The 72,089-nt window shown below is 46.1% G+C and overlaps 1 protein-coding gene across 3 annotated transcripts; it reads left to right on the top strand.

Moving 5' to 3' along the window:
- The first annotated feature begins 12,366 nt into the window (after nt 1-12,366).
- On the top strand, nt 12,367-67,947 carry adhfe1 (alcohol dehydrogenase iron containing 1). Of its 3 annotated transcripts, none has more exons than XM_079243095.1 (14): nt 12,367-12,438; nt 12,804-12,841; nt 12,963-13,012; nt 13,201-13,254; nt 13,422-13,576; nt 14,305-14,501; nt 21,064-21,141; nt 21,213-21,318; nt 21,488-21,640; nt 24,683-24,781; nt 25,140-25,218; nt 67,188-67,284; nt 67,563-67,720; nt 67,792-67,947. In XM_079243095.1, exons 1-14 carry the CDS (start codon nt 12,386-12,388, stop codon nt 67,873-67,875), a joined length of 1,401 nt encoding a protein of 466 aa, XP_079099221.1. In that variant the 5' UTR covers nt 12,367-12,385; the 3' UTR covers nt 67,876-67,947. The 3 variants fall into 3 exon arrangements, with proteins under 3 accessions (XP_079099221.1, XP_079099220.1, XP_079099222.1); XM_079243094.1 differs by having other exon boundaries at nt 13,158-13,220; XM_079243096.1 differs by lacking the exon at nt 12,367-12,438 and having other exon boundaries at nt 12,449-12,841; nt 13,158-13,254.
- Nucleotides 67,948-72,089: the final 4,142 nt, after the last annotated feature.

The raw sequence follows: 72,089 nt of genomic DNA, 5'->3' as shown, positions 1-72,089 counted from the left end.
CGGACCATAAGACCTACTCCAGACCATCAGACCTACTCCGGACCATCAGACCTACTCCAGACCATCAGACCTACTCCAGACCATCAGACCTACGCCGGACCATCAGACCTAATCCGGACCATAAGACCTACTCCAGACCATCAGACCTACTCCGGACCATCAGACCTACTCCAGACCATCAGACCTACTCCGGACCATCAGACCTACTCCGGACCATAAGACCTACTCCAGACCATCAGACCTACGCCGGACCATCAGACCTACTCCGGACCATAAGACCTACTCCAGACCATCAGACCTACTCCGGACCATCAGACCTACTCCAGACCATCAGACCTACTCCAGACCATCAGACCTACGCCGCACCATCAGACCTAATCCGGACCATAAGACCTACTCCAGCCCATCAGACCTACTCCAGACCATCAGACCTACTCCGGAACATCAGACCTACTTCGGACCATCAGACCTACTCCAGACCATCAGACCTACTCCGGACCATCAGACCTACTCCAGACCATCAGACCTACTCCGGACCATCAGACCTACTCCGGACCATCAGACCTACTCCAGACAATCAGACCTACTCCAGACCATCAGACCTACTCCAGACCATCAGACCTACTCCGGACCATCAGACCTACTCAGGAACATCAGACCTACTTCGGACCATCAGACCTACTCCGGACCATCAGACCTACTCCAGACCATCAGACCTACTCCGGACCATCAGACCTACTCCAGACCATCAGACCTACTCCGGACCATCAGACCTAATCCGGACCATAAGACCTACTCCAGACCATCAGACCTACTCCGGACCATCAGACCTACTCCAGACCATCAGACCTACTCCGGACCATCAGACCTACTCCAGACCATCACACCTACTCCGGACTATAAGACCTACTCCAAACCATCAGACCTACTCCAGACCATCAGACCAACTCCTGACCATCAGACTTACTCCAGCCTATCAGACCTACTCCAGACCATCAGACCTACTCCGGACCATCAGACCTACTCCGGACCATCAGACCTACTCCAGACCATCAAACCTACGCCGGACCATCAGACCTACTCCGGACCATCAGACCTCCTCCAGACCATAAGACCTACTCCAGACCATCAGACCTACTCCGGACCATCAGACCTACTCCAGACCATCAGACCTACTCCGGAACATCAGACCTACTTCGGACCATCAGACCTACTTCAGACCATCAGACCTACTCCAGACGATCAGACCTACTCCGGAACATCAGACCTACTTCGGACCATCAGACCTACTCCAGACCATCAGACCTACTCCAGACCATCAGACGTACGCCGGACCATCAGACCTACTCCGGACCATCAGACCTACTCCAGACCATCAGACCTACGCCGGACCATCAGACCTACTCCAGACCATCAGACCTACGCCGGACCATCAGACCTACTCCAGACCATCAGACCTACGCCGGACCATCAGACCTACTCCGGACCATCAGACCTACTCCAGACCATCAGACCTACGCCGGACCATCAGACCTACTCCAGACCATCAGACCTGCTCCAGACCATCAGACCTACTCCGGACCATCAGACCTACTCCAGACCATCAGACCTACTTAGGAACATCAGACCTACTTCGGACCATCAGACCTACTCCAGACCATCAGACCTACTCCAGACCATCAGACCTACTCCGGACCATCAGACCTACTCCGGACCATCAGATCTACTCCGGACCATCAGACCTACTCCGGACCATCAGACCTACTCAAAACCATCAGACCTACGCCGGACCATCAGACCTACTCCGGACCATCAGACCTACTCCTGACCATCAGACCTACTCCGGAACATCAGACCTACTTCGGACCATCAGACCTACTCCAGACCATCAGACCTACTCCAGACCATCAGACCTACTCAGGAACATCAGACCTACTTCGGACCATCAGACCTACTCCAGACCATCAGACCTACTCCGGACCATCAGACCTACTCCGGACCATCAGACCTACTCCAGACAATCAGACCTACGCCGGACCATCAGACCTACTCCAAACCATCAGATCTACTCCGGACCATCAGACCTACTCCGGACCATCAGACCTACTCCAAACCATCAGACCTACGCCGGACCATCAGACCTACTCCGGACCATCAGACCTCCTCCAGACCATAAGACCTACTCCAGACCACCAGACCTACTCCGGACCATCAGACCTACTCCAGACCATCAGACCTACTCCAGACCATCAGACCTACTCCGGAAAATCAGACCTACTTCGGACCATCAGACCTACTCCGGACCATCAGACCTACTCCGGAACATCAGACCTACTTCGGACCATCAGACCTACTCCAGACCATCAGACCTAATCCAGACCATCAGACCGACGCCGGACCATCAGACCTACTCCAGACCATCAGACCTACGCCGGACCATCAGACCTACTCCGGACCATCAGACCTACTCCAGACCATCAGACCTACTCCGGACCATCATACCTACTCCGGACCATCAGACCTACTCCAGACCATCAGACCTACTCCAGAACATCAGACCTACTTCGGACCATCAGACCTACGCCGGACCATCAGACCTACTCCGGACCATAAGACCTACTCCAGACCATCAGACCTACTCCAGACCATCAGACCTACTCCAGACCATCAGACCTACGCCGGACCATCAGACCTACTCCGGACCATCAGACCTACTCCGGACCATCAGACCGACTCTGGACCATCAGATCTACTCCGGACCATCAGACCTACTCCGGACCATCAGACCTACTCCAAACCATCAGACCTACGCCGGACCATCAGACCTACTCCGGACCATCAGACCTCCTCCAGACCATAAGACCTACTCCAGACCATCAGACCTACTCCGGACCATCAGACCTAATCCGGACCATCAGACCTACGCCGGACCATCAGACCTACTCCAGACCATCAGACCTGCTCCAGACCATCAGACCTACTCCGGACCATCAGACCTACTCCAGACCATCAGACCTACTTAGTAACATCAGACCTACTTCGGACCATCAGACCTACTCCAGACCATCAGACCTACGCCGGACCATCAGACCTACTCCGGACCATCAGACCTACTCCGGACCATCAGACCTACTCCGGACCATCAGATCTACTCCGGACCATCAGACCTACTCCGGACCATCAGACCTACTCAAAACCATCAGACCTACGCCGGACCATCAGACCTACTCCGGACCATCAGACCTACTCCTGACCATCAGACCTACTCCGGAACATCAGACCTACTTCGGACCATCAGACCTACTCCAGACCATCAGACCTACTCCAGACCATCAGACCTACTCAGGAACATCAGACCTACTCCAGACAATCAGACCTACGCCGGACCGTCAGACCTACTCCAAACCATCAGATCTACTCCGGACCATCAGACCTACTCCGGACCATCAGACCTACTCAAAACCATCAGACCTACGCCGGACCATCAGACCTACTCCTGACCATCAGACCTACTCCGGAACATCAGATCTACTCCGGACCATCAGACCTACTCCGGACCATCAGACCTACTCCAAACCATCAGACCTACGCCGGACCATCAGACCTACTCCGGACCATCAGACCTCCTCCAGACCATAAGACCTACTCCAGACCATCAGACCTACTCCGGACCATCAGACCTACTCCGGACCATCAGACCTACGCCGGACCATCAGACCTACTCCAGACCATCAGACCTGCTCCAGACCATCAGACCTACTCCGGACCATCAGACCTACTCCAGACCATCAGACCTACTTAGGAACATCAGACCTACTTCGGACCATCAGATCTACTCCAGACCATCAGACCTACTCCAGACCATCAGACCTACGCCGGACCATCAGACCTACTCCGGACCATCAGACCTACTCCGGACCATCAGACCTACTCCAGACCATCAGACCTACTCAAAACCATCAGACCTACGCCGGACCATCAGACCTACTCCGGACCATCAGACCTACTCCTGACCATCAGACCTACTCCGGAACAACAGACCTACTTCGGACCATCAGACCTACTCCGGACCATCAGACCTACTCCAGACCATCAGACCTACTCAGGAACATCAGACCTACTTCGGACCATCAGACCTACTCCAGACCATCAGACCTACTCCGGACCATCAGACCTACTCCGGACCATCAGACCTACTCCAGACAATCAGACCTACGCCGGACCATCAGACCTACTCCAAACCATCAGATCTACTCCGGACCATCAGACCTACTCCAAACCATCAGACCTACGCCGGACCATCAGACCTACTCCGGACCATCAGACCTACTCCAGACCATAAGACCTACTCCAGACCATCAGACCTACTCCGGACCATCAGAGCTACTCCAGACCATCAGACCTACTCCAGACCATCAGACCTACTCCGGAACATCAGACCTACTTCGGACCATCAGACCTACTCCGGACCATCAGACCTACTCCGGAACATCAGACCTACTCCGGACCATCAGACCGACTCCGGACCATCAGATCTACTCCGGACCATCAGACCTACTCCGGACCATCAGACCTACTCCAAACCATCAGACCTACGCCGGACCATCAGACCTACTCCGGACCATCAGACCTCCTCCAGACCATGAGACCTACTCCAGACCATCAGACCTACTCCGGACCATCAGACCTACTCCTGACCATCAGACCTACTCCGGAACATCAGACCTACTTCGGACCATCCTACTCCGGACCATCAGACCTACTCCAGACCATCAGACTTACTCCGGAACATCAGACCTACTTCGGACCATCAGACCTACTCCAGACCATCAGACCTACTCCGGACCATCAGACCTACTCCGGACCATCAGACCTCCTCCAGACCATAAGACCTACTCCAGACCATCAGACCTACTCCGGACCATCAGAGCTACTCCAGACCATCAGACCTACTCCAGACCATCAGACCTACTCCGGAACATCAGACCTACTTCGGACCATCAGACCTACTCCGGACCATCAGACCTACTCCGGAACATCAGACCTACTCCGGACCATCAGACCGACTCCGGACCATCAGATCTACTCCGGACCATCAGACCTACTCCGGACCATCAGACCTACTCCAAACCATCAGACCTACGCCGGACCATCAGACCTACTCCGGACCATCAGACCTCCTCCAGACCATGAGACCTACTCCAGACCATCAGACCTACTCCGGACCATCAGACCTACTCCTGACCATCAGACCTACTCCGGAACATCAGACCTACTTCGGACCATCCTACTCCGGACCATCAGACCTACTCCAGACCATCAGACTTACTCCGGAACATCAGACCTACTTCGGACCATCAGACCTACTCCAGACCATCAGACCTACTCCGGACCATCAGACCTACTCCGGACCATCAGACCTACTCCAGACAATCAGACCTACGCCGGACCATCAGACCTACTCCTGACCATCAGACCTACTCCGGACCATCAGACCTACTCCAGACCATCAGACCTACTCCGGACCATCAGACCTACTCAGGAACATCAGACCTACTTCGGACCATCAGACCTACTCCGGACCATCAGACCTACTCCAGACCATCAGACCTACTCCGGACCATCAGACCTACTCCGGACCATCAGACCTACTCCAGACCATCAGACCTACGCCGGACCATCAGACCTACTCCGGACCATAAGACCTACTCCAGACCATGAGACCTACTCCGGACCATCAGACCTACTCCAGACCATCAGACCTACTCCAGACCATCAGACCTACGCCGGACCATCAGACCTACTCCGGACCATCAGACCTACTCCAGACCATCAGACGTACTCCGGACCATCAGACCTACTCCAGACCATCAGACCCACTCCGGACCATCAGACCTACTCCGGACCATCAGACCTACTCCGGACAATCAGATCTACTCCGGACCATCAGACCTACTCCGGACCATCAGACCTACTCCAAACCATCAGACCTACGCCGGACCATCAGACCTACTCCAGACCATCAGACCTACTTCGGACCATCAGACCTACTCCGGACCATCAGACCTACTCCAGACCATCAGACCTACGCCGGACCATCAGACCTACTCCAGACCATCAGACCTACGCCGGACCATCAGACCTACTCCAAACCATCAGACCTACGCCGGACCATCAGACCTACTCCGGACCATCAGACCTATTCCAGACCATCAGACCTACTCCAGACCATCAGACCTACGCCGGACCATCAGACCTACTCCGGACCATCAGACCTACTCCAGACCATCAGACCTACTCCGGACCATCAGACCTACTTCGGACCATCAGACCTACTCTGGACCATCAGACCTACTCCAGACCATCAGACCTACTCCGGACCATCAGACCTACTCCAGACCATCAGACCTACGTCGGACCATCAGACCTACGCCGGACCATCAGACCTAATCCGGACCATCAGACCTACTCCAGACCATCAGACCTACTCCGGACCATCAGACCTACTCCAGACCATCAGACCTACTCCGGACCATCAGACCTACTCCGGACCATCAGATCTACTCCGGACCATCAGACCTACTCCGGACCATCAGACCTACTCCGGACCATCAGACCTACTCCAGACCATCAGACCTACTCCGGACCATCAGACCTACTCCAGACCATCAGACCTACGCCGGACCATCAGACCTACTCCAAACCATCAGACCTACGCCGGACCATCAGACCTACTCCGGACCATCAGACCTCCTCCAGACCATAATACCTACTCCAGACCATCAGACCTACTCCGGACCATCAGACCTACTCCAGACCATAAGACCTACTCCAGACCATCAGACCTACTCCGGAACATCAAACCTACTTCGGACCATCAGACCTACTCCAGACCATCAGACCTACTCCAGACCATCAGACCTACGCCGGACCATCAGACCTACTCCAAACCATCAGACCTACGCCGGACCATCAGACCTACTCCGGACCATCAGACCTACTCCAGACCATCAGATCTACGCCGGACCATCAGACCTACGCCGGACCATCAGACCTAATACGGACCATAAGACCTACTCCAGACCATCAGACCTACTCCAAACCATCAGACCTACGCCGGACCATCAGACCTAATACGGACCATAAGACCTACTCCAGACCATCAGACCTACTCTGGACCATCAGACCTACTCCAGACCATCAGACTTATTCCAAACCATCAGACCTACGCCGGACCATCAGACCTACTCCGGACCATCAGACCTACTCCAGACCATCAGACCTACTCCAGACCATCAGACCTACGCCAGACCATCAGACCTAATCCGGACCATAAGACCTACTCCAGACCATCAGACCTACTCCGGACCATCAGACCTACTCCAGACCATCAGACCTACTCCGGACCATCAGACCTACTCCAGACCATTAGACCTACTCCGGAACATCAGACCTACTTCAGACCATCAGACCTACTCCAGACCATCAGACCTACTCCAGACCATCAGACCTACTCCGGACCATCAGACCTACTCCAGACCATCAGACCTACTTCGGACCATCAGACCTACTCCGGACCATCACACCTACTCCAGACCATCAGACCTACACCGGACCATCAGACCTACTCCAGACCATCAGACCTACGCCGGACCATCAGACCTACTCCAAACCATCAGACCTACGCCGGACCATCAGACCTACTCCGGACCATCAGACCTACGCCGGACCATCAGACCTACTCCAAACCATCAGACCTACGCCGGACCATCAGACCTACTCCGGACCATCAGACTTACTCCAGACCATCAGATCTACGCCGGACCATCAGACCTACGCCGGACCATCAGACCTAATACGGACCATAAGACCTACTCCGGACCATCAGACCTACTCCAAACCATCAGACCTACGCCGGACCATCAGACCTACTCCGGACCATCAGACCTACTCCAGACCATGAGACCTACTCCAGACCATCAGACCTACGCCGGACCATCAGACCTAATACGGACCATAAGACCTACTCCAGACCATCAGACCTACTCCGGACCATCAGACCTACTCCAGACCATCAGACTTATTCCAAACCATCAGACCTACGCCGGACCATCAGACCTACTCCGGACCATCAGACCTACTTCAGACCATCAGACCTACTCCAGACCATCAGACCTACGCCAGACCATCAGACCTAATCCGGACCATAAGACCTACTCCAGACCATCAGACCTACTCCGGACCATCAGACCTACTCCAGACCATCAGACCTACTCCGGACCATCAGATCTACTCCGGACCATCAGACCTACTCCGGACCATCAGACCTACTCCAGACCATCAGACCTACGCCGGACCATCAGACCTACTTCGGACCATCAGACCTACTCCGGACCATCAGACCTACTCCAGACCATCAGACCTATGCCGGACCATCAGACCTACTCCAGACCATCAGACCTACTCCAGACCTTCAGACTTACTCCGGACCATGAGACCTACTCCAGACCATCAGACCTAAGCCGGACCATCAGACCTACTCCAGACCATCAGACCTACGCCGGACCATCAGACCTACTCCGGACCATCAGACCTACTCCAGACCATCAGACCTACGCCGGACCATCAGACCTACTCCGGACCATCAGACCTACTCCGGACCATCAGACCTACTTCGGACCATCAGACCTACTCCAGACCATCAGACCTACTCCAGACCATCAGACCTACGCCGGACCATCAGACCTACTCCGGACCATCAGACTTACTCCAGACCATCAGACCTACGCCGGACCATCAGACCTACTCCAGACCATCAGACCTACGCCGGACCATCAGACCTACTCCAGACCATCAGACCTACTCCAGACCATCAGACCTACGCCGGACCATCAGACCTACTCCAGACCATCAGACCTACTCCAGACCATCAGACCTACTCCAGACCATCAGACCTACGCCGGACCATCAGACCTACTCCGGACCATCAGACCTACTCCAGACCATCAGACCTACGCCGGACCATCAGACCTACTCCGGACCATCAGACCTACTCCGGACCATCAGACCTACTCCAGAACATCAGACCTACTCCAGACCATCAGACCTACTCCGGACCATCAGACCTACTCCAGACCATCAGACCTACTCCAGACCATCAGACCTACACCGGTCAGTCAGTAAGTCAGTATGGCTTGTGGCGTGACTGCGGTTGAAGTGGCGGCACCATGGCTTTTTAGCTTGTAGCCCCCACAGAGAAAGGAGAATGATCATATGGCATTGGGTTAAATAACATCAGATTAAAAACAGTATAATTGTCAACATAGTATTGTGTTTAGTACTATGTGGTATTGCTAGATATTTATCTGCCACTTTGGCAGTATAACTGGCAACAGCTCTGCTTCGCCTGGAAGAGCGACCAGAGGTGGGCGGGGCCTTACCTGCAATTGTGGCGGTCCTTAAAGGGGTGGTGTGCAGTGAATCCCAGCAGTGTGCTGTGTAGTTCCAGCTGTGCAGTTACTCCTGTGTGTTGTGCCTGTTTTTCTTCTTGTTGCAGTGTTGCTTTGCAGACTGTGGAGTTGCTTGCCTGCTGGAGCGCCTTTTCCAGCCCGCAGTCACTCACATTGTACACAACCATTTATTTGTTGTTGTTGTTGTTATTATTATAATGTTGCCTGTTAGAACTTGTGACCTGGTGTTGGTGTAAACCAGACCACACTGGGTTTACAAACGTGCTGTCAGCTTATAAGTCTGAACAGAGAAAACATTAAAACCATTAAACAAGCGAGAAACAAACATTTGCAGTGTTGATTAAGAAGGGGACAGTACTGTCAACTGATCACCACCTGGTGGTGATTTGGCTCAGATGGTGGGGGAGGAAGCCGGTCAGATCTGGCAGGCCCAAACGTGTTGTGAGGGTCTGCTGGGAACGTCTGGCTGAGTCCTCCGTCAGAGCGAGCTTCAACTCCCACCTTCAGCAGAGCTTCAACCATGTCCCGAGTGAGGTGGGGGACATTGAGTCTGAATGGGCTGTGTTCCGTGCCTCTATTGCTGAGGCGGCTGGCCGGAGCTGTGGCTGTAAGGTCGTTGGTGCCTGTCGTGGCGGTAATCCCAGGACTCGTTGGTGGACACCAGCAGTGAGGGATGCTGTCAAGCTGAAGAAGGAGTCCTATCGGGCCTTCTTGGCCTGTGGGACTCTGGAGGCAGCTGATGGGTACCGACAGGCTAAGCGGCATGCAACCTCGGCTGTCGCCAAGGCAAAAACTCGGGCATGGGAAGAGTATGGTGAGGCCATGGAGAAAGACTTCTGGACGGCTTTGAGGAGATTCTGGTCCACCATCCGGCGGCTCAGGAGGGGGAAGCAGTGCTCCATCAATACTGTGTACAGTGGAGGTGGGGAGCTGCTGACCTCAACTCGGGACGTTGTGGGTCGGTGGAGGGAATACTTCGAAGACCTCCTCAATCCTACCAACACGTCTTCCGATGAGGAAGCAGAGCTGGAGGACTCAGGGGTGGACTCTCCTATCTCTGGGGCTGAAGTCGCTGAGGTGGTCAAAAAGCTCCTTGGCAGCAAGGCCCCGGGGGTGGATGAGATCCGCCCGGAGTTCCTTAAGGTTCTTTCTGTCCTCTTCCCCCCACACAGCAGAGGCAGATGGCTGCCTGTCCTTGAGTCGGGTTCTGCCGGAGGTTTCCTTCCTGTTAAAAGGGAGTTTTTTCCTTCCCACAAGTGGCTCGGGCATCTGGTCAGGATGCCTCCTGGACCTCCCTGGTGAAGTGTTCCAGGCATGTTCCTCTGGGAGGAGACCCCGGGGAAGACCCAGGACACGCTGGAGGGATTATATCTCTCGGCTGGCCTGGGAACGCCTCGGGATCCCCCCACAGAGTTGCCTGTAGTTCCTTAAGGCTCTGGATGCTGTGGGGCTGTCCTGGCTGACACGTCTCTGCAGCATCGCGTGGACATCGGGGACAGTACCGCTGGATTGGCAGACTGGGGTGGTGGTCCCCCTTTTTAAGAAGGGGGACCGGAGGGTGTGTTCCAATTACAGGGGAATCACACTCCTCAGCCTCCCTGGTTAGGTCTATTCAGGGGTCCTGGAGAGGAGGGTCCGCCGGATAGTCGAATCCCGGATTGAGGAGGAGCAGTGTGGTTTTTGTCCTGGTCGTGGAACAGTGGACCAGCTCTATACCCTCTTTGGGGTCCTGGAGGGGGCATGGGAGTTTGCCCAACCAGTCTACATGTGCTTTGTGGACCTGGAGAAGGCATTCAACCGTGTCCCCCGGGGGCTCCTGTGGGGGGTACTCCGGGAGTATGGGGTACCGGACCCCGTTGTACGAGCTGTCTGGTCCCTGTAGGACAGGTGTCAGAGCTTGGTCCACATTGCCGGTAGTCGGGAGTGAGGTCCTGCCTCAAGTGGAGGAGTTTAAATATCTCGGGGTCTTGTTCACGAGTGAGGGAAGGATGGAGCGTGAGATGGACAGACGGATCGGTGCGGCGTCTGCAGTAATGCGGACTCTGCGCCGGTCTGTCGTGGTGAAGAAGGAGCTGAGCCAGAAGGCGAAGCTCTCCATTTACCAGTCGATCTACGTTCCTACCCTCACCTATGGTCATGAGCTGTGGGTCGTGACCGAAAGAAGGAGATCTCGTATACAGGCGGCTGAAATGAGTTTCCTCCGCAGGGTGGCCGGGCTCTTCCTTAGAGATAGGGTGAGGAGCTCGGTCATCCGGGAGGAGATCAGAGTAGAGCCGCTGCTCCTCCGCATTGAGAGGAACCAGTTGAGGTGGCTCGGGCATCTGGTCAGGATGCCTCCTGGACCTCCCTGGTGAGGTGTTCCAGGCACGTCCCTCTGGGAGGAGACCCCGGGGAAGACCCAGGACACACTGGAGGGATTATATCTCTCGGCTGGCCTGGGAACGCCTCAGGTTGGCAAATGTGGCTGGGGAGAGGGAAGTCTGGGCTTCCCTGCTTAGGCTGCTGCCCCCGTAACCTGACCCCGGATAAGCGACATGAACATGAAGATGAAGATTAAGAGAAAAGTAACACTTTTGAAGTCCAGGATAAGGAACTGTTGGTGAAGATGAAACTTCTATGTCCAGGGTAAAAACATAGCTTTTCTCATTAAATTTAAACTTCTCTTGTTTTAAATGATTTTTCTTGATGATTTTATTGTGATTTTTGCATGTGCTGCTTCTTTTAGTTACGTTTTAACACTTTCTTTGTACCATCTGCTATTTTTAGTGTTTTATTTCAAACACTTTTAGTGATTTTTTATATGAAATGTTTACAGAGAAACGCATTTATTTTGATAGTCTAAGTGAACTTCCGGGAGAGCTTTATAGTGAAAAGTGGCGCCGGAAGCAGTTTTAAGGGTGGATTAACGGACTGTCATGGCGGGTCGGGACCGCGTCGTTCACCTCCTCAGGCAGCTCGAGCGCGCAGCGTGAGTCCGACCCGTGTCCCGGTGGACTGCTGGGGTCCCGGTGGACCCCTGGAGTCCCGGTGGACCCCTGGAGTCCCGGTGGACCGCTGGAGTCCCGGTGGGCCCCTGGAGTCCATCCCGGATGTAAACGTTGTGTGACGTTGTCGGTAGCGGCTGTAGACACACGCCGACAGACGTGGCGGTGTCATGGAAGACGTCCTGGAGGCGGAGTTTTCTGGTCAACATGAGCACGGCTAACAGTTACACCTCCACGGGGTTACATGTGACTAACGTGTACAAAGACATGTATGTGTTTACGTGTTTTCAGCTGCTGATGTTCACGTTTGTCTTCTTTGGCTGTGTGTGTGGCGCGTGCATGTGAACAGGTGCAGATGTCCTGCCCACTCACACACTTTCCATCAAGGTGAGTTCCAGTGGGAAACTGATTGTTAGATCAATCAGATGAAGTTTGGTTAATGATTATTGGTCGTCTTGGCAACGAGAAGTGATCAGTTTTGCAGACGGTTTGTTTCCTTTCTCTGCAGGAGTCGGAGCGTCCGGCAGCGCCGTCAGGAAAACCGACTATGCCTTCGAGGTAACAGCAGACTGATGCAGCCGGAAGTCATTGTTTTAACTGGTCTAATGGACCTTATGGCTCCGCCCCTCTCTGATCACATGATGCATCGTGTTCAGAGTTTAACATGACGCGTCGGGACGATTCCGCTGTGTCTTCCCAACAGAACTCCTCCTTGGCATCTGCAGAACTGATGCTTGTTGTTTCAGATGGCGAGCTCCAGCATCAGGTATGGAGCGGGAGTCAGCTCGGAGATCGGCATGGTAACAGCAGCCTTCATCTATCTCTTCATCATCAGCTGATTAGCATGAGTTAGATTAGCCGCCATCATATCGGGAACCAGTCCAGACAGTCAGAAGGATGTCAGAACCAGCTCATTCTGGGTCTGGATCCTGGTTCTGATCCTGGTTTTGGTGCTGTGGTTCTGCAGGACTTGCAGAACCTGGGGGCTCGGAACGTTTGTCTGATGACGGACAAGAACGTGTCCCGCCTTCCTCCAGTGAAGGCCGTTCTCGAGTCCCTGGTGAGGAGCGGAGTCCAGTACCGAGTGTACGACCAGGTGCGGGTGGAGCCCACCGACTCCAGGTAAGACCGCTTGCACTTCTGCTCTCTGATTGGCTCGCAGCGTCTGCATTCTGATTGGCTCGCAGCGTCTGCGCTCTGATTGGCTCGCAGCGTCTGCGTTCTGATTGGCTCGCAGCGTCTGCGCTCTGATTGGCTCGCAGCGTCTGCGCTCTGATTGGCTCGCAGCGTCTGCGCTCTGATTGGCTCGCAGCGTCTGCGCTCTGATTGGCTCGCAGCGTGCGTCTGCGCTCTGATTGGCTCGCAGCGTGCGTCTGCGCTCTGATTGGCTCGCAGCGTGCGTCTGCGCTCTGATTGGCTCGCAGCGTCTGCGCTCTGATTGGCTCGCAGCGTGCGTCTGCGCTCTGATTGGCTCGCAGCGTGCGTCTGCGCTCTGATTGGCTCGCAGCGTCTGCGCTCTGATTGGCTCGCAGCGTCTGCGCTCTGATTGGCTCGCAGCGTCTGCGCTCTGATTGGCTCGCAGCGTCTGCGCTCTGATTGGCTCGCAGCGTCTGCGTTCTGATTGGCTCGCAGCGTGCGTCTGCGCTCTGATTGGCTCGCAGCGTCTGCGTTCTGATTGGCTCGCAGCGTCTGCGCTCTGATTGGCTCGCAGCGTCTGCGCTCTGATTGGCTCGCAGCGTGCGTCTGCGCTCTGATTGGCTCGCAGCGTCTGCGCTCTGATTGGCCAGCACGGAGACAGGGGAGCTGTCGGTGTCCAGTCAGACAACAACTCCATTGTCCTTCTGTTTCAGTTTTAAAGACGCCATTTCATTCGCTAAAAACGGCTCGTTTGACGTCTTCGTGGCAGTGGGAGGAGGATCGGTGATTGACACCTGTAAAGCAGCCAATCTATACGCATCTCATCCTGACGCCGACTTTCTGGACTTTGTCAACGCTCCGATCGGGAAAGGACAGCCGGTGACAGGAGCGCTGAAGCCGCTCATCGCAGGTGCGTCCTTATATCTTCGTCCCGTCTTCGTGTTTTTGTCCTGTCTTCATGTCTTCGTCCCGTCTTTGTCTCCTCGTTCCGTCTTTGTCTCCTCGTCCCATCTTTGTCTCCTCGTCCCATCTTTGTCTCCTCGTCTTCGTCTCCTCGTCCCGTCTTTGTCTCCTCGTCCCATCTTTGTCTCCTCGTCTTCGTCTCCTCGTCCCATCTTTGTCTCCTCGTCTTTGTCTCCTCGTCCCATCTTTGTCTCCTCGTCTTCGTCTCCTCGTCCCGTCTTTGTCTCCTCGTCTTCGTCTCCTCGTCCCATCTTTGTCTCCTCGTCCCATCTTTGTCTCCTCGTCTTCGTCTCCTCGTCCCATCTTTGTCTCCTCGTCCCATCTTTGTCTCCTCGTCTCCTCGTCCCGTCTTTGTCTCCTCGTCCCATCTTTGTCTCCTCGTCCCATCTTTGTCTCCTCGTCTTTGTCTCCTCATCCCGTCTTTGTCTCCTCGTCCCATCTTTGTCTCCTCGTCTTCGTCTCCTCGTCCTGTCTTTGTCTCCTCGTCTTCGTCTCCTCGTCCCGTCTTTGTCTCCTCGTCCCATCTTTGTCTCCTCGTCTTTGTCTCCTCATCCCGTCTTTGTCTCCTCGTCCCATCTTTGTCTCCTCGTCTTCGTCTCCTCGTCCCATCTTTGTCTCCTCGTCCCATCTTTGTCTCCTCGTCTTCGTCTCCTCGTCCCGTCTTTGTCTCCTCGTCCCATCTTTGTCTCCTCGTCCCATCTTTGTCTCCTCGTCTTCGTCTCCTCGTCCCATCTTTGTCTCCTCGTCCCATCTTTGTCTCCTCGTCTTCGTCTCCTCGTCCCGTCTTTGTCTCCTCGTCCCATCTTTGTCTCCTCGTCTTCGTCTCCTCGTCCCGTCTTTGTCTCCTCGTCCCATCTTTGTCTCCTCGTCTTCGTCTCCTCGTCCCGTCTTTGTCTCCTCGTCCCATCTTTGTCTCCTCGTCCCATCTTTGTCTCCTCGTCTTTGTCTCCTCGTCTTTGTCTCCTCGTCCCATCTTTGTCTCCTCGTCTTTGTCTCCTCGTCCCGTCTTTGTCTCCTCGTCCCATCTTTGTCTCCTCGTCTTCGTCTCCTCGTCCCATCTTTGTCTCCTCGTCTTCGTCTTCTTGTCCTCGTCCCGTCTTCGTGTCCTCATCCCGTCCTTATGTCCTCGTCCCGTCTTCATGTCTTCGTCCTGTCTTCATGTCCCCGTCCCGTCTTCGTGTCCTCGTCCCATCTTCATGTTTTCTTCCCGTCTTCATGTCCTTGTCCATTCTTCGTGTTTTCGTCCCCTCTTCATGTCCTCGTCCCGTCTTCGTGTCCTCATCCCGTCCTTATGTCTTCATCCCGTCTTCATGTCTTTGTCCCGTCTTCATGTCTTCGTCCCGTCTTCTTGTCCTCGTCCCGTCTTCATGTCTTCGTCCCGTCTTCATGTCCTCGTCCCGTCTTCATGTCTTCATCCTGTCTTCATGTCCTCGTCCCATCTTCATGTCTTCGTCCCGTCTTTATGTCCTCGTCCCGTCTTCATGTCCTCGTCCTGTCTTCATATCCTTGTCCCATCTTCATGTCTTCGTCCCGTCTTCATGTCCTCGTCCCATCTTCATGTCTTTGTCCCATCTTCATGTCTTCGTCCCGTCTTCATGTCCTCGTCCCGTCTTCGTGTCTTGTCCCATCTTCGTGTCTTGTCCCGTCTTCATGTCTACGTCCTGTCTTCATGTTTTCGTCCTGTCTTCGTTGTTTCGTATTGTCTTTGTGTCTTCGTCCCGTCTTCATGTCTTCGTCTCCTAGTCCCGTTTTCATGTCTTCGTCCTGTCTCCGTGTTTTCGTGCCGTCTTCATGTGCTCGTCCCGTCTTCATGTCTTTTTCCTGTCTTCATGTCCTTGCCCGTCTTTGTGTCCTCATCCCATCTTCATGTCTTCGTCCCGTCTTCATGTCCTTGTCCCGTCTTCGTGTTTTCGTCCTGTCTTCATGTCCTCGTCCCGTCTTCATGTCTTCGTCCTGTCTTCATGTCCTCGTCCCGTCTTCGTGTCCTCATCCCGTCCTTATGTCCTCGTCCCGTCTTCATGTCTTCATCCCGTCTTCATGTCTTCGTCCCGTCTTCTTGTCCTCGTCCCGTCTTCATGTCTTCGTCCCGTCTTCATGTCCTTGTCCCGTCTTCGTGTCCTCATCCCGTCTTCATGTCCTCGTCCCATCTTCATGTCTTCTTCCCGTCTTCATGTCCTTGTCCCGTCTTCGTGTTTTCGTCCCCTCTTCATGTCCTCGTCCCGTCTTCATGTCCTTGTCCCGTCTTCGTGTTTTCGTCCCCTCTTCATGTCCTCATCCCGTCTTCATGTCTTTGTCCTGTCTTCATGTCCTCGTCCCGTCTTCGTGTCCTCATCCCGTCCTTATGTCCTCGTCCCGTCTTCATGTCTTCGTCCTGTCTTCATGTCCTCGTCCCGTCTTCATGTCTTCGTCCCGTCTTCATGTCCTCGTCCCGTCTTCATATCCTTGTCCCATCTTCATGTCTTCGTCCCGTCTTCTTGTCCTCGTCCCGTCTTCATGTCTTTGTCCCGTCTTCATGTCCTTGTCCCGTCTTCATGTCCTTGTCCCGTCTTCGTGTCCTCATCCCGTCTTCATGTCCTCGTCCCATCTGCATGTCTTCTTCCCGTCTTCATGTCCTTGTCCCGTCTTCGTTTTCGTCCCCTCTTCATGTCCTCATCCCGTCTTCGTGTCCTCGTCCCGTCGTCATGTCTTCGTCCCGTCTTCGTGTCCTCGTCCCATCTTCATGTCTTCTTCCCATCTTCATGTCCTTGTCCCGTCTTCGTGTTTTCGTCCCCTCTTCATGTCCTCGTCCCGTCTTCATGTCCTCGTCCCGTCTTCATGTCTTCGTCCTGTCTTCATGTCTTCGTCCCGTCTTCGTGTCCTCATCCCGTCCTTATGTCTTTATCCCGTCTTCATGTCTTCGTCCCGTCTTCTTGTACTCGTCCCGTCTTCATGTCCTCGTCCTGTCTTCATGTCCTCGTCCCGTCTTCATGTCTTCGTCCCGTCTTCATGTCCTCGTCCCGTCTTCATATCCTTGTCCCATCTTCATGTCTTCGTCCCGTCTTCATGTCCTCGTCCCGTCTTCATGTCTTTGTCCCGTCTTCATGTCCTTGTCCCGTCTTCATGTCCTTGTCCCGTCTTCGTGTCTTGTCCCATCTTCGTGTCTTGTCCCGTCTTCATGTCTTCATCCTGTCTTCATGTTTTCGTCCTGTCTTCGTTGTTTCGTATTGTCTTCATGTCTTCGTCTCCTAGTCCCGTTTTCATGTCTTCGTCCTGTCTCCGTGTTTTCGTGCCGTCTTCATGTACTCGTCCCGTCTTCATGTCTTCGTCCCGTCTTCATGTCTTCGTCCTGTCTTCATGTCCTTGTCCCGTCTTCATGTTTTCGTCCCGTCTTCATGTCCTCGTCCCGTCTTCATGTCTTCGTCCTGTCTTCATGTCCTCGTCCCGTCTTCATGTCTTCGTCCTGTCTTCATGTCTTCGTCCTGTCTTCATGTCCTCGTCCCGTCTTCTTGTCCTCGTCCCGTCTTCATGTCTTCGTCCCGTCTTCATGTCCTTGTCCCGTCTTCATGTCCTCGTCCCGTCTTCAGGTCCTCGTCCCGTCTTCATGTCCTCGTCCCATCTTCATGTCTTCTTCCCGTCTTCATGTCCTTGTCCCGTCTTCGTGTTTTCGTCCCGTCTTCATGTCTTCGTCCCGTCTTCATGTCCTCATCCCGTCCTTATGTCCTCGTCCCGTCTTCATGTCTTCGTCCCGTCTTCATGTCTTCGTCCTGTCTTCATGTCCTCATCCCGTCCTTATGTCCTCGTCCCATCTTCATGTCTTCGTCCCGTCTTCATGTCTTCGTCCTGTCTTCATGTCCCCGTCCCGTCTTCGTGTCCTCGTCCCGTTGTCATGTCCTCGTCCCGTCTTCGTGTCCTCGTCCCATCTTCATGTCTTCTTCCCGTCTTCATGTCCTTGTCCAGTCTTCGTGTTTTCCTCCCCTCTTCATGTCCTCGTCCCGTCTTCATGTCTTCGTCCTGTCTTCATGTCCTCGTCCCGTCTTCGTGTCCTCATCCCGTCCTTATGTCTTCATCCCGTCTTCATGTCTTCGTCCTGTCTTCATGTCCTCGTCCCGTCTTCATGTCTTCGTCCTGTCTTCATGTCCTCGTCCCGTCTTCTTGTCCTCGTCCCGTCTTCATGTCCTTGTCCCGTCTTCATGTCCTTGTCCCGTCTTCATGTCCTCGTCCCGTCTTCAGGTCCTCGTCCCGTCTTCATGTCCTCGTCCCATCTTCATGTCTTCTTCCCGTCTTCATGTCCTTGTCCCGTCTTCGTGTTTTCGTCCCGTCTTCATGTCTTCGTCCTGTCTTCATGTCCTCATCCCGTCCTTATGTCCTCGTCCCGTCTTCATGTCTTCGTCCCGTCTTCATGTCTTCGTCCTGTCTTCATGTCCCCGTCCCGTCTTCTTGTCCTCGTCCCGTCTTCATGTCTTCGTCCCGTCTTCATGTCCTTGTCCCGTCTTCGTGTCCTCATCCCGTCTTCATGTCCTCGTCCCATCTTCATGTCTTCTTCCCGTCTTCATGTCCTTGTCCCGTCTTCGTGTTTTCGTCCCCTCTTCATGTCCTCGTCCCGTCTTCATGTCCTTGTCCCGTCTTCGTGTTTTCGTCCCCTCTTCATGTCCTCATCCCGTCTTCATGTCTTTGTCCTGTCTTCATGTCCTCGTCCCGTCTTCGTGTCCTCATCCCGTCCTTATGTCCTCGTCCCGTCTTCATGTCTTCGTCCTGTCTTCATGTCCTCGTCCCGTCTTCATGTCTTCGTCCCGTCTTCATGTCCTCGTCCCGTCTTCATATCCTTGTCCCATCTTCATGTCTTCGTCCCGTCTTCATGTCCTCGTCCCGTCTTCATGTCTTTGTCCCGTCTTCATGTCCTCGTCCCGTCTTCATGTCCTTGTCCCGTCTTCGTGTCTTGTCCCATCTTCGTGTCTTGTCCCGTCTCCATGTCTTCGTCCTGTCTTCATGTTTTCGTCCTGTCTTCGTTGTTTCGTATTGTCTTTGTGTCTTCGTCCCGTCTTCATGTCTTCGTCTCCTAGTCCCGTTTTCATGTCTTCGTCCTGTCTCCGTGTTTTCGTGCCGTCTTCATGTACTCGTCCCGTCTTCATGTCTTCGTCCTGTCTTCATGTCCTTGCCCGTCTTCGTGTCCTCATCCCGTCTTCATGTCCTCGTCCCGTCTTCATGTCCTCGTCCCGTCTTCATGTCTTCGTCCTGTCTTCATGTCTTTGTCCCATCCTCGTCCCGTATACATGTCTTCGTCCTGTCTTCATGTCCTCGTCCCGTCTTCGTGTCCTCATCCCGTCCTTATGTCTTCGTCCCGTCTTCATGTCTTCGTCCTGTCTTCATGTCCTCGTCCCGTCTTCATGTCTTCGTCCCGTCTCTTTGTCCTTGTCCCGTCTTCGTCTGCTCGTCCCGTCTTCGTCTCCTCGTCCCGTCTTCGTGTCTTGTCCCGTCTTCGTTTCTTCGTTCCGTCTTCATGTCCTCGTCTCGCCTTCATGGTTTCGTCCCGTCTTCGTGTCTTCGTCCCGTCTTCGTGTCCTCATCCCATCCTTTTCCCGTCTTCATGTCCTTGTCCTGTCTTCGTCTCCTTGTCCCGTCTTCATGTCCTTGTCCTGTCTTCGTCTCCTTGTCCTTTCTTCATGTCCTCGTCCCGTCTTCGTGTCTTGTCCCATCTTCATGTCTTCGTCCCGTCTTTATGTCCTCGTCCCGTCTTCATGTCCTCGTCCTATCTTCATGTCTTCGTCCCGTCTTTATGTCCTCGTCCCGTCTTCATTTCCTCGTCCCATCTTCATGTCCTCGTCCCGTCTTCGTGTCCTCATCCCATCTTCATGTCCTCGTCCCGTCTTCGTGTCCTCATCCCGTCTTCATGTCCTTGTCCTGTCTTCGTCTCCTTGTCCTTTCTTCATGTCTTCGTGTCTTGTCCCATCTTCATGTCTTCGTCCTGTCTTCATGTTTTCGTCCTGTCTTCGTTGTTTCGTGCCGTCTTCATGTCTTCGTCCCGTCTTCGTGTCTTGTCCCGTCTTCGTTTCTTCGTCCCATCTTTATGTCCTCGTCTCGTCTTTGTGTCCTCGTCTCGCCTTCATGTCTTTGCCCCGTCTTCGTGTCTTCGTCCCGTCTTTATGTCCTCGTCTTCATGTCCTCGTCTTGTCTTCGTGTCCTCGTCTCGTCTTCGTGTCTTCGCCCCGTCTTCGCCCGTCTTAATGTCTTCATTTCATCTTCATGTCTTCGTTCTGTCTTCGTATCTTCCTCCCGTCCTCGTGTCTTCGTCCCGTCCTCGTGTCTTCGTCTCGTCTTTGTGTCTTCGTGTCCTCGTCCTGTTTTTGTGTCTTCGTCCCCTCCTCACTTCTTAGTCTCGTCTTCATTTCTTCGACCTGTCTTCATGTCCTCGTCCTGTCTTCGTGGTTTCGTCTCGTCTTTGTGTCTTCGTCTCGTCTTCGTGTCTTCATGTCTTTGTCCCGTCTTGTGCTCGTCTCTTTGTCTTCTCTGATTGTCTCTGGTTTCGTCTCCAGTTCCTACGACTGCAGGGACGGGCAGTGAGACGACTGGAGTCGCCATCTTCGACTTTGAGGCTTTAAAAGTGAAAACAGGTGAAGACGATGACAGACGAGCTCTGACAGGTGTTTCCAGTCCTAAGCTGTGATTGGTTGTGTGTGTTCAGGTATCGCCAGCAGAGCCATCAGACCCACGCTGGGCATCGTCGACCCATTGCACACACTGAGCATGCCCGAAAGAGTGGCAGCCAATAGTGGCTTTGACGTCCTCTGGTTGGTTCAACATTTAAAACGTGATTCTCTGATTGGTTGATGAGCAATACAGAAGGCGGGGCTTCTTTTACTGGGCTTTACCAGTAAAATTCACTGTTGGGCAGTAGATCTGGTCATCTGCTGTTACCATAGAAACACGGGTGTCTCAGCTAGTCTTTGTGTCCATTAGTCATGCTCTGGAGTCCTACACCGCCCTGCCCTACCACCAGAGAAGCCCCTGTCCCTCCAACCCCATCCAGCGCCCCGCCTACCAAGGCAGCAACCCAATCAGCGACGTCTGGTCCCGCCACGCACTCCACGTGGTTGCCAAGTACATGAAGAGGTGAGGAACCCCACCGAGCCTGGGTTCCCTGCTCTGATCCGGTTCCAATCTTATTCTTTTTAGTTAAAAACTAGACCTGATCCAAAAACTACTTCCAAATCAGAACCAGATTCAGGACCCAAAAAACATCAGGTTCTGGAGGTGTGGTCTGGGAAACCGACCACCGAAAGCAGGGATGTTAACTGTAGGCAGCAGGAGAACCTAACGTTCCAGGTTTAGAACTAGAACCCAGAGTCCTTCCAGGTTTAGAACTAGAACCCAGAGTCCTTCCAGGTTTAGAACTAGAACCCAGAGTCCTTCCAGGTTTAGAACTAGAACCCAGAGTCCTTCCAGGTTTAGAACTAGAACCCAGAGTCCTTCCAGGTTTAGAACTAGAACCCAGAGTCCTTCCAGGTTTAGAACCAGAACCCAGAGTCCTTCCAGGTTTAGAACTAGAACCCAGAGTCCTTCCAGGTTTAGAACTAGAACCCAGAGTCCTTCCAGGTTTAGAACTAGAACCCAGAGTCCTTCCAGGTTTAGAACTAGAACCCAGAGTCCTTCCAGGTTTAGAACTAGAACCCAGAGTCCTTCCAGGTTTAGAACTAGAACCCAGAGTCCTTCCAGGTTTAGAACTAGAACCCAGAGTCCTTCCAGGTTTAGAACCAGAACCCAGAGTCCTTCCAGGTTTAGAACTAGAACCCAGAGTCCTTCCAGGTTTAGAACTAGAACCCAGAGTCCTTCCAGGTTTAGAACTAGAACCCAGAGTCCTTCCAGGTTTAGAACCAGAACCCAGAGTCCTTCCAGGTTTAGAACCAGAACCCAGAGTCCTTCCAGGTTTAGAACTAGAACCCAGAGTCCTTCCAGGTTTAGAACTAGAACCCAGAGTCCTTCCAGGTTTAGAACCAGAACCCAGAGTCCTTCCAGGTTTAGAACCAGAACCCAGAGTCCTTCCAGGTTTAGAACCAGAACCCAGAGTCCTTCCAGGTTTAGAACTAGAACCCAGAGTCCTTCCAGGTTTAGAACCAGAACCCAGAGTCCTTCCAGGTTTAGAACCAGAACCCAGAGTCCTTCCAGGTTTAGAACCAGAACCCAGAGTCCTTCCAGGTTTAGAACCAGAACCCAGAGTCCTTCCAGGTTTAGAACCAGAACCCAGAGTCCTTCCAGGTTTAGAACCAGAACCCAGAGTCCTTCCAGGTTTAGAACCAGAACCCAGAGTCCTTCCAGGTTTAGAACCAGAACCCAGAGTCCTTCCAGGTTTAGAACCAGAACCCAGAGTCCTTCCAGGTTTAGAACCAGAACCCAGAGTCCTTCCAGGTTTAGAACCAGAACCCAGAGTCCTTCCAGGTTTAGAACCAGAACCCAGAGTCCTTCCAGGTTTAGAACCAGAACCCAGAGTCCTTCCAGGTTTAGAACCAGAACCCAGAGTCCTTCCAGGTTTAGAACCAGAACCCAGAGTCCTTCCAGGTTTAGAACCAGAACCCAGAGTCCTTCCAGGTTTAGAACCAGAACCCAGAGTCCTTCCAGGTTTAGAACCAGAACCCAGAGTCCTTCCAGGTTTAGAACCAGAACCCAGAGTCCTTCCAGGTTTAGAACCAGAACCCAGAGTCCTTCCAGGTTTAGAACTAGAACCCAGAGTCCTTCCAGGTTTAGAACCAGAACCCAGAGTCCTTCCAGGTTTAGAACCAGAACCCAGAGTCCTTCCAGGTTTAGAACCAGAACCCAGAGTCCTTCCAGGTTTAGAACCAGAACCCAGAGTCCTTCCAGGTTTAGAACCAGAACCCAGAGTCCTTCCAGGTTTAGAACCAGAACCCAGAGTCCTTCCAGGTTTAGAACCAGAACCCAGAGTCCTTCCAGGTTTAGAACCAGAACCCAGAGTCCTTCCAGGTTTAGAACTAGAACCCAGAGTCCTTCCAGGTTTAGAACTAGAACCCAGAGTCCTTCCAGGTTTAGAACTAGAACCCAGAGTCCTTCCAGGTTTAGAACCAGAACCCAGAGTCCTTCCAGGTTTAGAACCAGAACCCAGAGTCCTTCCAGGTTTAGAACCAGAACCCAGAGTCCTTCCAGGTTTAGAACCAGAACCCAGAGTCCTTCCAGGTTTAGAACTAGAACCCAGAGTCCTTCCAGGTTTAGAACTAGAACCCAGAGTCCTTCCAGGTTTAGAACTAGAACCCAGAGTCCTTCCAGGTTTAGAACTAGAACCCAGAGTCCTTCCAGGTTTAGAACCAGAACCCAGAGTCCTTCCAGGTTTAGAACCAGAACCCAGAGTCCTTCCAGGTTTAGAACTAGAACCCAGAGTCCTTCCAGGTTTAGAACTAGAACCCAGAGTCCTTCCAGGTTTAGAACCAGAACCCAGAGTCCTTCCAGGTTTAGAACTAGAACCCAGAGTCCTTCCAGGTTTAGAACCAGAACCCAGAGTCCTTCCAGGTTTAGAACTAGAACCCAGAGTCCTTCCAGGTTTAGAACCAGAACCCAGAGTCCTTCCAGGTTTAGAACCAGAACCCAGAGTCCTTCCAGGTTTAGAACTAGAACCCAGAGTCCTTCCAGGTTTAGAACTAGAACCCAGAGTCCTTCCAGGTTTAGAACTAGAACCCAGAGTCCTTCCAGGTTTAGAACCAGAACCCAGAGTCCTTCCAGGTTTAGAACCAGAACCCAGAGACCTTCCAGGTTTAGAACCAGAACCCAGAGACCTTCCAGGTTTAGAACCAGAACCCAGAGACCTTCCAGGTTTAGAACCAGAACCCAGAGTCCTTCCAGGTTTAGAACCAGAACCCAGAGTCCTTCCAGGTTTAGAACCAGAACCCAGAGTCCTTCCAGGTTTAGAACCAGAACCCAGAGTCCTTCCAGGTTTAGAACCAGAACCCAGAGTCCTTCCAGGTTTAGAACCAGAACCCAGAGTCCTTCCAGGTTTAGAACCAGAACCCAGAGTCCTTCCAGGTTTAGAACTAGAACCCAGAGTCCTTCCAGGTTTAGAACTAGAACCCAGAGTCCTTCCAGGTGTAGAACTAGAGTGATTTTCTGTGTTAAGGAGTTTTTGTGGTTGATTGATCCACTAATTGATCCTAGGGCCGTTCGGGACCCAGAGGATCTGGAAGCTCGGTCCAGCATGCACCTGGCCAGTGTCTTTGCCGGGATTGGCTTTGGGAACGCTGGGGTTCATCTGTGGTGAGGAACAGAATTCCTAAATCTTTTTGTAAACCTGAAACTACTCGTGATACAAACAGCACTACGTCTGTGTCTCTGAGAGACTCTGATGTCCTTATCGTCTGTCTCTCTGAGACGCAAATGTTCTCGTTGTTCACTTCAGAGACATACAAATGTCTTCATCGTCTGTCTTTCCAAGACGCAAGTGTCCTTGTCCACCTCAGAGAGAAGCAAACCTCCTCGTGTCCAGTATCTCCAAGATCTAACGTCCTCAACATCCCGACCTATGAGACATGAAACATGAAAACCAGTTTCTGGAACTTCACTCTAAAAAAAAAACGCATCTTGACGCTGAATTTTCTCGTTTCTGTTTCTGCAGCCATGGGATGTCTTATCCAATCGCAGGAAATGTGAAGACTCACTCCGCGAGGGGTTACAATGTGGAGCACCCCCTGGTGGTGAGCAGCAAAACCACAACACAAACATTTTTAACTGGTAGGGCTGGTCCATGTTTCTTTGTTCCAGTTCAGGAGGTTTTGGAGAGGGACATGAACGGGAACATAAAAGTGAATGTGAACAGGAATGTAATTAAGAGCATAAAAGTTAAAAAGCAGTAACGTAACCAGGAGTGTAAAAGATAACATAAACAAGAATGTAAACAGGAAAGTAAAAATGAACAAAAAGGACTTAGAAGTGAACAAAGATAAAAAATAGGAACATAAAGAGGAACGCAAAAGTCAACATACACAGGAATCTAAACAGGAACATATAAGTTAACGTAAAAGTTGACAAAAGGAAAAGAAAACGTGAACAGGATCATATAAGTTAACGTAAAAGTTAACGAAAGGAAAAGAAAACGTTAACAGGATCATATAAGTTAATGTAAAAGTAAACGAAAGGAAAAGAAAACCTGAACAGGAATATACGTTAACGTAAAAGTAAAGAAAGGAAAAGAAAACGTGAACAGGATCATATAAGTTAATGTAAACTTAAAGAAAGTAGTAGAAAACGTTAAGAGGATCATATAAGTTAACGTAAAATTTAAAGAAAAGAAAAGAAAATGTGAACAGGATCATATAAGTTAACGTAAAATTTAAAGAAAGGCAAAGAAAACGTTAACAGGATCATATAAGTTAACGGAAAAGTTAAAGAAAGGAAAAAAAAACGTTAACAGGAATATACATTAACGTAAAAGTTAAAGAAAGGAAAAGAAAACGTGAACAGGAATATAAGTTAACGTAAAAGTTAATGAAAGGAAAAGAAAACATGAACAGGATCATATAAGGTAACGTAAAAGTTAACGAAAGGAAAAGAAAACCTAAACCGGAATATACGTTAACGTAAAAGTAAACGAAAGTAAAAGAAAACCTGAACAGGAATATACATTAACGTAAAAGTTAACAAAAGGAAAAGAAAACGTGAACAGGATCAAACAAGTTAATGTAAAAGTTAACGAAAGGAAAGGAATACGTGAACAGGATCATATAAGTTAACGTAAAATTGAAGAAAGTAGAAGAAAACATGAACAGGATCATATAAGTTAATGTAAACTTAAAGAAAGTAGAAGAAAACGTTAAGAGGATCATATAAGTTACAGTAAAATTTAAAGAAAAGAAAAGAAAACGTGAACAGGATCATATAAGTTAACGGAAAATTGAAGAAAGTAGAAGAAAACGTGAACAGGATCATATAAGTTAATGTAAAAGTTAAAGAAAGGAAAAGAAAACGTTAACAGTAATATACGTTAACGTAAAAGTTAACGAAAGGAAAAGAAAACCTAAACCGGAATATACGTTAACGTAAAAGTAAACGAAAGGAAAAGAAAACCTGAACAGGAATATACGTTAACGTAAAAGTTAACAAAAGGAAAAGAAAACGTGAACAGGAATATACGTTAACGTAAAAGTTAATGAAAGGAAAGGAAAACATTAACAGGATCATATAAGTTAACGTAAAATTTAATGAAAAGAAAAAACGTGAACAGGATCATATAAGTTCACGTAAAATTTAAAGAAAGGCAAAGAAAACGTGAACAGGATCATATAAGTTAACGTAAAAGTTAACGAAAGGAAAAGAAAATGTGAACAGGATCATATACGTTAACGTAAAATTAAAGAAAGTAGAAGAAAACGTGAACAGGATCAAATAAGTTAATGGAAAAGTTAAAGAAAGGAAAAGAAAACGTTAACAGGATCATATAAGTTAACGTAAAATTTAAAGAAAGGAAAAGAAAACCTGAACAGGAATATACGTTAACGTAAAAGTTAAAGAAAGGAAAAGAAAACCTGAACAGGAATATACATTAACGTAAAAGTTAACGAAAGGAAAAGAATACGTGAACAGGATCATATAGGTTAACGTAAAATTAAAGAAAGTAGAAGAAAACGTGAACAGGATCATATAAGTTAATGTAAAAGTTAAAGAAAGGAAAAGAAAACGTGAACAGGATCATATAAGTTAACGTAAAAGTTAACGAAAGGAAAAGAAAATGTGAACACGATCATATACGTTAACGTAAAATTAAAGAAAGTAGAAGAAAACGTGAACAGGATCAAATAAGTTAATGGAAAAGTTAAAGAAAGGAAAAGAAAACGTTAACAGGATCATATAAGTTAACGTAAAATTTAACGAAAAGAAAAAACGTGAACAGGATCATATAAGTTCACGTAAAATTTAAAGAAAGGCAAAGAAAACGTGAACAGGATCATATAAGTTAACGTAAAAGTTAAAGAAAGGAAAAGAAAACCTGAACAGGAATATACGTTAACGTAAAAGTTAAAGAAAGGAAAAGAAAACCTGAACAGGAATATACATTTACGTAAAAGTTAACGAAAGGAAAAGAATACGTGAACAGGATCATATAGGTTAACGTAAAATTAAAGAAAGTAGAAGAAAACGTGAACAGGATCAAATAAGTTAATGGAAAAGTTAAAGAAAGGAAAAGAAAACGTTAACAGGATCATATAAGTTAACGTAAAAGTTAACGAAAGAAAAAGAAAACCTTAACAGGAATATACGTCAACGTAAAAGTTAAAGAAAGGAAAAGAAAACCTGAATAGGAATATACGTTAACGTAAAAGTTAACGAAAGGAAAAGAATACGTGAACAGGATCATATAGGTTAACGTAAAATTAAAGAAAGTAGAAGAAAACGTGAACAGGATCATATAAGTTAATGTAAAAGTTAAAGAAAGGAAAAGAAAACGTGAACAGGATCATATAAGTTAACGTAAAAGTTGAAGAAAGGAAAAGAAAATTTGAACAGGATCATATACGTTAACGTAAAATTAAAGAAAGTAGAAGAAAACGTGAACAGGATCAAATAAGTTAATGGAAAAGTTAAAGAAAGGAAAAGAAAACGTTAACAGGATCATATAAGTTAACGTAAAATTTAACGAAAAGAAAAAACGTGAACAGGATCATATAAGTTAACGTAAAAGTTAAAGAAAGGAAAAGAAAACCTGAACAGGAATATACGTTACCGTAAAAGTTAAAGAAAGGAAAAGAAAACCTGAACAGGAATATACATTAACGTAAAAGTTAACGAAAGGAAAAGAATACGTGAACAGGATCATATAGGTTAACGTAAAATTAAAGAAAGTAGAAGAAAACGTGAACAGGATCAAATAAGTTAATGGAAAAGTTAAAGAAAGGAAAAGAAAACGTTAACAGGATCATATAAGTTCACGTAAAAGTTAACGAAAGAAAAAGAAAACCTTAACAGGAATATACGTCAACATAAAAGTTAAAGAAAGGAAAAGAAAACCTGAACAGGAATATACATTAACGTAAAAGTTAACGAAAGGAAAAGAATACGTGAACAGGATCATATAGGTTAACGTAAAATTAAAGAAAGTAGAAGAAAACGTGAACAGGATCATATAAGTTAATGGAAAAGTTAAAGAAAGGAAAAGGAAACGTTAACAGGATCATATAAGTTAACATAAAATTAAAGAAAGTAGAAGAAAACGTGAACAGGATCAAATGAGTTAATGTAAAAGCTAAAGAAAGGGAAAGAAAACGTGAACAGGATCATATAAGTTATTGTAAACTTTAAGAAAGTAGAGGAAAACGTTAACAGGATCATATAAGTTAACGTAAAATTTAAAGAAAGGAAAAGAAAACGTGAACAGGAATATACGTCAACGTAAAAGTTAAAAAAAAGAAAAAGAAAACCTGAATATGACTATACGTTAACGTAAAAGTTAACGGAAGGAAAAGAAAACGTTAACAGGATCATATAAGTTAACGTAAAATTTAACGAAAAGAAAAAACGTGAACAGGATCATATAAGTTCACGTAAAATTTAAAGAAAGGCAAAGAAAACGTGAACAGGATCATATAAGTTAATGTAAAAGTAAAGAAAGGAAAAGAAAACCTGAACAGGAATATAAGTTCACGTAAAAGCTAAAGAAAGGAAAAGAAAACGTGAACAGGATCATATAAGTTAATGTAAAAGTTAAAGAAAGGAAAAGAAAACGTGAACAGGATCATATAAGTTAACGTAAAAGTTAACGAAAGGAAAAGAAAATGTGAACAGGATCATATACGTTAACGTAAAATTAAAGAAAGTAGAAGAAAACGTGAACAGGATCAAATAAGTTAATGGAAAAGTTAAAGAAAGGAAAAGGAAACGTTAACAGGATCATATAAGTTAACATAAAATTAAAGAAAGTAGAAGAAAACGTGAACAGGATCAAATGAGTTAATGTAAAAGCTAAAGAAAGGAAAAGAAAACGTGAACAGGATCATATAAGTTATTGTAAACTTTAAGAAAGTAGAGGAAAACGTTAACAGGATCATATAAGTTAACGTAAAATTTAAAGAAAGGAAAAGAAAACGTGAACAGGAATATACGTAAACGTAAAAGTTAAAAAAAAGAAAAAGAAAACCTGAATATGACTATACGTTAACGTAAAAGTTAACGGAAGGAAAAGAAAACGTTAACAGGATCATATAAGTTAACGTAAAATTTAACGAAAAGAAAAAACGTGAACAGGATCATATAAGTTCACGTAAAATTTAAAGAAAGGCAAAGAAAACGTGAACAGGATCATATAAGTTAATGTAAAAGTAAAGAAAGGAAAAGAAAACCTGAACAGGAATATAAGTTCACGTAAAAGCTAAAGAAAGGAAAAGAAAACGTGAACAGGATCATATAAGTTAATGTAAAAGTTAAAGAAAGGAAAAGAAAACGTGAACAGGATCATATAAGTTAACGTAAAAGTTAACGAAAGGAAAAGAAAATGTGAACAGGATCATATACGTTAACGTAAAATTAAAGAAAGTAGAAGAAAACGTGAACAGGATCAAATAAGTTAATAGAAAAGTTAAAGAAAGGAAAAGAAAACGTTAACAGGATCATATAAGTTAACGTAAAATTTAAAGAAAGGAAAAGAAAACCTGAACAGGAATATACGTTAACGTAAAAGTTAAAGAAAGGAAAAGAAAACCTGAACAGGAATATACATTAACGTAAAAGTTAACGAAAGGAAAAGAATAGGTGAACAGGATCATATAGGTTAACGTAAAATTAAAGAAAGTAGAAGAAAACGTGAACAGGATCATATAAGTTAATGTAAAAGTTAAAGAAAGGAAAAGAAAACGTGAACAGGATCATATAAGTTAACGTAAAAGTTAACGAAAGGAAAAGAAAATGTGAACAGGATCATATACGTTAACGTAAAATTAAAGAAAGTAGAAGAAAACGTGAACAGGATCAAATAAGTTAATGGAAAAGTTAAAGAAAGGAAAAGAAAACGTTAACAGGATCATATAAGTTAACGTAAAATTTAACGAAAAGAAAAAACGTGAACAGGATCATATAAGTTCACGTAAAATTTAAAGAAAGGCAAAGAAAACGTGAACAGGATCATATAAGTTAACGTAAAAGTAAAGAAAGGAAAAGAAAACCTGAACAGGAATATAAGTTCACGTAAAAGCTAAAGAAAGGAAAAGAAAACGTGAACAGGATCATATAAGTTAATGTAAAAGTTAAAGAAAGGAAAAGAAAACGTGAACAGGATCATATAAGTTAACGTAAAAGTTAACAAAAGGAAAAGAAAATGTGAACAGGATCATATACGTTAACGTAAAATTAAAGAAAGGAAAAGAAAACCTGAACAGGAATATAAGTTAACGTAAAAGTTAAAGAAAGGAAAAGAAAACCTGAACAGGAATATACATTAACGTAAAAGTTAACGAAAGGAAAAGCATACGTGAACAGGATCATATAGGTTAACGTAAAATTAAAGAAAGTAGAAGAAAACGTGAACAGGATCATATAAGTTCACGTAAAAGTTAACGAAAGAAAAAGAAAACGTGAACAGGATCATATAAGTTAACGTAAAAGTTAACGAAAGGAAAAGAAAATGTGAACAGGATCATATACGTTAACGTAAAATTAAAGAAAGTAGAAGAAAACGTGAACAGGATCAAATAAGTTAATGGAAAAGTTAAAGAAAGGAAAAGAAAACGTTAACAGGATCATATAAGTTAACGTAAAATTTAACGAAAAGAAAAAACGTGAACAGGATCATATAAGTTCACGTAAAATTTAAAGAAAGGCAAAGAAAACGTGAACAGGATCATATAAGTTAACGTAAAAGTTAAAGAAAGGAAAAGAAAACCTGAACAGGAATATACGTTAACTTAAAAGTTAAAGAAAGGAAAAGAAAACCTGAACAGGAATATACATTAACGTAAAAGTTAACGAAAGGAAAAGAATACGTGAACAGGATCATATAGGTTAACGTAAAATTAAAGAAAGTAGAAGAAAACGTGAACAGGATCAAATAAGTTAATGGAAAAGTTAAAGAAAGGAAAAGAAAACGTTAACAGGATCATATAAGTTCACGTAAAAGTTAACGAAAGAAAAAGAAAACCTTAACAGGTATATACGTCAACGTAAACGTTAAAGAAAGGAAAAGAAAACCTGAATAGGAATATACGTTAACGTAAAAGTTAACGAAAAGAAAAGAAAACCTGAACAGGAACATACATTAACGTAAAAGTTAACAAAAGGAAAAGAAAACGTGAACAGGAATATACGTTAACGTAAAAGTTAATGAAAGGAAAGGAAAACATGAACAGGATCATATAAGGTAACGTAAAAGTTAACAAAAGGAAAAGAAAACCTATACCGATATATACGTTAACGTAAAAGTAAACGAAAAGAAAAGAAAACCTGAACAGGATCATATAAGTTAATTTAAACTTAAAGAAAGTAGTAGAAAACGTTAACAGGATCATATAAGTTAACGTAAAATTTAAAGAAAAGAAAAAAAAACGTGAACAGGATCATATAAGTTAACGTAAAATTTAAAGAAAGGCAAAGAAAACGTGAACAGTATCATGTAAGTTAACGTAAGATTTAAAGAAAGGAAAATAAAAAGGGGAACAGGATCATATAAGTTAACGGAAAAGTTCAAGAAAGGAAAGGAAAACGTTAACAGGAATATACGTTAACGTAAAAGTTAAAGAAAGGAAAAGAAAACCTAAACCGGAATATACGTTAACGTAAAAGTAAACGAAAGGAAAAGAAAACCTGAACAGGAATATACATTAACATAAAAGTTAAAAAAACGAAAAGAAAACTTGAAGAGGATCATATAAGTTAATGTAAAAGTTAACGAAAGGAAAAGAATACATGAACAGGATCATATAAGTTAACGTAAAATTAAAGAAAGTAGAAGAAAACGTGAACAGGATCATATAAGTTAATGTAAAAGTTAAAGAAAGGAAAAGAAAACGTTAACAGGAATATACGTTAACGTAAAAGTTAACGAAAGGAAAAGAAAACCTAAACCGGAATATACGTTAACGTAAAAGTAAACGAAAGGAAAAGAAAACCTGAAGAGGAATATACGTTAACGTAAAAGTTAACAAAAGGAAAAGAAAACGTGAACAGGATCATATAAGTTAATGTAAAAGTTAAAGAAAGAAAAAGAAAACCTGAATAGGAATATACGTTAACGTAAAAGTTAACGGAAGGAAAAGAAAACGTGAACAGGATCATATACGTTAACGTAAAAGGTAACGAAAGGAAAAGAAAACGTGAACAGGATCATGTAAGTTAACGTAAAAGTTAACGAAAGGAAAAGAAAACGTAAACCGGATTATACGTTAACGTAAAAGAAAACGAAAGGAAAAGAAAACTTGAACAGGAATATACATTAACGTAAAAGTTAACGAAAGGAAAAGAAAACGTGAACAGGATCATATAAGTTAATGTAAAAGTTAAAGAAAGGAAAAGAATACGTGAACAGGATCATATAAGTTAACGTAAAATTAAAGAAAGTAGAAGAAAACGTGAGCAGGATCAAATAAGTTAATGTAAAAGTTAAAGAAAGGAAAAGAAAACCTAAACCGGAATATACGTTAACGTAAAAGTAAACGAAAGAAAAAGAAAACCTGAACAGGAATATACGTCAACGTAAAAGTTAACGAAAGGAAAAGAAAATGTGAACAGGATCATATTCGTTAACATAAAAGTAAACGAAAGGAAAAGAAAACCTGAACAGGATCATATAAGTTAATGTAAAAGTTAAAAAAAGGAAAAGAATACGTGAACAGGATCATATAAGTTAACATAAAATTAAAGAAAGTAGAAGAAAACGTGAACAGGATCAAATGAGTTAATGTAAAAGCTAAAGAAAGGAAAAGAAAACGTGAACAGGATCATATAAGTTATTGTAAACTTTAAGAAAGTAGAGGAAAACGTTAACAGGATCATATATGTTAACGTAAAATTTAAAGAAAAGAAAAGAATACGTGAACAGGATCATATAAGTTCACATAAAATTTAATGAAAGGAAAAGAAAACGTGAACAGGATCATATAAGTTAACGTAAAAGTTAACGAAAAGAAAAGAAAACCTTAACCGAAATATACGTTAACGTAAAAGTAAACGAAAGGAAAAGAAAACCTGAACAGGAATATACATTAACGTAAAAGTAAACGAAAGGAAAAGAAAACGTGAACAGGATCATATAAGGTCATGCAAAAGTTAACGAAAGGAAAAGAATACGTGAACAGGATCATATAGTTTAACATAAAATTAAAGAAAGTAGAAGAAAACATGAACAGGATCAAATAAGTTAATGTAAAAGTTAACAAAAGGAAAAGAAAACCTAAACCGGAATATACGTTAACGTAAAAGTAAACGAAAGGAAAAGAAAACCTGAACAGGAATATATGTTAACGTAAAATTAAAGAAAGTAGAAGAAAACGTGAAGAGGATCATATAAGTTAATGTAAAAGTTAACGAAAGGAAAATAATACATGAACAGGATCATATAAGTTAACGTAAAATTTAAAGAAAGGCAAAGAAAACGTGAACAGTATCATGTAAGTTAACGTAAGATTTAAAGAAAGGAAAATAAAAAGGGGAACAGGATCATATAAGTTAACGGAAAAGTTCAAGAAAGGAAAGGAAAACGTTAACAGGAATATACGTTAACGTAAAAGTTAAAGAAAGGAAAAGAAAACGTAAACAGGAATATAAGTTAACGTAAAAGTTAATAAAAGGAAAAGAAAACATGAACAGGATCATATAAGTTAACGTAAAAGTTAACGAAAGGAAAAGAAAACCTAAACCGGAATATACGTTAACGTAAAAGTAAACGAAAGGAAAAGAAAACCTGAACAGGAATATATGTTAACGTAAAATTAAAGAAAGTAGAAGAAAACGTGAAGAGGATCATATAAGTTAATGTAAAAGTTAACGAAAGGAAAATAATACATGAACAGGATCATATAAGTTAACGTAAAATTAAAGAAAGTAGAAGAAAACGTGAACAGGATCATATAAGTTAATGTAAAAGTTAAAGAAAGGAAAAGAAAACGTTAACAGGAATATACGTTAACGTAAAAGTTAACGAAAGGAAAAGAAAACCTAAACCGGAATATACGTTAACGTAAAAGTAAACGAAAGGAAAAGAAAACCTGAAGAGGAATATACGTTAACGTAAAAGTTAACAAAAGGAAAAGAAAACGTGAACAGGATCATATAAGTTAATGTAAAAGTTAAAGAAAGAAAAAGAAAACCTGAATAGGAATATACGTCAACGTAAAAGTTAAAAAAAAGAAAAAGAAAACCTGAATATGAATATACGTTAACGTAAAAGTTAACGGAAGGAAAAGAAAACGTGAACAGGATCATATACGTTAACGTAAAAGGTAACGAAAGGAAAAGAAAACGTGAACAGGATCATGTAAGTTAACGTAAAAGTTAACGAAAAGAAAAGAAAACGTAAACCGGATTATACGTTAACGTAAAAGAAAACGAAAGGAAAAGAAAACTTGAACAGGAATATACATTAACGTAAAAGTTAACGAAAGGAAAAGAAAACGTGAACAGGATCATATAAGTTAATGTAAAAGTTAAAGAAAGGAAAAGAATACGTGAACAGGATCATATAAGTTAACGTAAAATTAAAGAAAGTAGAAGAAAACGTGAACAGGATCAAATAAGTTAATGTAAAAGTTAAAGAAAGGAAAAGAAAACCTAAACCGGAATATACGTTAACGTAAAAGTAAACGAAAGAAAAAGAAAACCTGAACAGGAATATACGTCAACGTAAAAGTTAACGAAAGGAAAAGAAAATGTGAACAGGATCATATTCGTTAACATAAAAGTAAACGAAAGGAAAAGAAAACCTGAACAGGATCATATAAGTTAATGTAAAAGTTAAAAAAAGGAAAAGAATATGTGAACAGGATCATATAAGTTAACATAAAATTAAAGAAAGTAGAAGAAAACGTGAACAGGATCAAATGAGTTAATGTAAAAGCTAAAGAAAGGAAAAGAAAACGTGAACAGGATCATATAAGTTATTGTAAACTTTAAGAAAGTAGAGGAAAACGTTAACAGGATCATATATGTTAACGTAAAATTTAAAGAAAAGAAAAGAATACGTGAACAGGATCATATAAGTTCACGTAAAATTTAATGAAAGGAAAAGAAAACGTGAACAGGATCATATAAGTTAACGTAAAAGTTAACGAAAAGAAAAGAAAACCTTAACCGAAATATACGTTAACGTAAAAGTAAACGAAAGGAAAAGAAAACCTGAACAGGAATATACATTAACGTAAAAGTAAACGAAAGGAAAAGAAAACGTGAACAGGATCATATAAGGTCATGTAAAAGTTAACGAAAGGAAAAGAATACGTGAACAGGATCATATAGTTTAACATAAAATTAAAGAAAGTAGAAGAAAACATGAACAGGATCAAATAAGTTAATGTAAAAGTTAACAAAAGGAAAAGAAAACCTAAACCGGAATATACGTTAACGTAAAAGTAAACGAAAGGAAAAGAAAACCTGAACAGGAATATATGTTAACGTAAAATTAAAGAAAGTAGAAGAAAACGTGAAGAGGATCATATAAGTTAATGTAAAAGTTAACGAAAGGAAAATAATACATGAACAGGATCATATAAGTTAACGTAAAATTAAAGAAAGTAGAAGAAAACGTGAACAGGATCATATAAGTTAATGTAAAAGTTAAAGAAAGGAAAAGAAAACGTTAACAGGAATATACGTTAACGTAAAAGTTAACGAAAGGAAAAGAAAACCTAAACCGGAATATACGTTAACGTAAAAGTAAACGAAAGGAAAAGAAAACCTGAACAGGAATATATGTTAACGTAAAATTAAAGAAAGTAGAAGAAAACGTGAACAGGATCAAATAAGTTAATGTAAAAGTTAACGAAAAGAAAAGAAAACCTAAACAGGATCATATAAGTTAATGTAAAAGTTAAACAAAGGAAACGAAAACCTGAACACTAATATACGTTAACGTAAAAGTTAAAGAAAGGAAAAGAAAACCTGAACAGGAATATACGTTAACGTAAAAGTTAACGGAAGGAAAAGAAAACGTGAACAGGATCATATAAGTTCACGTAAAAGTTAAAGAAAGCAAAAGAAAACCTGAACAGGAATATACGTCAACGTAAAAGTTAACGAAAGGAAAAGAAAACGTGAACAAGATCATATAAGTTAACGTAAAAGTTAACGAAAGGAAAAGAATACGTGAAGAGGATCATATAATTTAACGTAAAAGTTAAAGAAAGGAAAAGAAAACATGAACAGGATCATATAAGTTAACGTAAAAGTTGTAGAAAGGCAAAGAATACGTGAACAGGATCATATAAGTTAACGTAAAAGTTAAAGAAAGGAAAAGAAAACGTGAACAGGATCATATAAGTTAATGTAAAAGTTAAAGAAAGGAAAAGAAAACGTGAACAGGAATGTAAACAGGAGCGCAAATGCAAAGGCTAGACATTTGGCGGTTATTACATAACTGCAAGTGTGAATGTGATAACGTGTAATTACTTATGTACAATGCAATCAAGCTGAAGATGTCACTGAAATTAGTGGCAGGACATTCCAGCAGATGTGCAGCATTTTTTCCACTCTGATAAAGTATAAAAGAAATCCATAGAAAATGTATTTTTGAAGTGATGAAAATTGCTGAGAGAGAGGAATAATTTCTTGAATAATAAAATGTGGAATGAGGTGATAATTTGCATTGTGCAGACATATCCGGTGAAATGTTACTTGTTGTTTTTGAACCGACAACATCCAGTGCGAAGGCCCGTTCTCATAACCACGAGGCCACCATCCTGCCCACATGTACATGTGTGGAAAAAGGCTAAACTTTTCTGTTGAAAGGGGGATGTTCAAGGTACTTGTAGGACTACTGAAGAGTTTTGCTATCGGCATAAAAAGCCTTTTTAGAACTTCCACATGCCTGTAATCAGCAGGATTGCTCAAAGGGAAAGGTTGAACTAAACTGCTCTGAAGAAGCTCAAGAAAGTTATAAATAGTGCAAAAGCACATATATCAGAATAAGCTGGAGAGTTTATTCTGAATGAGTGAAGTGGCACAACAGATGTAGAAGCTTGAAACCAGTTTTTTGAGCGTAAGGGTAACCATTAAGAGTAGGGTTGCCACCTTTCAGAAATTAAAAGAAGGGACGCCCACCACAACAACGCAGGCAGGTGGGGCGCCCACAGCAGTGGTTGTGCTGGTGTAGCCTAACGAAGCCTAAAGGAGTGATTAAGTAAACAATTGATCAAACTTAAAGATGGAAACGCTTAATTAGCAATGTTGTACAACATCGTTGGATATAAAGTTTTGCTCATTAGGCAACATGAAGCTGTGATTACATAGATCTCCACTAACATATGAGAACATCTTTTATATAATAAAGCGCCATGTGGACAAAACTTAGCTATTGTGTGATTAATTAACCTAAAAAGATTTGTGTGTGTAGAGGGTTGAACTTGACTTCACCTGCATGCAGTAAGAGGGGAGGGGTGGGATGAATTCACATCATTTATACTGTGGTACTCTCTTATTGATTATGTTGATTTGATTGATTAATTTCATAAAAGTTTAACAGCGGTTCATTCATTCTCTAAACCTCTTAATCCAATTCAGGGTGGCGGGGAAGCTGGAGCCTATCCCAGCTGGCTTTGGTTGACAGGCAGGGTACACCCTGGACAGCTCACCAGTCCATCGCACACAGAGACAAACAACAACTCACGCTCTCACCTACGGGCAATTTAGAGTAATCAGTTAACCTAACATCATGTCTTTGGACGGTGGGAGGAAGCCGGAGTACCCAGAGAGAACCCACGCATACACAGGGAGAACATGCAAACTACACACAGAAAGACCACTGACCAAACCTCCCCAGCCAAGGATCGAACCAGTGACCTTCTTGCTGTGCCACAGTGCTAACCACTATTCCACCGTGTTATAACTGTTAATGTAGGAACTGCTTCATCTTCATCTTCAGTTGTGGGGGCAGCAGCCTAAGCAGGGAAGCCCAGACTTCCCTCTCCCCAGCCACATTTACCAACTCTGCGGGGGGATCCCGAGGCGTTCCCAGGCCAGCCGAGAGATATAATCCCTCCAGCGTGTCCTGGGTCTTCCCCGGGGTCTCCTCCCAGAGGGACGTGCCTGGAACACCTCACCAGGGAGGTCCAGGAGGCATCCTGACCAGATGCCCGAGCCACCTCAACTGGTTCCTCTCGATGCGGAGGAGCAGCGGCTCTACTCTGATCTCCTCCCGGATGACCGAGCTCCTCACCCTATCTCTAAGGGAGAGCCCGGCCACCCTGCGGAGGAAACTCATTTCAGCCACCTGTATACGAGATCTCCTTCTTTCGGTCACGACCCACAGCTCATGACCATAGGTGAGGGTAGGAACGTAGATCGACTGGTAAATGGAGAGCTTCGCCTTCTGGCTCAGCTCCTTCTTCACCACGACAGACCGGCGCAGAGTCCGCATTACTGCAGACGCCGCACCGATCCGTCTGTCGATCTCGCGCTCCATCCTTCCCTCACTCGTGAACAAGACCCCGAGATATTTAAACTCCTCCACTTGAGGCAGGACCCGACTACCGACCCGGAGAGGACAATCCACCCTATTCCGGCTGAGGACCATGGTCTCAGATTTGGAGGTGCTGATTCTCATCCCAGCCGCTTCACACTCGGCCGCGAATCGCTCAAGCGAGAGCTGGCGATCACGACCAGATGAAGCCAACAGGACCACGTCATCCGCAAAAAGCAGGGACCCAATCCTGAGGCCACCAAGTCGGATCCCCTCAACACCTCGGCTGCGCCTAGAAATTCTGTCCAAATAAGTTATGAACAGAATCGGTGATAAAGGGCAGCCTTGGCGGAGTCCAACCCTCACCGGAAAGGAATCCGACTTACTACCGGCAATGCGGACCAAGCTCTGACACCTGTCGTACAGGGACCGGACAGCTCGTACAAGGGAGTCCGGTACCCCAGACTCCTGGAGTACCCCCCACAGGAGCCCCCGGGGGACACGGTCGAACGCCTTCTCCAGGTCCACAAAGCACATGTAGACTGGTCGGGTAAACTCCCATGCCCCCTCCAGGACCCCAGAGAGGGTATAGAGCTGGTCCACTGTTCCGCGACCAGGACGAAAACCACACTGCTCCTCCTCAATCCGGGATTCGACTATCCGGCGGACCCTCCTCTCCAGGACCCCTGAATAGACCTTACCAGGGAGGCTGAGGAGTGTGATTCCTCTGTAATTGGAACACACCCTCCGGTCCCCCTTCTTAAAAAGGGGGACCACCACCCCAGTCTGCCAATCCAGCGGTACTGCCCCCGATGTCCACGCGATGCTGCAGAGGCGTGTCAGCCAGGACAGCCCCACAGCATCCAGAGCCTTAAGGAACTCCGGGCGGATCTCATCCACCCCCGGGGCCTTGCCGCCAAGGAGCTTTTTGACCACCTCAGCGACTTCAGCCCCAGAGATAGGAGAGTCCACCCCTGAGTCCCCCAGCTCTGCTCCCTCATGGGAAGCCGTGTTGGTAGGATTGAGGAGGTCTTCGAAGTATTCCCTCCACCGACCCACAACGTCCCGAGTTGAGGTCAGCAGCTCCCCACCTCCACTGTACACAGTATTGATGGAGCACTGCTTCCCCCTCCTGAGCCGCCGGATGGTGGACCAGAATCTCCTCAAAGCCGTCCAGAAGTCTTTCTCCATGGCCTCACCATACTCTTCCCATGCCCGAATTTTTGCCTCGGCGACAGCCGAAGCCGCATGCCGCTTAGCCTGTCGGTACCCATCAGCTGCCTCCAGAGTCCCACAGGCCAAGAAGGCCCGAAAGGACTCCTTCTTCAGCTTGACGGCATCCCTCACTGCTGGTGTCCACCAACGAGTCCTGGGATTACCGCCACGACAGGCACCAACGACCTTACAGCCACAGCTCCGGCCGGCCGCCTCAGCAATAGAGGCACAGAACACAGCCCATTTGGACTCAATGTCCCCCGCCTCACTCGGGACATGGTTGAAGCTCTGCTGAAGGTGGGAATTGAAGCTCGCTCTGACAGGGGACTCAGCCAGACGTTCCCAGCAGACCCTCACAACACGTTTGGGCCTGCCAGATCTGACTGGCTTCCTCCCCCACCATCTGAGCCAACTCACCACCAGGTGGTGATCAGTTGAAGCTCCGCCCCCCTCTTCACCCGAGTGTCCAAGGCATGTGGCCGCAGGTCCGACGATACGACTACAAAATCCATCATCAAACTGCAGCCCAGGGAGTCCTGATGCCAGGTGTACATATGGACACTCTTATGTTGGAACATGGTGTTCGTTATGGACAATCCATGACGAGCACAGAAGTCCAATAACAAAACACCATTTGGGTTCAGAGGGGGGGGACCATGCCTCCCAATCACTCCCCTCCAGGTCTCACTGTCATTGCCCACGTGAGCATTGAAGTCCCCCAGCAGAACAATGGAGTCCCCAGAAGGAGCACCCTCCAGCACTCCCTCCAAGGACCCCAGAAAGGGTGGGTACTCTGAACTGCTGTTCGGTGCATAAGCACAGACAACAGTCAGGACCCGTCCCCCCACCCGGAGGCGGAGGGAAACTACCCTTTCATCCACCGGGGTAAACCCCAACGTGCAGGCACCAAGCTGGGGGCTGATGAGAATGCCCACACCTGCTCGGCGCCTCTCACCATGAGCAACTCCAGAGTGGAAGAAGGTCCAGCCCCTCTCGAGGGTTCTGGTTCCAGAGCCCAAGCCATGCGTCGAGGTGAGTCCAACTATATCTAGCCGGAACCGCTCAACCTCGCGCACAAGCTCAGGCTCCTTCCCCACCAGAGAGGTGACGTTCCACGTCCCTAGAGCCAGCTTCTGCAGCCGGGGATCGGACCGCCAGTGTCCCCGCCCCTTGCTGTCGCCCAGCTCACATTGCACCCGACCCCTACGGCTCCTCCCGCAGATGGTGAGCCCACGGGAGATGGGGCCCCATGGGCGAAGGCCCGGCCACCAGACGCTCGCTCTCGTACCCCGCCTCCAGGCCTGGCTCCAGAGGGGGGTCCCGGTAACCCGCGTCCGGGCAAGGAAACATTTCTGCCCGAGTTTGTATACATCATAGGGGTCTTGTGAGCTGTACTTAGTCTGGTCCCTCCCCTAGACACCTGTTTGCCATGGGTGACCCTACCAGGGGCATAAAACCCCTGACAACATAGCTGCTAGGATCATCGGGACACACAAACCCCTCCACCACGATAAGGTGACGGCTCAGGGAGGGGTGTAGGAACTGCGTATATTTTAAAAATGAACATTTAAATATTTATTTCTGTGTATTTACAAACTTTTCATCCATTGAAAATACATTTTTAATGAGCATATATGTTCTTTTTATTGGCTAATACAGCATATAAATAACTGATCCTGCTCTCCTGATGCAGTTGGATATCAGACAGTCCACCGACTGAACAGTCACTGTTCTACAGTCTGACTTATAAACATCTTCACTGACGCTGCAGCCGCTCCTCTTCACGTCTGTTTCACTTTTTATTTAGAGAACCAGGTAGGCTACAGTAGACATGTTTAAAGGCACGGGTCTTCTGAGGAGCGTGCATGAGTCATGTCTGTCTCCAGGGAACCATGACTGTCCAACTGGTGCAGAGCAGACGACGATAGACCTGCAGGTTCTGCCTGAAAAGAACATTTTTGCTGACAGTTGTATTTTCTGTGTTTTATTTAGTTCATTATTTTTAGATTGAGTGTTGATGTGACCGACATGTGTAGGCTGCTGGAACGTTAAACTAAGTGTTGAAGTTCTCCTTGAAGAGCTGAGTCTTCAGCTGGGTCTTAAAAGTAGACAGGGACTCTGCAGAGCGGACAGAATTTGGCAGATCATTCCACCGTCGTGGAACAACAGAGGAAAAGAGTCTGGCTGGTGATTTAGTCCCACGTTGTGGTGGTAACACGAGGCGTCTTTCACTGGTGGAACGTAGCTGTGGAGAGGGAGTGTAGGTCTGGATTAGGGAGTGAAGGTAGACGGGAGACGTTTCAGTTATTGCTTTGTAAACCAGAAGCAAAGCTTGAAATGTGATGCGTGCTGCGACCGAAAGCCAGTGAAGAGCGATTAGCAGCGGAGTGACATGAACCAGTTTGGACTGGTTGAAAACCAGACGCGTTGCAGCGTTCTGGATCATCTGCAGAGGTTTAACCAGCATGCAGGCAGACCTGCCAGTAGGGAACTGCAGTAATCAATGTGTGAGATGACCAGAACCTGAACCAGAAGCTGAGTCGTGTGTTTTGTCAGGTACGTCTGATTCTCTTGATGTTGTAGAGAGCATATCAGCAGGTACGGGCAACCGAGGCAACATGGACCTTAAAGGTCAGCTGGTTATCCACCATGACCCCAAGATTCCAGGCAGCAGACGTAAAAACAAGTGTGATAAAGTGGGCAGACAATGAGCTCTGTCTTGGACAGATTGAGCTGAAGGTGGCGAGCCTTTATCCATGCCATAAAAGTTAAAGTAAATAAACAGTAATGTAAACAGGAACAAAAAATTTAAACAGCAACATAAACAGGAACGTAAACAGGAATGTAAAAGATAACATGAACAAAGACTTAAACAGGAACATGAAAGTTAACAAACAGGAGTGTACATGTAAATAGGAACAGAAAGGATAATATGAACAAGTCCTTAAACAGGAGCATAAAAATCACATAAACAAGAACGTAAACAGGAACATTATAGTTATAGTTATAGTATAAAAGTTAACAAATATAGTCTTGAACATAAAAGCTACCGTGAACAGGAATGTAAAAGTTTATGTAAACAGGAATGTAAAAGATAACATGAACAGGAATGTAAATAGAAACGTAAAAGCTAACATAAACAGGAACATAAAAGCAGTAATGTAAACAGGACTATGAAGGTGAACGTATACAAGAACATAAACAGGAAAATAAACAAACGTAAAAGTTAACGTAAACAGAAACATGAACTGGAATGTAACTGTTAACGTAAACAGGAACGTAAAAGCTGACCTAAAAAAGTAACGTAAATAGTTCAGTTCAGTTGCCATTTGCAGTATTATAACCATACCAAAAAGCAGTCTTAAGAGCACATTAGACAAACATACAACACGGGTAAAGACATCCTAGAAAGAGACGGGACAGAGACAGGACGGAGACATGATAGCGACAGGACAGACAGGATAGAGACAGGACAAATATAGGACTGAATCAGGATAGAAGGGACAGAGACAAGATAGAGAAAGGACAGACATGGAACGCAATCACGATAGACAGGACAGAGACAGGATACAGACCAGACCGACAGGACAGAGATAGAACAGAATAAGGATAGAAGGCAGAGATAAGATAAAGACAGGAGTGAGACAGGACGGAGACAGGACAGACAGGATAGACAGGATAGAGACATGATAGAATCAGGATAAAGACCAGACAGGGATACAACAGACAGGATAGAAACAGGACAGAGACAGGATAAGGACAGGGTAGTAGAAAAGACAAAGACAGGACAGAGACAGGATAAAGGGCAGAGATAGGATAGAGACAGGACAGAGACGTGACAGACAGACAGGAGAAGCACCTGACAGAGACAGAATCGTAGACAGGACAGAATCAGGGCAAAGAAAGGATAGAAACAGAACAGACAGGATAGAACCAGGACAGAGACAAGACAGAGATAGGACAGAATAAGGATAGAGGGCAGAGATAAGATAGACAGGAAATAGATAGGACAGAGACAGGATATAACCAGAACAAAGACAAGACAGTGATCGGAAAGAGACAGGATAGAGACATGATAGAATCATCATGTTAGACAGGAAAGAGATACAACAGACAGAAAAGAGACAGGATAAAAACAGGATTCAGACAGGACAGCGACAGGAGAGAGAGAGGAAAAAGATAAGACAGAGACAGGACAGAGATGGGTACCAGACAGACAGGAAAAAGACAGGATAGAGATAGGACAGAATAAGGATAGACGGCAGAGATAGGTTAGAGAAAGGAAAGAGATAGGACAGAGACAGAAAAGAATCATGACAGAGAAATGGAATCAGGAATCAGGATAGCGACAAGTCAGAGATGGGAAAGAGATAGGACAGAGACAGGATAGAAACACGACAAGCACGTGATAGAATCAGGATAAAGACAGGACAGAGATAGGACAAGACAGGATAGAGGGGCAGAGATATGACAGATACAGGACAGAGAGATGTTACAGACAGGACAGAGACTGGATAGAGAGCAGAGACAGGACAAAGATAGCACAGGTTTAGGATAGAGGGCAGAGATAGAGACAGTACAGAGATAAGATAGAGACAGGACAGGGACAGAATAGTAGACCAGACAGAGACAGGCCAGAATCATAACAGAAAGAATAGAAACAGGACAGACAGGATAGAATCGGGATAGAGAATCGGAATAGAGAAAGGATAGAGACAGAGAAAAAACACAAGACAGAGACAGGTCAGAGACCAGATGGACAGGAAAGAGACAGGACAGAGACAGGGTATAAACATGATAGAATCTGGATAAAGATAGGACATTGATAGGACTGACAGTATAGAGAAAGGACAGAGACAGGATGGAGACATGACAGAGACAGTATAGAGATAGGACAGAATCAGCATAGAGGTCAGGGATAGTATAGAGACAAAACAGACATGTGATAGAATCAGCATAGAGACAGGACAGATACACGACAGACAGGATCGAGACAGGATAAAGACAAGCTAGAGACAGGAGCAACACGTGATAGAATCAGGATAGGGACAGAACAGAGACAGGAGAGACGCGTGATAAAAAGAGGATAGAATCAGGACAGAAACAGGCCTGAGACATGACAGAGACAGGATAGAATCAGGACAGAGACAGGATGGAATCAGGACAGAGACAGGATAGAATCAGGACAGAGACCGGCCTGAGACATGACAGAGACAGGATAGAATCAGGACAGAGACAGGATAGAATCAGGACAGAGACAGGATAGAATCAGGACAGAGACAGGATAGAATCAGGACAGAGACAGGATAGAATCAGGACAGAGACGGGATGGAATCAGGACAGAGACGGGATAGAATCAGGACAGAGACGGGATAGAATCAGGACAGAGACGGGATGGAATCAGGACAGAGACGGGATAGAATCAGGACAGAGACGGGATAGAATCAGGACAGAGACGGGATAGAATCAGGACAGAGACGGGATAGAATCAGGACAGAGACATGAAAGAGACAGGATAGAATCAGGACAGAGACAGGACAGAATCAGGACAGAGACAGGATAGAATCAGGACAGAGACAAAACAGAGACAGGATAGAATCAGGACAGAGACAGGATAGGGACAGGATAGAATCAGGACAGAGACAGGATAGAATCAGGACAGAGACAAAACAGAGACAAGACAGAGACAGGATAGAATCAGGACAGAGACGGGATAGAGACAGGATAGAATCAGGACAGAGACAAGACAGAGACAGGATAGAATCAGGACAGAGACAGGACAGAGACAAGACAGAGACAGGATAGAATCAGGACAGAGACAGGATAGAATCAGGACAGAGACAGGATAGAATCAGGACAGAGACAAAACAGAGACAGGATAGAATAAGGACAGAGACAGGATAGGGACAGGATAGAATCAGGACAGAGACAAAACAGAGACAGGATAGAATCAGGACAGAGACAGGACAGAGACAAGACAGCGACAGGATAGAATCAGGACAGAGACAAGACAGAGACAGGATGGAATCAGGACAGAGACAAGACAGAGACAGGATAGAATCAGGACAGAGACAGGATAGAATCAGGACAGAGACAGGATAGAATCAGGACAGAGACGGGATAGAATCAGGATGGAATCAGGACAGAGACAGGATAGAATCAGGACAGAGACAGGATAGAATCAGGATAGAATCAGGACAGACAGGATAGAATCAGGACAGAGACAGGATAGAATCAGGACAGAGACAGGATAGAATCAGGACAGAGACGGGATAGAATCAGGACAGAGACGGGATAGAATCAGGACAGAGACAGGATAGAATCAGGATAGAATCAGGACAGAGACAGGATAGAATCAGTATTGAATCAGGACAGAGACAGGATAGAATCAGGACAGAGACAGGATAGAATCAGGACAGAGACGGGATAGAATCAGGACAGAGACAGGATAGAATCAGGATAGAATTAGGACAGAGACGGGATAGAATCAGGACAGAGACGGGATAGAATCAGGACAGAGACAGGATAGAATCAGTATTGAATCAGGACAGAGACGGGATAGAATCAGGACAGAGACAGGATAGAATCAGGACAGAGACAGGATAGAATCAGGATAGAATCAGGACAGAGACGGGATAGAATCAGGATAGAATCAGGACAGAGACGGGATAGAATCAGGACAGAGACAGGATAGAATCAGGATAGAATCAGGACAGAGACGGGATAGAATCAGGATAGAATCAGGACAGAGACAGGATAGAATCAGGATAGAATCAGGACAGAGACGGGATAGAATCAGGACAGAGACAGGATAGAATCAGAATCAGGACAGAGACAGGATAGAATCAGGACAGAGACGGGATAGAATCAGGATAGAATCAGGACAGAGATGGGATAGAATCAGGATAGAATCAGGACAGAGATGGGATAGAATCAGGACAGAGACAGGATAGAATCAGGACAGAGACAGGATAGAATCAGGATAAAGACAGGATAGAATCAGGACAGAGACAAAACAGAGACAGGATAGAATCAGGACAGAGACAGGATAGGGACAGGATAGAATCAGGACAGAGACAGGATAGAATCAGGACAGAGACAGGATAGGGACAGGATAGAATCAGGACAGAGACAGGATAGAATCAGGACAGAGACAAGACAGAGACAGGATAGAATCAGGACAGAGACAGGATAGAATCAGGAAAGAGACAGGATAGAATCAGGACAGAGACGGGATAGAATCAGGATGGAATCAGGACAGAGACAGGATAGAATCAGGATAGAATCAGGACAGACAGGATAGAATCAGGACAGAGACAGGATAGAATCAGGACAGAGACAGGATAGAATCAGGACAGAGACAGGATAGAAACAGGACAGAGACAGGATAGAAACAGGACAGAATTAGGACAGAGACAGGATAGAATCAGGACAGAGACGGGATAGAATCAGGACAGAGACGGGATAGAATCAGGACAGAGACGGGATAGAATCAGGACAGAGACGGGATAGAATCAGGACAGAGACAGGATAGAATCAGGATAGAATCAGGACAGAGACAGGATAGAATCAGTATTGAATCAGGACAGAGACAGGATAGAATCAGGACAGAGACAGGATAGAATCGGGATAGAATCAGGACAGAGACAGGATAGAATCAGGACAGAGACGGGATAGAATCAGGATAGAATCAGGACAGAGACGGGATAGAATCAGGACAGAGACAGGATAGAATCAGGATAGAATCAGGACAGAGACGGGATAGAATCAGAATCAGGACAGAGACGGGATAGAATCAGGATAGAATCAGGACAGAGATGGGATAGAATCAGGATAGAATCAGGACAGAGATGGGATAGAATCAGGACAGAGACAGGATAGAATCAGGACAGAGACAGGATAGAATCAGGATAGAATCAGGACAGAGACGGGATAGAATCAGGACAGAGACAGGATTGAATCAGGACAGAGACGGGATAGAATCAGGATAGAATCAGGACAGAGACGGGATAGAATCAGGACAGAGACAGGATAGAATCAGGATAGAATCAGGACAGAGACGGGATAGAATCAGAATCAGGACAGAGACAGGATAGAATCAGGACAGAGACGGGATAGAATCAGGACAGAGACGGGATAGAATCAGGACAGAGACAGGATAGAATCAGGAAAGAGACAGGATAGAATCAGGACAGAGACGGGATAGAATCAGAATCAGGACAGAGACAGGATAGAATCAGGACAGAGACAGGATAAAATCAGGATAGAATCAGGACAGAGCCAGGATAGAATCAGGACAGAGACAGGATAGAATCAGGACAGAGACAAAACAGAGACAGGATAGAATCAGGACAGAGACAGGACAGAGACAAGACAGAGACAGGATAGAATCAGGACAGAGACGGGATAGAGACAGGATAGAATCAGGACAGAGACGGGATAGAATCAGGACAGAGACGGGATAGAATCAGGACAGAGACAGGATAGAATCAGGACAGAGACGGGATAGAGACAGGATGGAATCAGGACAGAGACGGGATAGAATCAGGACAGAGACGGGATAGAATCAGGACAGAGACGGGATAGAATCAGGACAGAGACAGGATAGAATCAGGATAGAATCAGGACAGAGACAGGATAGAATCAGTATTGAATCAGGACAGACAGGATAGAATCAGGACAGAGACAGGATAGAATCAGGATAGAATCAGGACAGAGACGGGATAGAATCAGGACAGAGACGGGATAGAATCAGGATAGAATCAGGACAGAGACGGGATAGAATCAGGACAGAGACAGGATAGAATCAGGACAGAGACAGGATAGAATCAGGACAGAGACGGGATAGAATCAGGATAGAATCAGGACAGAGACAGGATAGAATCAGGATAGAATCAGGACAGAGACGGGATAGAATCAGGACAGAGACAGGATAGAATCAGAATCAGGACAGAGACAGGATAGAATCAGGACAGAGACGGGATAGAATCAGGACAGAGACAGGATAGAATCAGGATAAAGACAGGATAGAATCAGGACAGAGACAAAACAGAGACAGGATAGAATCAGGACAGAGACAGGATAGGGACAGGATAGAATCAGGACAGAGACAGGATAGAATCAGGACAGAGACAGGATAGGGACAGGATAGAATCAGGACAGAGACAGGACAGAGACAAGACAGAGACAGGATAGAATCAGGACAGAGACAAGACAGAGACAGGATAGAATCAGGACAGAAACAGGATAGAATCAGGACAGAGACAGGATAGAATCAGGACAGAGACGGGATAGAATCAGGATGGAATCAGGACAGAGACAGGATAGAATCAGGACAGAGACAGGATAGAATCAGGACAGACAGGATAGAATCAGGACAGAGACAGGATAGAATCAGGACAGAGACAGGATAGAAACAGGACAGAGACAGGATAGAATCAGGATAGAATTAGGACAGAGACAGGATAGAATCAGGACAGAGACGGGATAGAATCAGGACAGAGACAGGATAGAATCAGGATAGAATCAGGACAGAGACAGGATAGAATCAGTATTGAATCAGGACAGAGACAGGATAGAATCAGGACAGAGACAGGATAGAATCAGGATAGAATCAGGACAGAGACGGGATAGAATCAGGACAGAGACGGGATAGAATCAGGATAGAATCAGGACAGAGACGGGATAGAATCAGGACAGAGACAGGATAGAATCAGGACAGAGACAGGATAGAATCAGGATAGAATCAGGACAGAGACGGGATAGAATCAGGATAGAATCAGGACAGAGACAGGATAGAATCAGGATAGAATCAGGACAGAGACGGGATAGAATCAGGACAGAGACAGGATAGAATCAGAATCAGGACAGAGACAGGATAGAATCAGGACAGAGACGGGATAGAATCAGGACAGAGACAGGATAGAATCAGGATAAAGACAGGATAGAATCAGGACAGAGACAAAACAGAGACAGGATAGAATCAGGACAGAGACAGGATAGGGACAGGATAGAATCAGGACAGAGACAGGATAGAATCAGGACAGAGACAAGACAGAGACAGGATAGAATCAGGACAGAGACAAGACAGAGACAGGATAGAATCAGGACAGAGACAGGATAGAATCAGGACAGAGACAGGATAGAATCAGGACAGAGACGGGATAGAATCAGGATGGAATCAGGACAGAGACAGGATAGAATCAGGACAGAGACAGGATAGAATCAGGACAGACAGGATAGAATCAGGACAGAGACAGGATAGAATCAGGACAGAGACAGGACAGAGACAGGATAGAATCAGGATAGAATTAGGACAGAGACAGGATAGAATCAGGACAGAGACGGGATAGAATCAGGACAGAGACGGGATAGAATCAGGACAGAGACAGGATAGAATCAGGATAGAATCAGGACAGAGACAGGATAGAATCAGTATTGAATCAGGACAGAGACAGGATAGAATCAGGACAGAGACAGGATAGAATCAGGACAGAGACAGGATAGAATCAGGACAGAGACGGGATAGAATCAGGATAGAATCAGGACAGAGATGGGATAGAATCAGGACAGAGACAGGATAGAATCAGGACAGAGACGGGATAGAATCAGGACAGAGACAGGATTGAATCAGGACAGAGACGGGATAGAATCAGGATAGAATCAGGACAGAGACGGGATAGAATCAGGACAGAGACAGGATAGAATCAGGATAGAATCAGGACAGAGACGGGATAGAATCAGAATCAGGACAGAGACAGGATAGAATCAGGACAGAGACGGGATAGAATCAGGATAGAATCAGGACAGAGACGGGATAGAATCAGGACAGAGACAGGATAGAATCAGGACAGAGACAGGATAGAATCAGGACAGAGACGGGATAGAATCAGAATCAGGACAGAGACAGGATAGAATCAGGACAGAGACAGGATAAAATCAGGATAGAATCAGGACAGAGCCAGGATAGAATCAGGACAGAGACAAAACAGAGACAGGATAGAATCAGGACAGAGACAGGACAGAGACAAGACAGAGACAGGATAGAATCAGGACAGAGACGGGATAGAGACAGGATAGAATCAGGACAGAGACGGGATAGAATCAGGACAGAGACGGGATAGAATCAGGATGGAATCAGGACAGAGACGGGATAGAATCAGGACAGAGACGGGATAGAATCAGGACAGAGACAGGATAGAATCAGGACAGAGACGGGATAGAATCAGGACAGAGACGGGATAGAATCAGGACAGAGACAGGATAGAATCAGGACAGACAGGATAGAATCAGGACAGACGGGATAGAATCAGGACAGAGACGGGATAGAATCAGGACAGAGACGGGATAGAATCAGGACAGAGACGGGATAGAGTCAGGACAGAGACGGGATAGAATCAGGACAGAGACGGGATAGAATCAGGACAGAGACGGGATAGAATCAGGACAGAGACGGGATAGAATCAGGACAGAGACGGGATAGAATCAGGACAGAGACATGAAAGAGACAGGATAGAATCAGGACAGAGACAGGACAGAGACAGGATAGAATCAGGACAGAGACAGGACAGAATCAGGACAGAGACAGGATAGAATCAGGACAGAGACAAAACAGAGACAGGATAGAATCAGGACAGAGACAGGATAGGGACAGGATAGAATCAGGACAGAGACAGGATAGAATCAGGACAGAGACAAAACAGAGACAGGATAGAATCAGGACAGAGACAGGATAGAATCAGGATAGAATCAGGACAGAGACGGGGTAGAATCAGGACAGAGACAGGATAGAATCAGGACAGAGACGGGATAGAATCAGGATAGAATCAGGACAGAGACGGGATAGAATCAGGACAGAGACAGGATAGAATCAGGATAGAATCAGGACAGAGACGGGATAGAATCAGAATCAGGACAGAGACAGGATAGAATCAGGACAGAGACGGGATAGAATCAGGATAGAATCAGGACAGAGACGGGATAGAATCAGGACAGAGACAGGATAGAATCAGGACAGAGACGGGATAGAATCAGAATCAGGACAGAGACAGGATAGAATCAGGACAGAGACAGGATAAAATCAGGATAGAATCAGGACAGAGCCAGGATAGAATCAGGACAGAGACAGGATAGAATCAGGACAGAGACAAAACAGAGACAGGATAGAATCAGGACAGAGACAGGACAGAGACAAGACAGAGACAGGATAGAATCAGGACAGAGACGGGATAGAGACAGGATAGAATCAGGACAGAGACGGGATAGAGACAGGATAGAATCAGGACAGAGACGGGATAGAATCAGGACAGAGACGGGACAGAATCAGGACAGAGACGGGATAGAATCAGGACAGAGACAGGATAGAATCAGGACAGAGACGGGATAGAGACAGGATGGAATCAGGACAGAGACGGGATAGAATCAGGACAGAGACAGGATAGAATCAGGACAGAGACGGGATAGAATCAGGATAGAATCAGGACAGAGACAGGATAGAATCAGTATTGAATCAGGACAGAGACAGGATAGAATCAGGACAGAGACAGGATAGAATCAGGACAGAGACAGGATAGAATCAGGACAGAGACAGGATAGAATCAGGATAGAATCAGGACAGAGACGGGATAGAATCAGGACAGAGACAGGATAGAATCAGGACAGAGACGGGATAGAATCAGGATAGAATCAGGACAGAGACGGGATAGAATCAGGACAGAGACAGGATAGAATCAGGACAGAGACAGGATAGAATCAGGATAGAATCAGGACAGAGACGGGATAGAATCAGCATAGAATCAGGACAGAGACAGGATAGAATCAGGATAGAATCAGGACAGAGACGGGATAGAATCAGGACAGAGACAGGATAGAATCAGAATCAGGACAGAGACAGGATAGAATCAGGACAGAGACGGGATAGAATCAGGACAGAGATGGGATAGAATCAGGACAGAGATGGGATAGAATCAGGACAGAGACAGGATAGAATCAGGACAGAGACAGGATAGAATCAGGATAAAGACAGGATAGAATCAGGACAGAGACAAAACAGAGACAGGATAGAATCAGGACAGAGACAGGATAGGGACAGGATAGAATCAGGACAAAGACAGGATAGAATCAGGACAGAGACAGGATAGGGACAGGATAGAATCAGGACAGAGACAGGACAGAGACAAGACAGAGACAGGATAGAATCAGGACAGAGACAAGACAGAGACAGGATAGAATCAGGACAGAGACAGGATAGAATCAGGACAGAGACAGGATAGAATCAGGACAGAGACGGGATAGAATCAGGATGGAATCAGGACAGAGACAGGATAGAATCAGGACAGAGACAGGATAGAATCAGGACAGACAGGATAGAATCAGGACAGAGACAGGATAGAATCAGGACAGAGACAGGATAGAAACAGGACAGAGACAGGATAGAATCAGGATAGAATTAGGACAGAGACAGGATAGAATCAGGACAGAGACGGGATAGAATCAGGACAGAGACGGGATAGAATCAGGACAGAGACAGGATAGAATCAGGACAGAGACAGGATAGAATCAGGACAGAGACAGGATAGAATCAGGACAGAGACAGGATAGAATCAGGATAGAATCAGGACAGAGACGGGATAGAATCAGGATAGAATCAGGACAGAGACGGGATAGAATCAGGACAGAGACAGGATAGAATCAGGACAGAGACGGGATAGAATCAGGATAGAATCAGGACAGAGATGGGATAGAATCAGGATAGAATCAGGACAGAGATGGGATAGAATCAGGACAGAGACAGGATAGAATCAGGATAGAATCAGGACAGAGACGGGATAGAATCAGGACAGAGACAGGATTGAATCAGGACAGAGACGGGATAGAATCAGGATAGAATCAGGACAGAGACGGGATAGAATCAGGACAGAGACAGGATAGAATCAGGACAGAGACGGGATAGAATCAGAATCAGGACAGAGACAGGATAGAATCAGGACAGAGACGGGATAGAATCAGGACAGAGACGGGATAGAATCAGGACAGAGACAGGATAGAATCAGGACAGAGACAGGATAGAATCAGGACAGAGAGGGGATAGAATCAGAATCAGGACAGAGACAGGATAGAATCAGGACAGAGACAAAACAGAGACAGGATAGAATCAGGACAGAGACGGGATAGAGACAGGATAGAATCAGGACAGAGACAGGACAGAGACAAGACAGAGACAGGATAGAATCAGGACAGAGACGGGATAGAGACAGGATAGAATCAGGACAGAGACGGGATAGAGACAGGATAGAATCAGGACAGAGACGGGATAGAATCAGGACAGAGACAGGATAGAATCAGGACAGAGACAGGATAGAATCAGGATAGAATCAGGACAGAGACGGGATAGAATCAGGACAGAGACAGGATAGAATCAGGACAGAGACGGGATAGAATCAGAATCAGGACAGAGACAGGATAGAATCAGGACAGAGACAGGATAGAATCAGGACAGAGACAGGATAGAATCAGGACAGAGACAGGATAGAATCAGGACAGAGACGGGATAGAATCAGGATAGAATCAGGACAGAGACAGGATAGAATCAGGACAGAGACAGGATAGAATCAGGACAGAGACAGGACAGAGACAAGACAGAGACAGGATAGAATCAGGACAGAGACGGGATAGAATCAGGACAGAGACGGGATAGAATCAGGACAGAGAGGATAGAATCAGGACAGAGACGGGATAGAATCAGGACAGAGACGGGATAGAATCAGGACAGAGACGGGATAGAATCAGGACAGAGACAGGATAGAATCAGGACAGAGACGGGATAGAATCAGGATGGAATCAGGACAGAGACAGGATAGAATCAGGACAGAGACAGGATAGAATCAGGACAGACAGGATAGAATCAGGACAGAGACAGGATAGAATCAGGACAGAGACAGGATAGAAACAGGACAGAGACAGGATAGAATCAGGATAGAATTAGGACAGAGACAGGATAGAATCAGGACAGAGACGGGATAGAATCAGGACAGAGACAGGATAGAATCAGGACAGAGACAGGATAGAATCAGGACAGAGACAGGATAGAATCAGGACAGAGACAGGATAGAATCAGGATAGAATCAGGACAGAGACGGGATAGAATCAGGATAGAATCAGGACAGAGACGGGATAGAATCAGGACAGAGACAGGACAGAATCAGGACAGAGACGGGATAGAATCAGGATAGAATCAGGACAGAGATGGGATAGAATCAGGATAGAATCAGGACAGAGATGGGATAGAATCAGGACAGAGACAGGATAGAATCAGGATAGAATCAGGACAGAGACGGGATAGAATCAGGACAGAGACAGGATTGAATCAGGACAGAGACGGGATAGAATCAGGATAGAATCAGGACAGAGACGGGATAGAATCAGGACAGAGACAGGATAGAATCAGGACAGAGACGGGATAGAATCAGAATCAGGACAGAGACAGGATAGAATCAGGACAGAGACGGGATAGAATCAGGACAGAGACGGGATAGAATCAGGACAGAGACAGGATAGAATCAGGACAGAGACAGGATAGAATCAGGACAGAGAGGGGATAGAATCAGAATCAGGACAGAGACAGGATAGAATCAGGACAGAGACAAAACAGAGACAGGATAGAATCAGGACAGAGACGGGATAGAGACAGGATAGAATCAGGACAGAGACAGGACAGAGACAAGACAGAGACAGGATAGAATCAGGACAGAGACGGGATAGAGACAGGATAGAATCAGGACAGAGACGGGATAGAGACAGGATAGAATCAGGACAGAGACGGGATAGAATCAGGACAGAGACAGGATAGAATCAGGACAGAGACAGGATAGAATCAGGATAGAATCAGGACAGAGACGGGATAGAATCAGGACAGAGACGGGATAGAATCAGAATCAGGACAGAGACAGGATAGAATCAGGACAGAGACAGGATAGAATCAGGACAGAGACAGGATAGAATCAGGACAGAGACAGGATAGAATCAGGACAGAGACAGGATAGAATCAGGACAGAGACGGGATAGAATCAGGATAGAATCAGGACAGAGACAGGATAGAATCAGGACAGAGACAGGATAGAATCAGGACAGAGACAGGACAGAGACAGGACAGAGACGGGATAGAATCAGGACAGAGACGGGATAGAATCAGGACAGAGAGGATAGAATCAGGACAGAGACGGGATAGAATCAGGACAGAGACGGGATAGAATCAGGACAGAGACGGGATAGAATCAGGACAGAGACAGGATAGAATCAGGACAGAGACGGGATAGAATCAGGACAGAGACGGGATAGAATCAGGACAGAGACGGGATAGAATCAGGACAGAGACATGAAAGAGACAGGATAGAATCAGGACAGAGACAGGACAGAGACAGCATAGAATCAGGACAGAGACAGGACAGAATCAGGACAGAGACAGGACAGAATCAGGACAGAGACAAAACAGAGACAGGATAGAATCAGGACAGAGACAGGATAGGGACAGGATAGAATCAGCACAGAGACAGGATAGAATCAGGACAGAGACAGGACAGAGACAAGACAGAGACGGGATAGAGACAGGATAGAATCAGGACAGAGACAAGACAGAGACAGGATAGAAACAGGACAGAGACAGGACATAATCAGGACAGAGACAGGATAGGGACAGGATAGAATCAGCACAGAGACAGGATAGAATCAGGACAGAGACAGGATAGAATCAGGACAGAGACAGGATAGAATCAGGACAGAGACAGGACAGAATCAGGACAGAGACAGGATAGAATCAGGACAGAGACAAAACAGAGACAGGATAGAATCAGGACAGAGACAGGATAGGGACAGGATAGAATCAGGACAGAGACAGGATAGAATCAGGACAGAGACAAAACAGAGACAGGATAGAATCAGGACAGAGACAGGACAGAATCAGGACAGAGACAGGATAGAATCAGGACAGAGACAAGACAGAGACAGGATAGAATCAGGACAGAGACAAGACAGAGACAGGATAGAATCAGGACAGAGACAGGATAGAATCAGGACAGAGACGGGATAGAATCAGGATGGAATCAGGACAGAGACAGGATAGAATCAGGATAGAATCAGGATAGAATCAGGACAGACAGGATAGAATCAGGACAGAGACAGGATAGAATCAGGACAGAGACAGGATAGAATCAGGACAGAGACAGGATAGAAACAGGACAGAGACAGGATAGAATCAGGATAGAATTAGGACAGAGACAGGATAGAATCAGGACAGAGACGGGATAGAATCAGGACAGAGACGGGATAGAATCAGGACAGAGACGGGATAGAATCAGGACAGAGACAGGATAGAATCAGGATAGAATCAGGACAGAGACAGGATAGAATCAGTATTGAATCAGGACAGAGACAGGATAGAATCAGGACAGAGACAGGATAGAATCAGGATAGAATCAGGATAGAATCAGGACAAAGACGGGATAGAATCAGGACAGAGACAGGATAGAATCAGGACAGAGACGGGATAGAATCAGGATAGAATCAGGACAGAGACGGGATAGAATCAGGACAGAGACAGGATAGAATCAGGACAGAGACGGGATAGAATCAGAATCAGGACAGAGACAGGATAGAATCAGGACAGAGACGGGATAGAATCAGGATAGAATCAGGACAGAGATGGGATAGAATCAGGATAGAATCAGGACAGAGATGGGATAGAATCAGGACAGAGACAGGATAGAATCAGGACAGAGACAGGATAGAATCAGGATAGAATCAGGACAGAGACGGGATAGAATCAGGACAGAGACAGAATAGAATCAGGATTGAATCAGGACAGAGACGGGATAGAATCAGGATAGAATCAGGACAGAGACAGGATAGAATCAGGATAGAATCAGGACAGAGACGGGATAGAATCAGAATCAGGACAGAGACAGGATAGAATCAGGACAGAGACGGGATAGAATCAGGATAGAATCAGGACAGAGACGGGATAGAATCAGGACAGAGACATGATAGAATCAGGACAGAGACAGGATAGAATCAGGACAGAGACGGGATAGAATCAGAATCAGGACAGAGACAGGATAGAATCAGGACAGAGACAGGATAAAATCAGGATAGAATCAGGACAGAGCCAGGATAGAATCAGGACAGAGACAGGATAGAATCAGGACAGAGACGGGATAGAATCAGGACAGAGACAGGATAGAATCAGGATAGAATCAGGACAGAGACAGGATAGAATCAGGACAGAGACGGGATAGAATCAGAATCAGGACAGAGACAGGATAGAATCAGGACAGAGATGGGATAGAATCAGGACAGAGACAGGATAGAATCAGGACAGAGACAGGATAGAATCAGGATAGAATCAGGACAGAGACGGGATAGAATCAGGACAGAGACGGGATAGAATCAGGACAGAGACAGGATAGAATCAGGACAGAGAGGATAGAATCAGGACAGAGACAGGATAGAATCAGGACAGAGAGGATAGAATCAGGACAGAGACAGGATAGAATCAGGACAGAGACAGGATAGAATCAGGACAGAGACGGGATAGAATCAGGACAGAGACATGAAAGAGACAGGATAGAATCAGGACAGAGACAGGACAGAGACAGGATAGAATCAGGACAGAGACAGGACAGAATCAGGACAGAGACAAAACAGAGACAGGATAGAATCAGGACAGAGACAGGATAGAATCAGGACAGAGACAGGACAGAATCAGGACAGAGACAGGATAGAATCAGGACAGAGACAAAACAGAGACAGGATAGAATCAGGACAGAGACAGGATAGGGACAGGATAGAATCAGGACAGAGACAAAACAGAGACAGGATAGAATCAGGACAGAGACAGGACAGAGACAAGACAGAGACAGGATAGAATCAGGACAGAGACAAGACAGAGACAGGATAGAATCAGGACAGAGACAAGACAGAGACAGGATAGAATCAGGACAGAGACAGGATAGAATCAGGACAGAGACAGGATAGAATCAGGACAGAGACGGGATAGAATCAGGATGGAATCAGGACAGAGACAGGATAGAATCAGGATAGAATCAGGATAGAATCAGGACAGACAGGATAGAATCAGGACAGAGACAGGATAGAATCAGGACAGAGACAGGATAGAATCAGGACAGAGACAGGATAGAAACAGGACAGAGACAGGATAGAATCAGGATAGAATTAGGACAGAGACAGGATAGAATCAGGACAGAGACGGGATAGAATCAGGACAGAGACAGGATAGAATCAGGATAGAATCAGGACAGAGACAGGATAGAATCAGTATTGAATCAGGACAGAGACAGGATAGAATCAGGACAGAGACAGGATAGAATCAGGACAGAGACAGGATAGAATCAGGATAGAATCAGGACAGAGACGGGATAGAATCAGGACAGAGACAGGATAGAATCAGGATAGAATCAGGACAGAGACGGGATAGAATCAGGATAGAATCAGGACAGAGACGGGATAGAATCAGGACAGAGACAGGATAGAATCAGGATAGAATCAGGACAGAGACGGGATAGAATCAGAATCAGGACAGAGACAGGATAGAATCAGGACAGAGACAGGATAGAAACAGGACAGAGACAGGATAGAATCAGGATAGAATTAGGACAGAGACAGGATAGAATCAGGACAGAGACGGGATAGAATCAGGACAGAGACGGGATAGAATCAGGACAGAGACGGGATAGAATCAGGACATAGACAGGATAGAATCAGGATAGAATCAGGACAGAGACAGGATAGAATCAGGACAGAGACAGGATTGAATCAGGACAGAGACGGGATAGAATCAGGATAGAATCAGGACAGAGACGGGATAGAATCAGGACAGAGACAGGATAGAATCAGGACAGAGACGGGATAGAATCAGGATGGAATCAGGACAGAGACAGGATAGAATCAGGATAGAATCAGGACAGAGACGGGATAGAATCAGGACAGAGACAGGATAGAATCAGGATAGAATCAGGACAGAGACGGGATAGAATCAGAATCAGGACAGAGACAGGATAGAATCAGGACAGAGACAGGATAGAAACAGGACAGAGACAGGATAGAATCAGGATAGAATTAGGACAGAGACAGGATAGAATCAGGACAGAGACGGGATAGAATCAGGACAGAGACGGGATAGAATCAGGACAGAGACGGGATAGAATCAGGACATAGACAGGATAGAATCAGGATAGAATCAGGACAGAGACAGGATAGAATCAGTATTGAATCAGGACAGAGACAGGATAGAATCAGGACAGAGACAGGATTGAATCAGGACAGAGACGGGATAGAATCAGGATAGAATCAGGACAGAGACGGGATAGAATCAGGACAGAGACAGGATAGAATCAGGACAGAGACGGGATAGAATCAGAATCAGGACAGAGACAGGATAGAATCAGGACAGAGACGGGATAGAATCAGGATAGAATCAGGACAGAGACGGGATAGAATCAGGACAGAGACAGGATAGAATCAGGACAGAGAGGGGATAGAATCAGAATCAGGACAGAGACAGGATAGAATCAGGACAGAGACAAAACAGAGACAGGATAGAATCAGGACAGAGACAGGACAGAGACAAGACAGAGACAGGATAGAATCAGGACAGAGACGGGATAGAGACAGGATAGAATCAGGACAGAGACGGGATAGAATCAGGACAGAGACAGGATAGAATCAGGACAGAGACGGGATAGAGACAGGATGGAATCAGGACAGAGACGGGATAGAATCAGGACAGAGACGGGATAGAATCAGGACAGAGACGGGATAGAATCAGGACAGAGACGGGATAGAATCAGGACAGAGACAGGATAGAATCAGGACAGAGACGGGATAGAATCAGGACAGAGACGGGATAGAATCAGGACAGAGAGGATAGAATCAGGACAGAGACGGGATAGAATCAGGACAGAGACGGGATAGAATCAGGACAGAGACGGGATAGAATCAGGACAGAGACGGGATAGAATCAGGACAGAGACGGGATAGAATCAGGACAGAGACATGAAAGAGACAGGATAGAATCAGGACAGAATCAGGACAGAGACAGGACAGAATCAGGACAGAGACAGGACAGAATCAGGACAGAGACAAAACAGAGACAGGATAGAATCAGGACAGAGACAGGATAGGGACAGGATAGAATCAGCACAGAGACAGGATAGAATCAGGACAGAGACAGGACAGAGACAAGACAGAGACGGGATAGAGACAGGATAGAATCAGGACAGAGACAAGACAGAGACAGGACAGAGACAGGATAGGGACAGGATAGAATCAGCACAGAGACAGGATAGAATCAGGACAGAGACAGGATAGAATCAGGACAGAGACAGGACAGAATCAGGACAGAGACAGGATAGAATCAGGACAGAGACAAAACAGAGACAGGATAGAATCAGGACAGAGACAGGATAGGGACAGGATAGAATCAGCACAGAGACAGGATAGAATCAGGACAGAGACAGGATAGAATCAGGACAGAGACAGGATAGGGACAGGATAGAATCAGCACAGAGACAGGATAGAATCAGGACAGAGACAGGATAGGGACAGGATAGAATCAGCACAGAGACAGGATAGAATCAGGACAGAGACAGGATAGAATCAGGACAGAGACAGGACAGAATCAGGACAGAGACAGGATAGAATCAGGACAGAGACAAAACAGAGACAGGATAGAATCAGGACAGAGACAGGATAGGGACAGGATAGAATCAGGACAGAGACAGGATAGAATCAGGACAGAGACAAAACAGAGACAGGATAGAATCAGGACAGAGACAGGACAGAATCAGGACAGAGACAGGATAGAATCAGGACAGAGACAAGACAGAGACAGGATAGAATCAGGACAGAGACAAGACAGAGACAGGATAGAATCAGGACAGAGACAGGATAGAATCAGGACAGAGACGGGATAGAATCAGGATGGAATCAGGACAGAGACAGGATAGAATCAGGATAGAATCAGGATAGAATCAGGACAGACAGGATAGAATCAGGACAGAGACAGGATAGAAACAGGACAGAGACAGGATAGAATCAGGATAGAATTAGGACAGAGACAGGATAGAATCAGGACAGAGACGGGATAGAATCAGGACAGAGACGGGATAGAATCAGGACAGAGACGGGATAGAATCAGGACAGAGACGGGATAGAATCAGGACAGAGACAGGATAGAATCAGGATAGAATCAGGACAGAGACAGGATAGAATCAGGACAGAGACAGGATAGAATCAGGACAGAGACAGGATAGAATCAGGATAGAATCAGGACAAAGACGGGATAGAATCAGGACAGAGACAGGATAGAATCAGGACAGAGACGGGATAGAATCAGGATAGAATCAGGACAGAGACGGGATAGAATCAGGACAGAGACAGGACAGAGACGGGATAGAATCAGGACAGAGACGGGATAGAATCAGAATCAGGACAGAGACAGGATAGAATCAGGACAGAGACGGGATAGAATCAGGACAGAGATGGGATAGAATCAGGATAGAATCAGGACAGAGATGGGATAGAATCAGGACAGAGACAGGATAGAATCAGGACAGAGACAGGATAGAATCAGGATAGAATCAGGACAGAGACGGGATAGAATCAGGACAGAGACAGAATAGAATCAGGATTGAATCAGGACAGAGACGGGATAGAATCAGGATAGAATCAGGACAGAGACAGGATAGAATCAGGATAGAATCAGGACAGAGACGGGATAGAATCAGAATCAGGACAGAGACAGGATAGAATCAGGACAGAGACGGGATAGAATCAGGATAGAATCAGGACAGAGACGGGATAGAATCAGGACAGAGACATGATAGAATCAGGACAGAGACAGGATAGAATCAGGACAGAGACGGGATAGAATCAGAATCAGGACAGAGACAGGATAAAATCAGGATAGAATCAGGACAGAGCCAGGATAGAATCAGGACAGAGACAGGATAGAATCAGGACAGAGACGGGATAGAATCAGGACAGAGACAGGATAGAATCAGGATAGAATCAGGACAGAGACGGGATAGAATCAGAATCAGGACAGAGACAGGATAGAATCAGGACAGAGATGGGATAGAATCAGGACAGAGACAGGATAGAATCAGGACAGAGACAGGATAGAATCAGGATAGAATCAGGACAGAGACGGGATAGAATCAGGACAGAGACGGGATAGAATCAGGACAGAGACAGGATAGAATCAGGACAGAGAGGATAGAATCAGGACAGAGACAGGATAGAATCAGGACAGAGACAGGATAGAATCAGGACAGAGACGGGATAGAATCAGGACAGAGACAGGATAGAATCAGGACAGAGACGGGATAGAATCAGGACAGAGACATGAAAGAGACAGGATAGAATCAGGACAGAGACAGGACAGAGACAGGATAGAATCAGGACAGAGACAGGACAGAATCAGGACAGAGACAAAACAGAGACAGGATAGAATCAGGACAGAGACAGGATAGGGACAGGATAGAATCAGCACAGAGACAGGATAGAATCAGGACAGAGACAGGATAGAATCAGGACAGAGACAGGACAGAGACAGGATAGAATCAGGACAGAGACGGGATAGAGACAGGATAGAATCAGGACAGAGACAAGACAGAGACAGGATAGAAACAGGACAGAGACAGGACAGAATCAGGACAGAGACAGGATAGGGACAGGATAGAATCAGCACAGAGACAGGATAGAATCAGGACAGAGACAGGATAGAATCAGGACAGAGACAGGACAGAATCAGGACAGAGACAGGATAGAATCAGGACAGAGACAGGATAGGGACAGGATAGAATCAGGACAGAGACAAAACAGAGACAGGATAGAATCAGGACAGAGACAGGACAGAGACAAGACAGAGACAGGATAGAATCAGGACAGAGACAAGACAGAGACAGGATAGAATCAGGACAGAGACAAGACAGAGACAGGATAGAATCAGGACAGAGACGGGATAGAATCAGGATGGAATCAGGACAGAGACAGGATAGAATCAGGATAGAATCAGGATAGAATCAGGACAGACAGGATAGAATCAGGACAGAGACAGGATAGAATCAGGACAGAGACAGGATAGAAACAGGACAGAGACAGGATAGAATCAGGATAGAATTAGGACAGAGACAGGATAGAATCAGGACAGAGACGGGATAGAATCAGGACAGAGACGGGATAGAATCAGGACAGAGACAGGATAGAATCAGGACAGAGACAGGATAGAATCAGTATTGAATCAGGACAGAGACAGGATAGAATCAGGACAGAGACAGGATAGAATCAGGACAGAGACAGGATAGAATCAGGATAGAATCAGGACAGAGACGGGATAGAATCAGGACAGAGACAGGATAGAATCAGGATAGAATCAGGACAGAGACGGGATAGAATCAGGACAGAGACAGGATAGAATCAGGATAGAATCAGGACAGAGACGGGATAGAATCAGAATCAGGACAGAGACAGGATAGAAACAGGACAGAGACAGGATAGAATCAGGATAGAATTAGGACAGAGACAGGATAGAATCAGGACAGAGACGGGATAGAATCAGGACAGAGACGGGATAGAATCAGGACAGAGACGGGATAGAATCAGGACATAGACAGGATAGAATCAGGATAGAATCAGGACAGAGACAGGATAGAATCAGTATTGAATCAGGACAGAGACAGGATAGAATCAGGATAGAATCAGGACAGAGACGGGATAGAATCAGGACAGAGACAGGATAGAATCAGGATAGAATCAGGACAGAGACGGGATAGAATCAGGATAGAATCAGGACAGAGACGGGATAGAATCAGGACAGAGACAGGATAGAATCAGGATAGAATCAGGACAGAGACGGGATAGAATCAGAATCAGGACAGAGACAGGATAGAATCAGGACAGAGACGGGATAGAATCAGGATAGAATCAGGACAGAGATGGGATAGAATCAGGATAGAATCAGGACAGAGATGGGATAGAATCAGGACAGAGACAGGATAGAATCAGGACAGAGACAGGATAGAATCAGGATAGAATCAGGACAGAGACGGGATAGAATCAGGACAGAGACAGGATAGAATCAGGATTGAATCAGGACAGAGACGGGATAGAATCAGGATAGAATCAGGACAGAGACAGGATAGAATCAGGATAGAATCAGGACAGAGACGGGATAGAATCAGAATCAGGACAGAGACAGGATAGAATCAGGACAGAGACGGGATAGAATCAGGATAGAATCAGGACAGAGACGGGATAGAATCAGGACAGAGACAGGATAGAATCAGGACAGAGACAGGATAAAATCAGGACAGAGCCAGGATAGAATCAGGACAGAGACAGGATAGAATCAGGACAGAGACGGGATAGAATCAGGACAGAGACAGGATAGAATCAGGATAGAATCAGGACAGAGACAGGATAGAATCAGGACAGAGACGGGATAGAATCAGAATCAGGACAGAGACGGGATAGAATCAGGATAGAATCAGGACAGAGACGGGATAGAATCAGGACAGAGACAGGATAGAATCAGGACAGAGACAGGATAGAATCAGGACAGAGACGGGATAGAATCAGAATCAGGACAGAGACAGGATAGAATCAGGACAGAGACAGGATAAAATCAGGATAGAATCAGGACAGAGACAGGATAGAATCAGGACAGAGACGGGATAGAATCAGGATAGAATCAGGACAGAGACGGGATAGAATCAGGACAGAGACAGGATAGAATCAGGACAGAGACAGGATAGAATCAGGACAGAGACGGGATAGAATCAGAATCAGGACAGAGACAGGATAGAATCAGGACAGAGACAGGATAAAATCAGGATAGAATCAGGACAGAGCCAGGATAGAATCAGGACAGAGACAGGATAGAATCAGGACAGAGACGGGATAGAATCAGGACAGAGACAGGATAGAATCGGGACAGAGACAGGATAGAATCAGGACAGAGACGGGATTGAATCAGGACAGAGACAGGATAGAATCAGGACAGAGACAGGATAGAATCAGGACAGAGACAGGATAGAATCAGGACAGAGACGGGATAGAATCAGGACAGAGACAGGATAGAATCAGGACAGAGACGGGATAGAATCAGGATAGAATCAGGACAGAGACAGGATAGAATCAGGACAGAGACGGGATAGAATCAGGATAGAATCAGGACAGAGACGGGATAGAATCAGGACAGAGACGGGATAGAATCAGGATAGAATCAGGACAGAGACGGGATAGAATCAGGACAGAGACGGGATAGAATCAGGATAGAATCAGGACAGAGACCGGCCAGCAACTGGAAGGAGCACCAGAGATAAAACCAGTAACACACCCAGTAAACTGAGGAAACCTGCAGGACATGGAGTGAAACTTTTCTCAGAACAGTCATCATGCCAATGTGACCCCGCCGACACAAAGTTCAGAGGTCAACCAGGAAGAGATTGAACTTCTGATATTCCTTTTCTGTCATTGGCGTCGCCGTTTCTCCAGATGTGCTCACGGCAGGGTGACGGCACAGTTGCCATGGAGACATCCTCCCTCCAAGTATGGTTTTTATAAATACCTCTGCCTATGTCGGGTTTTGTTCGCATGACAGCTGATCTAAGATCCTCTTAAAGACCTGATCAGGTATTTACTGAAGAGGGGCGGAGCCTGGCACATGACCAGAACGGAGACAAAACCACGTCTGAGTCACATGACATTTCCTCTGGCACTTCACATGGACACGTTTGTTTCTGCATCAGGATAAAATCTCATCCGTTTCCGTGTGTGTGTGCATATTTCCAGCCTCACGGACTCTCCGTCGTCCTCACGTCTCCAGCCGTCTTCAGCTTCACAGCACCGATGTGTCCAGAGCGCCACCTGGAGGCTGCAGAGATTCTCGGTACCTGAATGCCTCACACACACTTCCTGTTTGCTTGGTGTTGCTGTTGTGAAGTTGACATTCCTGAGGGACACAGAATGCACCGTTAGCCTGCAGCCGGCAGGTGGGAGAACTACTGGTCCTCTGTAGAACTGGTCCAGACTAGTTTAAAGCCGGTCTGGTCCATGAGTCCATCCTGTGGCCGTAGTTTGCCCCACAGACCGACCCACATGGTTCTGGTTCTGGTTCTGGTTCTAGTGGCAGGAAACACAGCGTTTTTAAATCTGTGGTGCGTTTAGGTGCAGACGTGAGGCGGGTGAAACGGGAAGACGCCGGCGCTGTTCTGGCTGACACTCTGCGTCACTTCCTGTTTGAGCTCCAGGTGGAAGATGGGCTGGTTGCCGTGGGTTACAGCAAGGATGACATCCCAGCACTGGTGAAGGGGACTATTCCTCAGGTGAGTCATGTGACCTGGGAATCGTCTGTTTGCGCTCCACGCCTGAGTCGTTTCTTCTTCTGTCGTCTCAGGAGCGCGTCACCAAACTGTCTCCACGACGACACACGGAGGAGGACCTGAGCTGGCTGTTCGAGGCCTCCATGAAGCTCTACTGAGGCTCTGCTCCCCCTGCAGCCACAGCAGCTGATCAGATCACTGATCGATCAATAAATATTCACAGTAACAAACTGTGTCTGATTTATGTTTGAGCTGTTCAGTAACCGATCAGATCAGGTTCAGTCGATAAAGCAGGAACGTACAAACCTGAAGATTCTGTTTGTGCTTGGTGATGAGGACGGTCTGTGATGGGAGGAATCCCCCCTGATGCTGCAGATCGCAGAAGATAAAATCTTTTTCAATTAAAAGTAGAAACAACTAAACGAGTGAAAACAAATAGAAACAAGTAGAAATTAAAGCCGCAAGCGGCATCCATCGGGTCCTCGCCTCATGCCGAACCCTCCACCCGAACTCACCACAAAGCTTCCGGGTGGATGTGAAGTAAAAGGCACGAATCCAAAACTAGTTTGTTCAAAAACAATGCACATACAGTGCTAAATGGGCGTAAACGCCAAGATGGCGGACACCCCGTTGCCATGGTAACAGGTGGTCAATGCACTTTTTACTCGCCTTGGGTTGTTACACGTGTGTCGAATTTCGTAGACCAAGGTGAAAGTAGACGATACATGTTTGAATGCGTGAAGGATCTACCAAATATGAATGCTTTCAGTTTTGGTTCCGATCGGACGTATTTCTGCGAAGATATGAGTGAACCGTGTTTCATGGCGAGAACGCTTTTTTCCATGGGTTGCCACGGTAACACGCTTTGTCCTACTGGAAAGATGTCACTAACTTTTGGTCTCCATCTTGTGACGAAGCTCCATGGCGAACATGGAGCCAATAGCATGAATCGCCTCAGACTAGTTTGTTGAAATACGACGCGCTGAAAGTGATAAAAAACGTGCTTGCTGCGGCTCGGACCCTGATGATAAACAGAAACAACCGCCGTCCCCGTCATCCTGTTATTGATCCATCAGGACAACTGAATAAAGAAAACCTCGCTGCAAACCTGGAGGGGATTTTCTACAGCGACACTTTGGAGGGTGGGACAGAGTCTACAGAACTTCTCGGCCCAGAGACCCGTTTGGACCAGACCAGGACCTCCTGGTGTCCACCTGGACACGGCGTCCACAGGACACCATCTACAGGTCCAACATCTGCATGGGATACACACAGCATGATCAGCAGGTTCTGGTTCTGAAACCAGACCAGCTTCAGATTCAGACAGCGCACCAGGTTCAGGTTCTAGAGGGTCTGGTCGGAAGGTCCTCTCACCGAAAGGAGGGTTCTGTGCGAGCGGTTCTGAGAAGCTTGTTAATCCAAGTTAATCATATCAGGAAGAGTTCTTACATAAACCTGATCACCTGAATGCAGCGCGGCGACCCAGAACCGGTCCGCGGCAGTTCTACCAGCAGCGCGGCGACCCAGAACCGGTCCGCGGCAGTTCTACCAGCAGCGCGGCGACCCAGAACCGGTCCGCGGCAGTTCTACCAGCAGCGCGGCGACCCAGAACCGGTCCGCGGCAGTTCTGCCAGCAGCGCGGCGACCCAGAACCGGTCCGCGGCAGTTCTACCAGCAGCGCGGCGACCCAGAACCGGTCCGCGGCAGTTCTACCAGCAGCGCGGCGACCCAGAACCGGTCCGCGGCAGTTCTGCCTGCAGCGCGGCGACCCAGAACCGGTCCGCGGCAGTTCTACCAGCAGCGCGGCGACCCAGAACCGGTCCGCGGCAGTTCTGCCTGCAGCGCGGCGACCCAGAACCGGTCTAGAAGTGTGTGTGTGTGTTAGAAGTGTGTGTGTTAGAAGTGTGTGTGTGTTAGAAGTGTGTGTGTGTGTGTGTGTTAGAAGTGTGTGTGTGTATGTGTGTGTTAGAAGTGTGTGTGTGTGTGTGTGTTAGAAGTGTGTGTGTGTGTGTTAGAAGTGTGTGTGTGTGTGTTAGAAGTGTGTGTGTGTGTGTGTTAGAAGTGTGTCTGTGTGTGTTAGAAGTGTGTGTGTGTGTGTGTTAGAAGTGTGTGTGTGTGTTAGAAGTGTCTGTGTGTGTTAGAAGTGTCTGTGTGTGTTAGAAGTGTGTGTGTGTGTGTGTTAGAAGTGTGTGTGTGTGTGTGTTAGAAGTGTGTGTGTGTGTGTGTTAGAAGTGTGTGTGTGTTAGAAGTGTGTGTGTGTTAGAAGTGTGTGTGTGTTAGAAGTGTGTGTGTGTTAGAAGTGTGTGTGTTAGAAGTGTGTGTGTTAGAAGTGTGTGTGTGTGTGTGTTAGAAGTGTGTGTGTGTGTTAGAAGTGTGTGTGTGTGTGTGTTAGAAGTGTGTGTGTGTTAGAAGTGTGTGTGTGTGTGTGTGTCTTAGAAGTATGTGTGTGTGTGTTAGAAGTGTGTGTGTGTTAGAAGTGTGTGTGTGTGTGTTAGAAGTGTGTGTGTTAGAAGTGTGTCTGTGTGTGTTAGAAGTGTGTGTGTGTTAGAAGTGTGTGTGTGTGTGTGTGTTAGAAGTATGTGTGTTAGAAGTGTGTGTGTGTTAGAAGTGTGTGTGTGTGTTAGAAGTGTGTGTGTGTTAGAAGTGTGTGTGTTAGAAGTGTGTGTGTGTGTGTGTTAGAAGTGTGTGTGTGTTAGAAGTGTGTGTGTGTTAGAAATGTGTGTGTATGTGTGTGTGTTAGAAGTGTGTGTGTGTGTGTGTTAGAAGTGTGTGTGTGTGTTAGAAGTGTGTGTGCGTTTGTTAGAAGTGTGTGTGTGTTAGAAGTGTGTGTGTGCGTGTGTTAGAAGTGTGTGTGTTAGAAGTGTGTGTGTGTTAGAAGTGTGTGTGTGTGTGTTAGAAGTGTGTGTGTTAGAAGTGTGTGTGTGTGTGTGTTAGAAGTGTGTGTGTGTGTGTTAGAAGTGTGTGTGTGTGTGTGTTAGAAGTGTGTGTGTGTTAGAAGTGTGTGTGTTACGTGTGTGTGTGTGTGTGTGTTAGAAGTTTGTGTGTGTGTGTGTGTGTTAGAAGTGTGTGTGTGTGTGTGTGTGTTAGAAGTGTGTGTGTGTTAGAAGTGTGTGTGTGTGTGTGTGTTAGAAGTGTGTGTGTGTGTGTGTTAGAAGTGTGTGTGTGTTAGAAGTGTGTGTGTGTTAGAAGTGTGTGTGTGTGTCTTAGAAGTATGTGTGTGTGTGTTAGAAGTGTGTGTGTGTGTGTTAGAAGTGTGTGTGTGTTAGAAGTGTGTGTGTGTTAGAAGTGTGTGTGTGTGTTAGAAGTGTGTGTGTGTGTGTTAGAAGTGTGTGTGTGTGTGTTAGAAGTGTGTGTGTGTGTGTTAGAAGTGTGTCTGTGTGTGTTAGAAGTGTGTGTGTGTTAGAAGTGTGTGTGTGTGTGTGTTAGAAGTGTGTGTGTGTGTTAGAAGTGTGTGTGTGTGTTAGAAGTGTGTGTGTGTGTTAGAAGTGTGTGTGTGTGTTAGAAGTGTGTCTGTGTGTGTTAGAAGTGTGTCTGTGTGTGTTAGAAGTGTGTGTGTGTTAGAAGTGTGTGTGTGTGTGTGTGTCTTAGAAGTATGTGTGTGTGTGTTAGAAGTGTGTGTGTGTGTGTTAGAAGTGTTTGTGTGTGTGTGTTAGAAGTGTGTGTGTGTGTGTTAGAAGTGTGTGTGTGTTTGTTAGAAGTGTGTGTGTGTGTGTGTTAGAAGTGTGTGTGTTAGAAGTGTGTCTGTGTGTGTTAGAAGTGTGTGTGTGTTAGAAGTGTGTGTGTGTGTGTGTGTGTGTTAGAAGTATGTGTGTGTGTGTTAGAAGTATGTGTGTTAGAAGTGTGTGTGTGTTAGAAGTGTGTGTGTGTGTTAGAAGTGTGTGTGTGTTTGTTAGAAGTGTGTGTGTGTTAGAAGTGTGTGTGTTAGAAGTGTGTGTGTGTTAGAAGTGTGTGTGTGTTAGAAGTGTGTGTGTGTTAGAAATGTGTGTGTATGTGTGTGTGTTAGAAGTGTGTGTGTGTGTGTGTTAGAAGTGTGTGTGTGTGTTAGAAGTGTGTGTGCGTTTGTTAGAAGTGTGTGTGTGTGTGTGTGTTAGAAGTGTGTGTGTGCGTGTGTTAGAAGTGTGTGTGTGTTAGAAGTGTGTGTGTGTGTGTTAGAAGTGTGTGTGTTAGAAGTGTGTGTGTGTGTGTGTTAGAAGTGTGTGTGTGTGTGTTAGAAGTGTGTGTGTGTGTGTGTTAGAAGTGTGTGTGTGTGTGTGTTAGAAGTGTGTGTGTGTTAGAAGTGTGTGTGTTACGTGTGTGTGTGTGTGTGTGTTAGAAGTTTGTGTGTGTGTGTGTGTGTTAGAAGTGTGTGTGTGTGTGTGTGTGTTAGAAGTGT

Source organism: Telmatherina bonti, assembly GCF_933228915.1.
Source record: "Telmatherina bonti genome assembly, chromosome: 7".
In the NCBI taxonomy this organism is placed as follows: domain Eukaryota; kingdom Metazoa; phylum Chordata; class Actinopteri; order Atheriniformes; family Telmatherinidae; genus Telmatherina; species Telmatherina bonti.
The sequence above is the reverse complement of the archived record's forward strand: the minus strand, read 5'-3'. Positions and strand labels throughout refer to the sequence as shown.

What these genes read in the sequence shown, in the direction of transcription:
- adhfe1 (XM_079243094.1), top strand. Translation starts at nt 12,386, where the DNA reads ATGGCGGGTCGGGACCGCGTCGTTCACCTCCTCAGGCAGCTCGAGCGC. An exon ending in GTTGCCAAGTACATGAAGAG is followed by an intron (nt 21,641 to 24,682) that starts GTGAGGAACCCC and finishes AATTGATCCTAG; the next exon opens with GGCCGTTCGGGACCCAGAGG. An exon ending in GGAGGCTGCAGAGATTCTCG is followed by an intron (nt 67,285 to 67,562) that starts GTACCTGAATGC and finishes TGGTGCGTTTAG; the next exon opens with GTGCAGACGTGAGGCGGGTG.